The following is a 67,190-nucleotide window of genomic DNA, read 5'->3' on the forward strand; positions in this document are numbered from 1 at the left end:
TCCCCCTGCCAGTCCAGTGACACCCCTGGGAGCAGGGAGGGACAATGCCGGGTAAGGAGGCAAAGCAGCCTGGACTTGAGACCTGGCTTTGCCCCGCTGGGATCCGTGAGCGTGGGCGCTGATGTCTCCTCTCCGTCACAGCGTCCCGATCTGGAAACCGGTGGCTGCAGGATTAACGCCAAGCACGTAGCGCAGACCGGGTATCCCCCGGCGTGACATGGTTGCGTGCACTTACTGACGCGCGTTTATCTCTGCGCTCAGGGTGCCCAGAGCAATGCCTGGTGCAGCTGCACTCGCGCTGAGATTTGTCGAGTCTCTTCTGAGCGCCAGTTCTAGCCTCTGCCAGGGACCACCTGGTAGAGAAGAAGCTGCCCGTTCTTCAGGAAGCTTCAGACCAATAGGAGCAAGAAGGTGACCAGGGCTCACACCTCTGACTGTGAAACAAAACAGACTCGGAGCCAGAACCTCAGACTGAGAGAGGGTGGTGCTGGGTGCTGGGTGGGAAGGAGACAAGTAGCTCACACCTGTCAGGGAGAGGATTTCACGGAGGAGGGACCTTCGGGGCCTCTAGGATGGAAGGGAATCCTCCAGACGGAGGAGGTGGAAGGACTGCGGATGCAGCAAAGCGCCTGCCCTTTGTGTCTCTCTGGCCAGGCTCAAGCTCCATCTCTGGCTGCAGTGTTGCAGGATCCTCCCTCCTCCTCCAAGGTTCAGTCCAGGCAGAGCACCCTCCGACCCCCATCCCAGGCAGCCTTGGACGTGCTGGTTTACCCCAGGAGCCCCTCCACCGTAACACTCACCACCCTGCATTGCTCTGGTCTCCTCTGCCTTCCCACAGATGAGTGTTCTTCATGCTGGATGCCAGGGACAGACCCTCAAAGCCTGGTGAGGACCCCACCCAGGCGGGAGATGGGGGCCAAAAGGCTCAGAGATGGGAAAGTGAGGCGGGTTATTAGGTGATGGGGCCAGGTCATGGTGGACAGTATGAAGCGTGGTTGTGTGTATGCCGGGAGTTCATTCGTAGTGGGAGACGTGGCAGGAAGTGTTTTAGGGCCAGATCGTGGAGGCCTTGAAATTCAAGCTGGGGAGGTTGGGCTTTTCTCCCAGAAGCATCTGAATCAACTTAGCTTCCTTTATAAATACCCATCTACCATGCCTCCTCCGACTCCCCAGCCAAGACCAAGGTCACTGGCTCCAATGTCTCAGGGCTTTCTTCCAGCTCTTCCTCCCTGCCTCCTTCCTTTCCTTCTTTCCATCCTTCCTACATTTCGTCCTCACTTCCTTCCACCAATATCCATTGAAGTCGCTAGGTAAGGACTATCAGTTTGCAGATTAACCAGATGAAAACCTTATCCTCAAGGAGCTCACGATCTAATGGAGAAAATGAGGTAAAAACAAGTAATATAGTGTGCTATATTTAAGATAGAAGGGGAGTCTGCGGGAGCATGGAGGAAAGGAGGGAGGGAGGAAGAGGAGCCCTGGCACGCCGGGTTTCTGCCTTAGATGGTGGGGGGATGGCAGAGCCAGACCCTGGGCCCGGCCTAAGAGCAGGAATGGAGCCTTCCCCTTGACCCCACTCCAGCCCCATTTCACAGTCTTTCGGGGCCAGAATGACCTGGGCGTTCCAGCAAGGCCACATCTCTGAGCCTGCCTCATCTTTGGGGATCTGGTTATTGGACTGTTTGGTCAGATCTGCTTGGGACCCCTTGGCCCTCAGGGGCTGCATATCCCAGAAGGCTGCGCTTTCCTAGACAGCTGGCGATCGCACCCCTCCATGCGCCAGGCTGCTGTTGACCATCAGGGTCACACGTCCTGCTTCTCCAGCCAGATCCTGGCAATGAGGGGCAGAGGGCTGCCCAGTGATTTTGGAGTCAGATAGGCTGGGGTGCTCATCCTCAGCCTGGCCTGGGGCAATCAAGGAAGACTTCCTGCAGGAGGTGCTGTTGAAGCTGAGACCCAGGGAGTGGGTGAGACTTCTCAGCAGGGAAGGAAGGAGAAACAAAGGAGGCTTAGGTAAAGGAAATCAGTTTCATTGTATGATAAGTGGAGAGAACTTTGCTGCTTTTTCTACTCCTGAGTTTTCAGTGAGGGAATCTGAGAAAACTAGGAAGCAATAGGCTGTTACAGCAGAGTCATTCTAGGTTCTAAGGGAGTCACCAGCAAAATTGGGTCTACAGGAGCTCAGAGGCCAAGAGATTCCCATGGCCGGGGCAGTCAAGGAAGGCTTCGTGGAAGAAGAAAGGCCAGGCAGAAGAGGAAAGACAGCCTAGGCACTGGAGAGTAGCGGGGAGAGGGCCCAAACCTTCCAAGTGGTGGGTGAGCCATGGGCCTGGGAAGGGCGGTCTTGGGTGCCGGTAAGGGGTCTGTTTGCCCAGGGACCCAGGGTCAGCCTCTCGCCATCCCCCGCTTTGTGTTTCCAGCTCTGTGGTTTCCTAATTTATTTGGCTTGAAATTTGTGTCAAACTTTTTTTCCAGGTGTAATTGAAACCTAACCTCTAAATGCTTGTTCATTCCTGAGGGAAATTAAAGGTGATTTCAAGCAGGAAGATCACAGATCTCAAAAAAGGGGCCTGGGGGCGGGAGGGGGAGGGGCGGGGGGGGCGTTTCTGCCAGAGTGCTCAGCTGCTGGAGCCCCTTTGGGTTAGATTTGCTGCACTGATTGCACTTTCCGGAGGGAGATCCTGCCTGGGAGAGCTGGGGTGATGTCTGCCCTCTGGGGTAAGGAGGTCTGCCAGCTACAGGGTCCCCCACCCAGGAGAGAGCCTAGGTGGAGTCAGGCAGTGGGAAATCACTCAGCTCAAACTCACCTCCTCAGAAAGTTTCCCAGCCCGTCCTGAAGGGGAGATGACAGAGGAGTCTCAGGAAAAAGTGCCTCTGGTCCCCTCACCCAAGAGCTGTGTGACCTCAGACAAGTCACTCAGCCTCTCTGAACCGCTCTGCACCTCAGTTCCCTCATCTGCACAAAAGGAATGGAAATTATACCCGAGAGTTGCAGCGAGGATTCAGTTAAATGAGATGGTGCCTGTGGAAGCCCTCGGGTCTGGATCATCTTGGTGGGCTCTAAGTTGGCGTCCCAGCAGTTGAGGGAAGTGGCATTTGGTTAAAAATAGGGACTCAAGCGAGACACACATTTTCCTTGAGGAGTAAGGGCCAGCTTCATAGGTGCCTTAGAAACAACAGCTAGTTTTTCTTCACTTTCCTGCCCATCAGAAAATATTTTTAAAGGCTGCAACCTCTTCTGTGCTAACCACACTCCATGCATTTGAGCACCTAATACTCACAACAGAAAGTAGGAAGTGGTTATTAGTGCTCCCATTTTATAGATGGGAAAGCCAAATCAGAAAAGCTGTGTGATCGGCCCGAGGGCAGGGGGCTGGGGCGCGGTAGAGCCTCGGTAAGTCCTCCCAGCCCCCTTCACACTCCACTCAGAGTCCTTCTTCCTGGTTGGCGTGATGGAGACATGCATTCCTGGCCCCCCGGCTCTGCACGGCTCTGTGCAGGGGGCAGTGTGCTCAGCGCCGTAAAAAGGGAAGCTCCGGACCAAACTCCCCACGAAAGACGTGCTTCTAACTCACCCACCTGGGCTTGCTCCTCTCAGGTGGTCTTGGATGGCAAGCTGCTTCCCCCCACTGAGCCCCAGGACCCTCCACAAGGACCACCCAAAGGGCAGGTGGTCTCACACTCTGGTCCCCCAGCCCTCAGAACCAAAGGGCCGTCTGTGGTTTAGGCGTTTGTTCTGTGTCTCTAAGGCAGAAGTCCGGGAGGTGCAGAAAAGAAGGTTCCAGCTTGTCACGAAGGAGGCTTGGCAGGGCTTGGGGACATGGATACAAGATCAGCCTCCTCAGGAGGAAGTGAGCTCTCTGCCCCCAGAGATGTGCAAGCAGAAACTGGACGGTCCCTTGGCAAGAACGCCACAGAGGGGGCTTGGGATCCCACTGGGACGTCCTGGCGGCTGCCCCCTGAGGAAACACTGTCCCACCTGGGGCAGCGTCAGATGCGTTCCCATACTCGCTCCTGACCTGAAGCCCACATCAGACTGTGGTCCCAGGCCTTTTTCTATTTGTCACTGGTTATTTCTGTTAACTCCCACCGGGCCACTCTCCCACTGAGACCCAAGGCCTGCTCTCAGCCCAGCTGTGGCCAGGACCCCGGGGCTGCTGGTCTCACCCAGCTGGTCCCTGCTGGCTGCAGCAGCCTGGATCCCATCAGCAGGGTGTACCACCTCTCCACCTCGGTGCTTCTGCCCTAAGGGAAAGCCTCACCCATCACAGGCAGGGCAGCCAGAGATGGGATCTGGAAACAGAATCCAGGAGTCCTCACTCCTAAACCCGGAATGTTCTGCTTAATCCCACTAATGTGGGAAAGCCCCGGCCTCGCCGGAGGGTATGGGCATCTTCAGCTCTGACCTGGGCTCTCAGTCAATCAATCACCACTCGGCCCTGACTTCCCAGGATCCCTGCCGCTTCCCTCTGGTGCTTCTGACGATGCCCAGGACAGAACCAGGATTCCAGTTGGCCCTGGACCACACGCTGCCAGAATCCCTGGGGGAGCTGTGTCCACACCACATCATGACGAGGGGCCACGTCAGATGGGCCACGGGCCAGATGTGCGTGCACATCCTCGCCATGGGTTGTGTAACCCTTCACTGAACGCTGTCTATGCCAGGCCCGGGTACTGGGCACCCAGGGTAGAGAGGAAAGTATCCAGTGTTCCTGACCTCACCTTGTTCCCACCTGGACAGGTACGAAGGAAACAGAAACAGATCATTTACTCACACTGGGAGAGGGGTCAGCAAACTTTTTCTGTAAAGGAACAGACAGTAAATATTTTAGCTTTACTGGTACGGTCTCTGAAGGAACTCCTCAACTTTGCCATTGTAGTGTGAAAACAGCCATAAGTAACAGGTAAACAAATGAGTGGCTGTGTACCAATAAAACTTTATTTACAAAAACAGGTGGTGGGCCGGATTTGGCCCTCGGGCAATAGTTTGCTGACCCTGATCTAGGATGTAGGTTATCTAATATGTGATACAGGAACACAATGGAGGGGGATTAATTACCACTGGGGTGGTGATGAGGTGCTGGAAAACCTCTGGGGCAGGAACAGCAGAATGTTCCATAGACAGAAAATGAGAGAATAAAGAGAGAGGAAGGAACTCCAGGCCCAGAAAATAGCTTTAGAAAAAGACCGTCACTGTGAACTCACAGGTGTGTTCCGAGCTCCTGGAATAATCTAGCTAGCGTGGGGCTGTGGTGTGGCAGGAGAGAAGTGCAAAGCGAGGCTGGCAACTCAGGCACCTCAGACTATGAAGACCTTGGAGGCCAGGATCAGAGATTGGAGTTTATTTGCCAGGCAACAGGGAGCTGCCGTGGATTTGCAGGAAGTTGTCTGTGGAGAGGTGTTGATTTCCTGATCGCAGCTACGGTTTTGAGCGCCTGAAAGTGGCTGGTGACACATCCACCCAACAATTCCTTTTCTGCACACAGCGTGGTGGAGGGACAAAGCCTTGGCGGGGGGGCTGAGTCCTGCCACCTTCCAGCTTGGTGGAGCAAGTCTCCGTCCTCTCTGGGCCTCTGTGATGCAATGTCCCCACCTGTGCACTGGCCTGAGAATTGCAGGGGGCGAGGGAGCGTGCAGTGGGCCCTGCAAACCACGCACACTCTTACTATCCACACATGCTGAACATTTCCCCTTTATTTTTTTATTGAGCACCAAATACTACACTAGGCTCTGTATACACATGATCTCATTTAAACCTTAAAACAACCCAGTTGGAGGGGGCTTCCCTGGTGGCGCAGTGGTTGAGAATCTGCCTGCCAATGCAGGGGACACGGGTTCAAGCCCTGGTCTGGGAAGATCCCACGTGCCGCAGAGCGGCTGGGCCCGTGAGCCACAACTACTGAGCCTGCGCGTCTGGAGCCTGTGCTCCGCAACGAGAGAGGCCGCGATAGTGAGAGTGAGAGGCCCGCGCACCGCGATGAAGAGTGGCCCCCGCTCGCCGCAACTAGAGAAAGCCCTCGCTCAGAAACGAAGACCCAACACAGCCATAAATAAATAAATAAATAAATAATTTTTTTAAAAAATTGTTAAAAAAAAAAAAAACAACCCAGTTGGTCATTATCCACATTTTATATAGACAAAGAGACTGATAGAGGAAACATGCTGATTTAGTAAGCACCTACTGTATGCAGCTTCTCTGTCCTAGACAGGGAGGCAGTGTGGTCCTGGGGAAAGCCCCTGTTTTTCAGCCACACGGACCTAGGTTCTTATCTCGGCTCCCCATTTACTATTTGGGTTGGAGAAAACCTCAGCTCTCTGAGGCTGTGTTTCCACCTTTGTCAAATGGGAATATTGTGCCTGCCTGGCAGAATTTCCTTGAGAATTAGAGAATCAGAGCTGGTGCGTGGGAAGGGGCTGGTACAGTGCCCAGCATGTAGTAGGTGCTCAGTAAATGGACACTGGATAGAGAAATGCACAGTAACCTCGATCACGGGTTCTACTCTAAGAACTTTGCAAACCTCTCACGCTTCCCTCCTATAAGTCTCTCTTCCGGAAGAGATCTTTGGCTGACCCTGGGCCCAGGGCAGAAGGCCTCCCTTCCATGTGGTTACAATTGGCCCTTTGAGGGGCCGTCACCCGAGGGGACAGAGCCGGCTACCCCCCTTCTCCACATCAAGCAGTCCGATTCGAGCCAGCCACCAGAGTGAGGCCTCCGGGGGCAGAGGCCGGGCAGTGATGGATAACCTCATCCAGGGACGCACACACAGGGCAATTTTAGGGCCTCCTGCCTGGGAGGCGGCCTCCTCGGGGCATGGGGGCCACTGACCCGGAAACAAATTAAAGGCACATCTGTTGGGAGGCCATTTCCAGCAGTGGCTCCAAGCAGCCGCCTGCGTTCCTGGAACAAGGGGGCTGTGTGTGTGGTGAGCCAGCGCATACTCTCCACGCCGAGACACGGGGGCCACAGCCTCTGGCCAGGAAGGAGCAGCCATGGGGGATGTGAGGCCCGAACAGAAGGAAGGGCCATTTCTGGGCCGAGCCAGTCTCCGTCAAAGAGGGACTTGTTTTTCAGGGTCTTGAGTGACTAAGGACACAAGATACCAGGATATTGGATATGGAGGATTTTCCAACACTCAAGTCAGCAGGTCAGCTCTCTGCACTTGGAAGAACCTGAGGATGCGCCCTCTTATCCAATTCCCTATTGACAATCAGACCCCCTTTTATGATCACATCTGGACCATCTTGGCTTATGTATTACAGGGGCTGGGAATTCGTTGCCCTCCAAACTGGGCTATAGAGCACCTTGACATGCTTGCTTGTTGATAATAAGATAACATTTTGTCTCTGGGGCCTCCATTCAGTGGCCTCAGTGTGCCTCCAAGGCACCGCAGAGTGATGTAAGTGCTCAGTAAGTATTCTATGGGTGGGTGGGTGGATGGATGGATGGATGAATGAAGGGATGAAAGGTGGATGGATGGATGCCAGAAGTTACAGTGAATGAATAGTCTGTGAAAGACACAGAGAATAAAAAGGAGAAGATAAAAAGATACCTAAGGCATAGACCCTGCCTTCAAGACTTAGCATTTTCTCCACATGAAAAGCAATCTAATCGAGCTTCCTTATGCCTAAATCGCCCCGGCACGTTCTTTAAGGCCCAGCACAAATACCACTTCCGCTGTGGAGCCTTCCATAACTGACCTTCTCCCCACTCACCCCACCCCCTGGTAGAAAGGAAATGACCGACACAGCCTCAAAAAGAGGATAAATAAATTCTGGTCCCTTGAGCCAGACCACTGCATTTGGGAAAAACAGAACAGCCAGCAGGACTTTTTCCAAAAAGAATTGCATGAAAAATATTGTCTGATGTTGTTGTCTGCCTGTGGACTTTCAAACCTAGCTTGTGAGAAAGTCTCCACTGATAATGCTCATTGACCCATTAGTTGAACAAATATATTCTCCAAGCCCTTGCTTCCTCTGGGCCGGGGTTTATGTGAAGAGCTGGGGAATCAGCGTAAATCATCGGAAGTCCTGCCCCCCAGGGGCTCACTGGAGGAAGCAAATAAACCCACAGTAGGATGGCAGCAACACAGTGCAGTAGTAAAGGATGGAGCTTCGAAGTTGGACTGTCTGGATTCAAATCCTGGCTTCACCACGCCTAGCTGTGTAACCTTGGGAAAGTCACTTGACCTATCTGTGCCTCACTTTCATCATCTGTAAAATGGGGTAATAGTAGATTAGAAAACACTTAGAACAGTATCTGCACACAGGAAGTTCTATTTAAGGGTTGAATAAAATAGCAGAGGAGAGTTCCTGGTGCTGCCTGTCCTGAGAAGATTGATGTCAAGCAGCTTCAGGGACAAAGCCCCGTGAAGGTGGTGGCATCCCGGTGGGACCTTACTTACTCAGCCATTCCTTACATTTGCGACCACTTGCTATGTTCTAGGCCCTGTGTCAGGTCCATGGTAAACCCAGTGGTCAATCGTCTCCCAGTAGGCGGGAGTGATCACTATGCTCACTTCACACAGAAGGAAACCCATTCAGCAAGGCTAAGTAACTTGCCCAAAGTCACACAGCAGGTCAGTGGCAGAACCGGGCTGCAAACCCAGGCAGTCTGGCCTTTGGCTTTGCCATTTTGCCGCATGTGACCTAAAACAGGTTCCCAAACATTTCTGGACCATGGTTTGTGCCAGGCGGACAATGATGGTACCTCCTTCTGGGTGAGACTTCACGAGATAAGGAAGGCGGTGCACTTGGAGCAGCGCCAGGCACACTGTCGGGTCTGGGAAGTCCGCCGTTATTACCGCCTTGCACTCCCGGGCCCTGCTCCGACCACGGTGCTCTGGGCCCTCGGAGCACGGCGGCCCCTCAGCAGGGGCCCCCTCCACGGGAATGGTGCCCAGCTTGGAACCCGTGTGCCTTTCACTGTGCCGGTGGTGGGTCGGGGGCTTCTGTTCTTTGTGGACAGCATGTGGTTTGAGTTTGAAAGTTTCCTTCCTCAAAGTCTAATGAACCTCTGAAAGTGATTCAGCAGAAGACAGAAAGGTTAAGCCAACGCCTTTTTATCGGAAGAAGTAATATCAAGCCTAACGTCCCCAAATCCGTTTCCCACCAGCTCCTGCAATCTCTCCCAAGAAGGGGCTTATTTCCTGATGTGATGGAAATTCCAACCCAAGTCCCCAAACGTCCAGGTGAGACAAGGACTGGCTGGCAGTCCCCCCATCCCCGGCCCCCTCACTGTTTGAAGGGACCCAGGTTGGGACAAGCCAGCCCCCCTCTGCCGGGTGTCCTCAGGGACTGAGGCGCCCTCGTGCCTCTGCTCTGCTCGGAATGCCCTTCCGGCTTCCCCGCCAGGAACATGCCCGCTCTTCCCCTAAGGTCTCTGAGAGGCCGTCCTCCCTTCTGTGCATCCTCTTAGCCGGTTAGGGTTCCTTCTCCCTCTATTGACATAGAGATACTATATCTGGAATCCCAAATGAAAAGTGTCATGGCACCAGACAGGGATTGGTGAGGGAAGCTACTGCTTGATGCCAGAAAGCGGGTTCAGCACAGCAGCCCAGGAGGAGGGCCCCGCTTAGGCTGCCAGCTGTCAGCTCCCTCACACCCATGCAGCGAGTGCTTGTCTGAGCTGTGGGCGCTTTGCTGATCACAGGGCAGTGACCGTAGGAAAGTGTAGATGGAAGCAAACATCACCTTGACAACTAGTAGTGACAGAGAAAGGGGGGGGACTTTTGCTCCTGACACTTCCCAAATCACGCTGTGCTATCTGAGGTCTCCCTCTCAAACGCTTCCTTCCTCGGAAGGTTCCTCCGTGCCTCCGCAGTCTCTGTTCCTGATGGCCTGCGTTCCTGCTCTGGCGTGCATGCAGACTTCACTAGTCTGTCTTCCTGCAAAGCTGGGAAAGCACTTCCCAGGCTCCTTGAGGAGCAGGACTCAGAGGGCGCTCCTTTCTGCACTTTTTCTTAGAATCTTAGAGTATTAGACCAAATAGGAACCTTCTGGATCACAGAATCATCCCTTCATTTGGCAGAAAAAGCCCAGAAAAGTCAGGGGCCCTGCCCATCACCACACAGTGAATCAGTCCCAATCCTTAGACCCCAGAGAACTTGACTGAGGGCTATTCTCTGTCTACGCAGCCCATTACCTGTCAGGCAAAAAAAGCTGCAAACATGTTGGAATTTGCAGCGGGAGGTGGTTCTGAACAGCGAGTGTGTGTTGTGTCTTGTGTGTTACGTGCATGTGTTGAGTGTCGTATGTGTCGTGTGCATGGCATCTCTGTGTGGTGTATCAGGTGTGCTGTGTGCATGTGTTGTACGCTGCATGCGTGTGCTCTGTGTGTGTGTATGCGTGTGCATTCACGCTTGTTACTGAGGAGGTTAAGAGTGTGTCCGGGGATTCCATCCAGATCAACAAAGTTCTTGGGACATGCAGACAAGTGTTTGTCCATGAAGTTTTCTGAACATGAGAACATGCTTTCCTAGCAGGGAACACCAGAACCCCATCTAGGAAGTATATTCACGGACAAATGAGCACACTTCTATGAGATCAGAACAAACCAAGGGATGGTACACACAGTCAGTGGTTACACAAAGAAGGGAAGGCGGTTCCCGGCCGGGCAGGGCTGGAGGAGGTTGGCAGTCAGGATAGTCAGTGTTCCTAGAGAACACGGCGTTTGAGCTGAGTCTTGAAGGGTTATATCAGGGTTCTCAGAGAAACAGACCGATAGAAGTTTTATATATAAATACACATTTACATTTGTTACATTTATTATAAGAATTAGTTCATGCAATTATGAAGGCCCCAAAGTTCCACCGTCTCCCATCTGCAAGCTGGAGAACGAAGAAAGTTGGTGGTGTAATTCAATCTAAAAAAACACCAAAAACCCAGTAACTGGAAGCAGGGGGTCCGGCTCTAAAGGTCAGAGGATCAGGAGCGCCAGTGTCCGAGGGCAGGAAAAGATGGGTGTCCCAGACAGCACATCAGCCATCTTCCGCCTTTTTGCTCTATTCAGGTCCTCAACAAATTGGATGACGCCCACCCACGTTGGTGAAGATGATCTTCTTTACTCAGTCTATTGATTCAAATGCTCATCTCTTCCAGAAACTTCCTCACAGACACACCCAGAAACAATGTTCTACCAGCTATCTGGACGTCCCTTAGCCCAGTCAAGCTGACACATAAAATTAACCATCACAAAGATGAAAGGGAGATTTCCGGGCAGTTGAACATGGGGAATGATGGCTGCTCCACACTGAGAGCGCGGCAGGAGAATGTGCCTTATTCAAGCCAGTGTGCGTGAGGACCAGCACGCAGGAGGCAGATGCGGAACGAGGCTGGAGGGAGCGACAGAACAAACCCGAAGGCCCTTACATGCAGGGAGAAGAGGGTGACTAATGCTGCTGGTGCTGGAGAACCGCCGGAGGCGTTTCACAGGGGTGTGATGAGAGGAGACTCACGCACAGGGGGCCAGAGCGGAGGCTGAACTGAATGGGAGCATCCTGACGGGGACACAGCACATGCTGGAAAAGGGGCATCTCTGACACCCCTAGGTTTCCACACTGGAAGCCAGATGGGAGGTCCTGACTGGCAGGCTCCGGGACTCTCAGAAGACCAGGGGCTCGGCAGGCTGTGGAAACCCGGAAGAGCTTCCTGGAGGAGGTGTCTTAGGGGCTGACCTTAGAGTAGGTCTGTTCAGCAGGAGGAAGAGATCTACTGGTCATGAGCGGAGACAAGGTGACTTAACTCATGGAAACAAGATCTGAAGCGCAAAAGGTCTGTCCTAGGGTCAAGGGCAGCCCTGTGGGTCTGTGCGGAGTCTCCCTGATTGCAAGGAGGCTGTGAACAAGCCACGAAGTGTCCGGGAGGCCGGCAGCCCTGTGCTGGAAGCAGCAGTACCATCTTGCTCTGACACACAGCACCATGTCCCAAATGGGCCCTCCTATGTTAGTCCTCAAATCTGCTAACAGCGAGGCCTGGGAAGAAAAGAAGTTTTCCTGCCACTAAACTTAAATGTACCTGGATATCTTACACTCCAACCACTGACCTGGTCCTCAAATGTCCTTTATCATATCTATACTTAATCAGCTCACGTGCTCCCAGCTCCAGGCACGGGGACCTCACTAGCTCTCAAAACAAACTTTTCCAGTGTTTAAATACATATATGCACTCCTATATAGAGAATAGATAACTAATAAGACCTACTGAATAGCATAGGGAACTCTATTCAATACTCTGTAATGACCTGTATGGGAATAGAATCTGAAAAAGAGTGGAGATATGTGTATGTATAGCTGACTCACTTTGCTGTACAGCAGAAACTAACACAACATTGTAAATCAACTGTACTCCAATAAAAAAATTCATTTTTAATTCAAGTGTATTTCTAATATTGATTGAAATCTTGTAACAACACCTATTCATTCTGGAGTAGGGATAGGACCGCCATAATCTTCAGGGCAGAGGTGATTCTTTGAAATGCCACTAAACACAAAGTTAACCCTCAAAGAACGTCTAGAGATGGTGAGAGCTACTTTCGAGTCAAGCATCACACACTAAGAGGGAGGAAATGTGGAGTCTGGTCCCACCTTTTTTCTTACTGGCCTGTACCTGTGACTTTATCTCTCCAAGCCTTACTTCGCTTAGCTGAAAAAATAAGGTTAATTCATGCCCCTTTCCCAGGGCTGTTAGGATAAGCAAATAAACTCTTGGGTGTGAAAGTACTTTGAAAAGTAAGAAGTACTCTTTCAGTGCAAGGTGTTATCATTAATAATGATGATGATTATCATGAGTTTTGGTGGTAGTGAGAATAATAATAATAATTCATCCACTAGAAAGTTTCTCTCCTGGGAGTGTCTTAGAGCACAAAGCCAAGGTAAACGTTCAACCTGCCGACACAGCGGGTAGAAGATATAGCTCAGCCCTGGGGAGGTTTTTCGGGCAAGGTGCCCTCTAAAGGAACAGACGCCCCCGGAGGAGTGAGCTCCCCGTCACTGGCAGCAACCAAGCCGCCTCTGAGGATCCCCTTGTCTCTGATGACAGAGAGGGGACTGCTGTTCCAGGGGGAGGAGGTTAGCTGGGTGGCGTATGAAGCAGAGATTTCTCAGAACGTTCTGGCTCAGAGGGGGTGACTCCAACTGTTACCCGTTGCTTCAGTTCCTATTTTCCACCGGCTCTGCCCTTAGCAGCAATGGCCGTGCTATTGTCAAATCCGATTCTTGGTTCCTGCAGGCTCCCTGCCCCCACTTCTCACCCGCTCCTCTCTCACAAGCCGTGAAGGTAGGGGTCCTGGGCTGTCTGCATTCCTCCATCAGGAGCTTAGAAAGCCCCCCAGGCCAGCTGGAGCATCAGGGTGGTCAGGGACGCCCCCCAGGGGGGCAGGGTAGGTGGGGATGGAAGAGAAGCCGGGACGACCTTCCTCTGCGGTTATCTCCCCCATCTGTAAACAGCGCCCAGCCCTCCCCAGGCCGCCTCAGCCTCACACTCGGGGTGACAGCGTGTTTGGACGTTCCGGGACCCTCGTCCAGCCGCCTTTGTTCTCCGGGCTTAATGAAGGGACTGCTAAAACCCCACTTGCCAGATAAGATGACAGGACCGTCTTTTAGGGTTATGGATGGTACACAGAGGTGACAGGATGAATTCCTGCGTGCAGAGGGGTCTGAGTGCACTGCCTTTTGTCCAGCGGTGGACTCGTCTTAACTGGTACAAGCTTGGTCCTTCAGCTGCCAAAACAAACATTTCTGACTCATGCCAAAAGATTAGAGGAAGGCAGTGGGACACAGGCATTTGGGGGGGAGCAAAGGACATTCCCCCCTCACCCCCGAACCAAAGCCCAAGCGCAGCAAGGAGGGACGGTTTCCACCTCTGCTCGCCTCCAGACGGGCCCCCCTCCGATCTCCTTCACATTCATGACGACAGCCACGTCTCGTTCAGTGCATCTTGGTTTACAAAGTGCTTTTACCTCATTCTACTTGCTCATCACAACTCCTTGAGAGTCAGGTTGTGGAGGGGGCCCCTGGATGACGTTATCTGCTTTGTTACTTATTAGCTCTTTGAACTTGGGTGAAATCACTTACCTTCCCAAAGATGGAGATTGTAGCCTGGCTGTGGTGGGACCGCCGTTAGTTAGCATAGTGGGAGAACTTGTAAACTGCCACCTTCCGCGCGAGCTGTCATCCATTTCACTGCGGGATGGGAGCTCTGGAGGGAGAGATGTTCACTTCGTTCCAGCACCTAGAAACCCCACGGAGCGCAGTAGGTACATACCGCATTTTTGTTAACTGCCTGCACAACTGGTGGACGGCGTTGAGGGCTCCTGGGGCTCTGCCAGAGCGGTCCTGGAGGAACCTATATTTCCATGTACAGAAGCAGGCTCTTGTCCTGAGCTGGAGGGGTCTGCCCTCCACAGCCTCCCCTCGGGGGCATCTCTGGCTGTGGATGGAAGGCCTACTCTGGCAGCTCTTCCCTGGGCCCTGCTCCCACTCAGCCCATGGGGGTCAGGGGAGCTGCCCCCTCCAGCCACTGGGCGCTGTGCCCACCCTCAGCCTCCACATCCCGGGCAGACCAGGCCCACCAGGAGGGCCCAAACGTGGACCAGCTCAAGAAACAGCTCCACCTCCCCCTTCAATACACGCACACGCGCACATGCACACACGCACGCGCACATGCACGCGCACACACACACGCACACACACTGTGCTTCTGAGTGTTCTACTGTGGCTGGTCTGGAGACCAGGGCCTGATTCCTTGGACCTGCCCAGTCTCCAGGCTGGACCTGAGTAGCTCCGGGTACCACTCAGGGCTCTCCTCACTATGAGTTGTCCAGAACTCGCGGTGGGGGGCAGCCCCTTTTCTTCAACGTCTTTCTCCAGCCCTTAAAGACCAAAGCGGTAATAGGGGCCATGACAACATCAGTACCGGAGGTGATGGCCCATTTCTGTTTTATTTTCTTCAGTGCTGAGCCATCTCTTTCTAGCACTTTTTATTTTGCCAGAATCTTGTTCTCTTGCAGGTAAGATCAGGAAACTGGGTAAACGACTCTTCCAAGGCACATGATCAGGTGGGGAATTGTGCTTCTATCACATTTTGATCTGCCTTGATTCGCCTACGGTTGTGCCTCTTCTGCCCCTACCGGGCGTGGAAGCCCCCGCGGGGGCTTAGCAGCTTTGCTGAGCCCGCCCACCCCGGGGGACAGAGGAGGGGCTGGCCGGGGGGGACCTGTCAGCCCAGCGGCCCAATCACAGGCCCAAGGGCTGAGGCCAAGAAAGGCCTCTGGGGCAGAGTCTGTGGGGTAGGGGTCAGCCTGATGCATTATGTAACAGAAAATAGACTGTGACAGAGAACAATAAACACTGGGCCTGGGAGAGCAGCTTTCTTTCTGGCAACTGCCCCGTTGGTGGAGAAATGCTTCTCCATCCACTTTCTTCCGCCCACTGACACATCCACGGGAAACTCCTACCCAGGGAAGCACCCATAGTTCCGTCCCGCTCCTGGTCTCCACCCACTCTCACCGTCTCTCTTCAGTTCTGTTGCAAGAGCCTCTGGCTCGGTCTCGCTGCCCTCACGGCAGTGATTAATCTTCCTAAGGCACACTGGGACTACAGCCACCCATCTCCACAGCCCTCGGTGGCTCCACGTGGGCCCAGAACGAGTGCTGATGGCTAGGCTGGCAATCTAAGACCGTCCTCCATTCCTAGCTCACTTCTCTTACCTCACCAGCCAGTGTGACGTTTTCCGAATGCACTCTCCACTTTCTGGCTCACGCTGTTCCCACTGGCTGAAATGCCCCCAATCCGCCCCAGTACTTCTTCATTTGTAAATCTTTCCCATTTTTCAGTTTCTAACTAAAAACTCCCCCGGCACTTAACCCCCCCTCTATACACTTGATTATTTCTTCCTCCAAAGCATATTCCTCACACCTTCGTTTTGTAGTTGGCCTTTATATGTTTGTCTTCCCACGTCGTTGTTAGCTGCTTGAGCAAAAGGATTGTGACTTATTCATTGCTGTGCCTCCGTCACTGCTCTGGAAGAGCTCAGATCAAGAGGAAAAGGCAGACATTTAAACAAACGCGTGCAGCAAAGCTTTAGAGGTGCCACAGCAGAAAGACGCATGGCATATTTGTTTAAACGTCTAGTTCATGGGAGCCGTTGGGCAAAGGCAAAGAGAGGGGTAATGCCTGGTATATACAAGGGACCACAGCAGTTAGCTGAGTACTGCTGGAATGTTCTTGGGGGAGAGGACCAGCCTTGTATGTTATGCTCACTCTTTTTTTTTTTTTAATTTATTTACTCATTATTTATTTTTGGCTGTGTTGGGTCTTCGTTGCTGCGCGCGGGCTTTTCTCTAGTTGCGGCGAGCGGGGGCTACTCTTCGTTGCGGTGCGCGGGCTTCTCACTGCAGTGGCTTCTCCTGTTGCGGAGCACGGGCTCTAGGCTCGTGAGCTTCAGCAGTTGTGGCACGCGGGCTTCAGTAGTTGTGGCTTGCGGGCTCTAGAGCGCAGGCTCAGTAGTTGTGGTGCACGGGCTTAGTTGCCCCGCGGCATGTGGGATCCTCCCGGACCAGGGCTCGAACCCGTGTCCCTTGCATTGGCAGGTGGATTCTCAACCACTGTGCCACCAGGGAAGTCCTTATGCTCACTCTTTGAAAGATTTTTTTTCATTATAAATCGAAATTAATAAAGTATCATAATATCAGTAAATATCAGAAACCCTCACTGATCAGAGTTTAAGTCTCTACTAATCCAAGACATCCAAAATAGCACCAAATCTAAAGAATAATAAGCAGCAAAGGAATAAGAAAAACCTGAAGAGTTCAGGCCATGCTCTACTTGGTCACTTTGCTGACCAGAGGGAAAGGGGCACAGACAGACCATGCTGAGCCAACGGCTCCAGAGGAACCAAGCAGACAGGAGAAGAGGCTGCAGAGAGGAGAGATGGAGAGATGACAGAAGGGCAGGATGGGGGAGGAAGGGTTGGGTGAAATTTATCAATAACTTCAAATAAAAGGAAATCAAGTTGACAGATTGATAACAGACTAGGTATATTTTTTCTAATTGATAACAGACTAGGTATATTTTTTCTACTTTGCATCATCCCCGAAGACACTTGACCGTAGTAGGGAGAAAAATGTTTTTAAAATAGCAAATGATAATAAGAAAGCTGATAATGAAGTTGAGGCATCAACAGCAGGGTACAAAATAGGGAAGCCAATAAGGAAACTGTTTAGAAATGAAAGGGAAATTGACACATTGCAGCTAACTCACCCTTCTCTCAGCCTGCTCAAGTACACACATATAAAGAAGAACAATTTACAAGGGAGAATCAATAGGCACACAGGAAACTGTATATTTCAGGTACTTCCCAAATCTCTGATTAGGCCGGTTCTCAGAAATGTCTCCCTCGGTTAACCCCATCACCACCATCTTTTAGTAGCATATTGATTTAACCATCAATTATATTAAGAATGTCTAAATGCTGTTAATCTCATTAGTCTCCTCACCCATACACCAAAGTGCCTAGAATAGAACCAGATAGTAGATGGTAAAAATGTGCTGGTAATGAATAAAATGTGGTCTATACATACAATGGAATATTACTCAGCCTTTACAACATGGATAAAACTTGCAGACATTATGCTAAGTCTTCATTAAGCCAAACAGAAAAGGTCAAATATTATATGATTCTCCTTATATGAGGCACCTAAAAATAGTCAAATTCATAGAGGCAGAAAGTAGAATAGACATTTCTAGGAGCTGAAAATGGGGAGTTTTTGTTTAATAAGTATAGAGTTTCCATTTAGAATGATGAAAAAGCTCTGGAGATGGATGGTGGTGACAGTTGCACATCAATGGGAATACACTTAATGCCACTGCATTGTACACTTGAAAATAGTTAAAATGATAAATTTTATGTTATGTATATTATAGCACCAAAGAAACAAAGTGCTGGTGGAGCAACAGGTTTCAGAGAGTGAAGAAAGCAAACGCACAGCTTTCCTCTGCCACTCTGCCCTCCCCAACGTAATTCACAATAAGCTCTCTAGCTGGAGATTGACCAAAGGGGATTGGGCTACCCCCTTCCCAGATTGTTTACTCAGGTCAGAAGATTAAATAATTGGCCAATAGGGTTAGGTGACACTGTGGGCTGCCATGGGCACGTCGGCCCCACCAGCTGTTCAGCAGGGAGAGGTCAGGGAGCCTCAGGAAGGTCAAAAGAATGAGATGTATGATGAAATGACGTTATCTGCATTGTCAACACACAGAAAGGGAATGTTGACATGCTCCCTCTGAAGCTGCATGGATTTCGTGTTCAAAGACTCAAGGGGAAATTGTATGTGGATGAAATATTTGCACTTGTTTCTTTTGGGAAGAAGTTTCGATCCCTCCAAGCTCTTCAGTCATACAGTCAATGGATGAGCCAGTGGTCCCCACCTTCTTGGACCCATACCATGCTTTCACTTACTAGAATTTTTGGCTGTGCATCTGCAAGGATTAAACTGCATACCTAGAACACAGTTCTCTGGCTCCTATCAACCATGTGTCACTGCCTGAATAGAACTGGTGGCTACTTTGACCTCCTCCTCTTATATAGCCACACAGCAAATATTCACATAATCTGGTAAAACGAGTGGTCTTTCTTTGCCACTACTTGACATTTGATCAATCCTCTTTTTTTTTTTTTTTTGCTGGTAGCAAGGCAAATCCCATTCTACAGTGTCTGATGTAGGACCCTCCACCTCCATGACTTGTCCAGCAGACAGCATGATAGCGTGTTTATCTTCAGTTACAGGCCAGTGTCGATGAGGACTGAGATTCTGGGGTTGCGACACATTGACACCACGGACATTGAACTAGAAATTAGGTGTTTTCCAAGGGGTTGTATTTAACTCCTCTGATTTTCAATCTCCTCTCTTGTGCTGCATTACATTCAAGCAAGCATTTGTTGAGTATCTGTTTGTGCCAACAACTACCTTGGTCGCTGTGGCTGGAACCCAGAGCATTCGGTAAGTGACCAAGTGTGGATGGACATAGGACAAGAGGACCCATGTCCAGTAGCCTGAGTACTAGTCTAGGCACCTTACCTGATCAGCTTTGCCTGACCTTGCATCTTCATCTATAAAATGGAGAAAAGAATAAGACTTTTTACTGAGTGCTAACTATACATCTGCATTACCCCCAATTCTCTCAACCACCACCCCTTCATGGTAGGTGTTATCACCACCATTTTTACAGGTGAGAAAAATGAAGTTCAGGGATTGGAATGATTTGTTCAATACCACGCTGCTAGCACATAGCAGAACTGGATTTGAACCCAGTTCCAATCTGGGCCATAGCCCATGCATATCCACTAATATAGGGCTGATTTCTCTCTCACTGGTTAACTTGTGAGCATTCCATGAGATAAGAGCAAAATGCCAGGTAAATTATAAGGGTCTGTCAAATTTAAGTTATTGTTTTTAATTTTATTAGAAAAAATTAAAAGATAAATTATCGAGGAGTGATATTTTGACTTTTTTTTTATATTGGCATAACTTAAGCAGCTCTATTGAGATATAATTCACATACATTTCTCCCATTTAAAATGTACAATTCAGTGTTTGTTAGTGTGTTTACAGAGTTGTGCATCCATCACAAAAAATTTTAGTACACTTTCATCCCCCGGAAAAAGAAATCCCACATCTTTTAGCAGTGCCAGTTCTCCCGGCCCTAGGCAACCACTAATCTACTTTCTGTCTCTGTGGATTTGCCTGTTCTGGACATTTCATATAAATGGAATCATACAGTATGTGACTTTGGACTAGCGTCTTTCACTTAGCAAATATTTCCAGGTTTCATCCATGTGGTAGCATGATATTGTAGCATGTATCAGACCTTCATTTTTAATATCAAATAACATTTCATTGTATAGCTATGACGCATTTTATTTATCCACTCATCCACTGATGGACATTTGGGTTGCTTCGCCTTTTCAGCTATTATGAATTACGCATCACATGTTTTTACAGAAGTATAATTTGCAGGCTATAAAATGTATAGATTTTCAGTGTATAGTTTTTACAATTTGAAAAAGGTCTCCCTGTGGAACCACCACCCTATGAAGATAAAGAACATTTTCACCAGCCTGCAAAGCCCCTCCCAGCCAATCCCTCCCCCTCCGAGGGGCAACCTCTGTTCCGATCTCTATCGCTGTAGGTTAGCTTGGCCTGTCTCAAAACTTCATGTAAATGGAATCATACGTGTATGTTCTCTTTTGTGTCTGGCTTCTTAAACTCAACATAACACCTCTGGGATTCATCCATGTTGCTGTGTGTATGTGTCATTTGCTCTCATCTGGGTTTAAAAGAATACACAGTATTTGGACAGGTGAAGCTGAGGGAGAAGGGACATTGGGGGAGGGGGTCACACAGGACACGGCCCAGAAGGGCGGGCATAGCTGGAAGTTCTGGCTGACCTCGAGGGGAGATTCGGCGGGGGAGGGGGCCAGGAGTGTGCCCAGAATCCAGGATGGGCAGGAGGAGGGTGAGACAGAGAGAGAACTGGTGATGACTGCAGAACGGGGCCGCCCTGCACAGAGCCTTCATCCTTTGTGTCATCTGATCCCCACAACAGCCCCGGGGAGGCTGGCAGTCAGGCCCTCCCTCCAGACCTCCCCAGCGGCCGCTGCAGGTTCTCGTGCAGCTGCCTCAGTTTCCCCCCGGACCCTTGTTTGACCAGTTAGCCCTTTTACCCCTCGAACCCCTAGCTCCGGCAAGAGGCAGAGCAGACTGGAGCACAGCTCCCACCCCCGCTCCAGAGGCTTGGTTTAGAGAGGTGCCGCCTCCTTTGAAGCCCTCAGTCTGGCTGCTGCCTCCCCCGGGCTGCTTCCCTGTGCCCGACCTGCTGTCGCCCACGCCCTCCTCTTCCTCGCACCAGGCAGCGTGCTCGCCGCTCCGCCTGGCTGGCCGCGAGGGACGTCGAAACCCACTTATGATTTCACGAAATTAACGGATGTGGCAGGCGTACGCGGTCAGTTGAGGGAGCTGAGGCAGCCTGGGGCTCATGGGTGGGATCTCGGGCCCAGAGAGGGACCACCTCCCAGGTCCCCGCAGATTAGAGACCCACCCCGACTTCCACGGTCCATGGCTGTTGTTTCGCATCAACCTCCCTGTCAAGGACTGCCGTGACCAGCATGAAAAAGCCAGGGGAACTTATGAGGCGAAAAGACGGCTCCCCTTCCCAAGGACTGATGAGTGGGCAGGTTTGCCATCTCAGTCCTGCGGGTGGGGCCGGATGGGCAGTCGGGAGATCTGGGTCCCAGCCCCCAGCCCCTCACTGTCATGCTGGGTGACCTGGGACAGTCCTCCGCTGCCTGACCTGCGGGCCTCCAGGCTGCCCTGTCCAACCTGCTGGGCTCTCGTGAGGCTGGAAGAAAAGAAGGCACGGGGAGTTCTCTGGAAAAACGTAACGTCCACACTAATCAGCCCTGAGGCGTCCTCACTCCCATAAGCTGTCATCCCTATGAAGCAGGGAAGGGAAGGAGGAAGAAGCAGACATTAGCTGGGGGGCCGCTGTGGGCGCCCTGAGTCAGCTCTCTCTCTGGCCCCTGCCGTCTCTCCCAGAGAAAGGCCCGAGGTGTGCGGGGCATTGTTACCCCCATTTCACAGACGAGGAAACTGAGGCTCAGAGACGTTTGCACAGATCTGAGACAGACCTGAGTATACAGTAGATGCTCAGTGTTTGCTGATTGACTTGTGGACTGTCCCACGTGACAGTGCTAATATCCGCTCACTTGAACATTGACCACACCTAGTAGAGTTGATAGAAAGAGTGTTTCCAGTTGTGCTGTTTAGAAAGATACCAGTATTATGCTCTTCAATTTTCATTGATTATTGAGTTGCTTTCTATCATTTAGTGTTTTCCAGAGAAATAAAGAATAGAGTATCTTAAAAAACTTATTTTTCAACTCATTTTGACATCAGCCCCCATCGCCACCCTGGTTCCCCTCAGCGCACTCTCCCTCTGCACACGGTGGTCCTGCACTTGGGACAGGCGTCCCCCTGCACTGGAGCTGGGGGCAGGGAGAGCTGGACCAGGGCTGAGCTGAAGACGGGCTCCAAGTCCCGCCCGTCCTGTGTGGTGGTGGCATTTGTCCCTCAAGGGACATATCGGCCCCTCCCAGTTTCTCTCGCTACTTGGAATCTTGCGCCCTTCCCGGGCTCCGGGGTGTTGACACCACTGCTGCCCAGGGTGACACAGAGGAGTGCACCTCGTCTTCCCAGGAAGGCAGGGCTTCTCAGCAGAATGTGAAGCAGCCCGAGAAGGTCAGAATATCCCTCCCCCATACCTCCCCGCTCCCCTCTCCAAGATGACTCTGTCCCCCACTCCTACCCCGTGCAGACACATAGGGAGGGTGGAGCTGGGCAGGACGCGTGCCCCTCAGGAAGACTAAGGTCTGGCTGGGGGAAGCACACGCCTAGGAAAAGAGCTGTGCGGCCACGTCCTCTTTACTCGTTCATTCCTTGCCACTGACACACGAGGTCTGGGAGATGCCCTGTGCTGGGTGCTTAGTTCACAGAGACAGAAACACCAAGACCCTCCTTTGGCACCTTCATCCAGTTCAGGAAAGACCAGAAATCCACAGTTATTGGCTCAGCCAGTGGAAGGTGGCAGGGAGGGTGGGTGCTGGTGCAGAGCCAGCTACAGCAGGAGCCTGGGCCACCCACCTTCGCGGCTGCAGCCACAGGGCTTGGGGGATGATGTGGCAGCCGCTGTAAGCAAGGCTGGAACCTCAGGAGGGGGCAGAAACGGCAGAGGGAGTGGGGGCAGGAATGGGGGTTCACAGCCACACCCAGCAGACGCGTGCTCCGGGCTGGCTGTCACTATTACAATGGTATCATCACCGTTCCCGTTATGCTAGCACCGCTCTTTCCACTCTCTGGTGGTCTTCAACCATCTGTTAAATAAGGGGTTGGATTCCAAGATCTCATAAGACTTTTCCAGCCCTGGTTTTCTTGGTTCAATACTTAGGTAATCCAAAAAGCCCTGGAGTTGATGACTCCACAGGCCCTGAGTTTGAGTCCCAGCTTCATCACTTCCTGGCTGTCTACCTTTAGACAAGCTATTGAAACCTCTGAGCCTCAGTCTCCCTATCTGCAAAATGGGATCATAATAGTACCCTCCCCTGGCAGGATTGCTGTGAGGATTAAATGAGAAAGTGCTTCGAAAGGGCCCAGCACAATAGTTGGGCTACAATAGCCAGTGGCTCAAGACATAGGAGTTCCCTCTCCTTTGCAATCTCTCTCTCTCCTTTTTTTTTTTTTTTTTTTCTGGCTCAGTAATTTTTCCCCAGGAGGGCAAGCTCTGTTCTGGGGGGAGATTCAGGAAGGATGGAAAGCAATTCCTCTTCTCACAGTTCTCCGGTTGCACTCGGAGGAGTTTGCAGAACTAGAGAGATGAGGTGGACCTGGAGGGCAGGTAGTCAGAGGGTCAGGCTTTAGACTGGTCGGGAGAGACACGAAGGTGATGACCAAAGTGAAAAGAATGTTTGCTTCGCAGCCAGGGTTCCAGGCCCTGGACCAGGTGCTCTGCCCACTCTTTAATTTTGACAGCATCCTGCTGAAGAAGGCCGTCTTGTCCTCCTGTTACAGATGCAGAGAGTGAGTTTCAAACAGGGAACTGAACCTTTCTTGCTGCCTGGGGCCTCTTGAATGCCAAAGAGCAAACCGGAGGAGAGACTGTTTCCGGACAATAGCTTATTAACACTCATTACCCATAAAACGGGTAGTTTTCAAATAGCCAGATAATTGAGGCCATTGGGTGGAAGGGGGCTGGAATTACCTGATTAATTGCCTCACTTCTGGGCCTCACATGCTTAGACACAGCCCAAGAGAAGCTGTTGGCGCTTTGAAGTCCTACTGCACTTTCCCTGTCTCTCCTTTTCCAGTCTGAGCATCCGACCCCGCTTCCTGCTTTGTGCGAGAGTGCCCGCACCTCATCAGTCAATGCGGGACAGCCATAAACTTTTATTTTTAATCCTCATTTTAAAAAGCAACTCTTTTGGCCTTTTCTCTGCTTTTATCTAGATCCAAGAACCAGAGATTCATTCATTCATTTGTTCCTCCAATAAAAATGTTATCAAGTACCTACTGCCTGCTAAGTTCTATTCTAAGCTCCAGGGGATACAGCAGCAAAAACAAAAAACAAAACAAAACCAAAACACAAAAAACAAAAACAAAAAACTGAAATAGAATGGGGTCCCCCCCGGCTCAGATGCTGGCTCATGGCAGGGAGAGTATAGGCAAATCACTGAACCCCTCCCAGACTCGTTTCCTTTTCTGTAAAACATGGACGGTGACAGTACCTGCCCGTTGGGGTTATTTAGAGAATTAAAGGACATATTCTCTAAAATTAAAACAAAATCAAATTCCCTGCTCATACAGAAATTACATTCTAGAGGGGAGTGAGACAAATAAATAAACAAGTACATATACAATATTCCAGATGGTGAGAAGGGCTTTGGAGGAAAGACAGCAAGGTGAGAGGGGTGTAATTGACATCTGGTGGTGGAGGAGGCCTGAGCAGAGAGAGGAAGGGGCCACGTGGGCTCCTCGGGCAGGGCCTTCTCTGCTCAGAGGAGCAGAGGTTGTACTGCAAGTCCCACATCCCAGGGAACCCCTCAGCCCTGGGGACATCGGGGTGCTGGTCACCTTAGGAACAGGAAGCGCAGAGCCTTGAGTGGGTGTGGATGGAGCAGACTGAGAGCAGCGGGCAGGGGCCTGGCCAGGGCAGTACGCGGCGTGCGGGCTTTTCCTCTTTCAGTCCTTACCTTTCATAAATGCCCTCGAGCCACCTTGAAATGTATCAGGGTTCAGAAAGGAAGGTGTGATCTTGATGAGACAAGGATGGGGAGAAATTTTTCTTAGCAAACACCTAGTATAACACGTGGTGTCTTAGACAGTGTGTCAGAATAACCCCAGGAGGCAGAACTGTCACCATCCTTGTTTTCCAGAAAAGCAAACCGAGGTGGGAGGGGTTCGATCACTTGCCCACACTCTCCCGGCCGTAAGCCAGGGTTTGAAGCGGGTGGCCGGCTCGCAGGACACTGCACGGTTCCCTCGTCCCTACACACGTGTTGTCTCCTGTCCCTCCATCACACGGGGGGGAGGCAGGCAGCACGGGGATGAACCTCTCATTTTACAGGTGCGGAAACCGAGACTCAGGGCCGCGAGAGGTTGGTCTATCATCACACAGTCAGTGGTTGGTTCACATTTTAATTGAGGCCTTGTGAGGCCCATTCCTGGCTTGTTCTTTCCTCCGGTGACACTGGACAACCGGTAATTCCTGTAAAGAAAAGAGACATTCTCTCCCCAACCCGCAGGCCAGGCTTCTGGCAGGGGCCAGACTCCTGGAGGAGACCTGGAGGTCTGGTGTATGTGGTTGAGTAAAGGGGCACTGCCAGGACGGGACCTGGGTCCCCTGCCCCACTCACACCTTCCTCTTCCCAAGACTGGCCCTCCCCCCATGGCCAGGTGGGCAACAGGGTCCCCTGCGTCAGGGGAAGCCCTGAGGGAACTTGCCTGGACCCCTGTCCCCTCACCCCATCTGCCACATCCCTGCTGCTCCTTTCCCAGAGGGGAGAGAATTATTTGTTTTTCCTGTTGCCCTGATTTATGGGCCACTTTGTTCTTTATCTATTTGCACAAACTCAGTAAAGTGACCAGCTCCTTCCCAGAGGTCAGAGATTCTGTCAACACCTCAGGGTCACAGGTCAGTCGACCTGCCCGGGGTGGAAGGGGTTACAGGAGGTCACCTGGGAACGGACGGTAGATACCGATTTTGCTCAGGCTAAGTGGCTCCGCGTTGGGACTCACGGGCAGACGGGAGAAGTGATAACACCCAGAGCACCTACTGTGTGCCGGGTTCTGAGCTCCAACAAGAGTCCTGATGGAGACATAAGCGTCTCCATGTTACAGAGGTGGGAACCGAGGAGTTGAGAGCTGGAAAAACTCATCCAACAGGACACGAAGCGGGACTCACATCAAGGTCTCCTGACTGTCATTCCAGGCGTTTCCCCATCACACGGTCCAGCCGAGGCACACAGGCGAGGAAGGCTCCACTGATCGGGACTGATTTATGCCTCTTCTACTTGGGGGCTCGGATCAGAAAGGCCGGCTGGCTCGCTACCTTCCTTTCCTCCTCCCCTCTGTTAGGGACCACAGTCCTCTCCTACTCCCACGCCTCTCTGCGGAACCCAGGACTGCTCCATTACAGGGTCTTTGGGTCATGTCAACACGAAGGTCACAGGAGAACAAACTAAGCCACTCCGTGGGTAGACATCACCACATACGTTCATGGGCAAGTCGGAAGCCCAGCCCAGCCCCCAGCGCCAAGCCCCAGTGAGGCTCTGAGGGGTTCAGTGAGGAGGCCTATCCGAAGAGCTCTGCAACTGGCAGCTGCTCCCCCGGCTGTGTGACCTTGCAGACCCCTCATCCTCCAAGCCTCAGGCTCCCCCATCAGTACGACAGCAATGACTCCCCAGGGATGGAGCCAGGATCCCACGGAATAAAGCATGGGTGTGCTCTGTGACCTGCAAGGAATTTCAATCTCTGTATTTCATAGATGGGGGGATAGAGGCCCAGAGAAAGAAATGGAACTCAGGCGGGGAGCAAAATGGGCCCAAACGGGCATTGCCTAGGATGTGGGGGGGAGGGGCAGTCTTGGGAAGAGGAAGGCGTGGGTGGGACAGGGGACCCAGGTCCCGTCCTGGCAGTGCCCCTTTACGCAACCACATACACCAGACTGCCCGTGGGGGTCGGCGGCACTAATGCGGTGCGCCAGGGACACTTCCCTTCTCCTCTCACCCTGCAAACATATCCCCAAACTGGATTCACCGCACACTCTCAGGAAGTTTGAGAAACGTCTCAAAGCACCAGCCTTAGCCAACCAATGCTGACCTAATGTAATCCAGTGTATTCCAACTGGTTCCAAGTCAGCCACTTGGAATTCTATTCAGGCCAGCCAACTGATCTCCTCTAAGCCTAGAATAACTAAAGAAATCCGTGACAATAAACACGACTCAATTAAATTTAACCCGTGCCAGCTCAATATTTCCATCTCACAACAAATCTCATCATATTCCAATTAGCACCCGAACTACCCAGTCCAGCTCCTTCCTCACTGAGAACAAATACCCCGCCCGACGCATGCGAACCCAGCCAGTCTAGTTCACACTGATAAGATGCCCAATGCTTTCCCACCCCAAACAACAGTCCACACTATCACAAGCAAATGTCTCTAGACAAACCTTGAGGATAAAAACAATTCTTTTAAGGTGAGAAGTCAAGTCTAATGAAAATAGCACCTTCTGATATTTCCAACCATTTAGCTTTCAATAATTCCTTCAAGGTAAGTCTTCTTTTGATCTATACTGCATGCCGTTCTCATTGCAGCCTCTACCTGAGAACCTCTGCCTCCTTCTACTCATATCTTGTGTGTCACTGTCAGTGCTCTGGGCAGGCCTCCCCTCTGCCACGATGACTTCCCAGGAGATCTCAGCCTACGGTTTCTCTCTTCATCCTTTTCCCTTAGAGTTACTGAGACTCTTCCTAGCCCAGGGGAAAGCTCTGTAATGTCCTTTACTGTTTGCGTGAATGGGGACTTCCCCAGTCACACTGTGAGCTTCTGGAATCAAGGATCAGTGTGATAGTAAATTCTGCATGTTTGGTGATAAACGGGAATTTCAGTGATCACTTTAACCACGCACACTTTTTACTCCACATGTCATCTTTGTCTTTAGAATCTCACTCTCCTAAAGCATACAGTTCTATTGGACTGCTTTTCCCTCATTCTTGCTTGCTTCCGATTCATTTCTCACTCTGTAGCTAGATTAAGTTTTAAAAACCTGTCACTCATAGCCTTAAAATCCTTGGGTGGCTTCCCATTACCCTTGACAAAGCCCAGACTCCTTAACATGGCTTCTCGGGTCCTTTACGACAACGTGTCCTTCACTCACCTCATCAACCTCAGCTTCCACTATCGTCTGCCCTCCACTCTCCTCTGGGTCTTTGCATTTACCAAGTATCTCTGTTACTGAAATACCTCTACCACTCCATCCAGTTAGTTTCTTCTCATACTTAAGTACTTAGCTTAAGAGCCACTTATTTCAGGAGGACTTCCCAGACCCTTAGACTAGATTGGTTCCCCTTGCAATCTACCCCTACCTCATTCTACCCTTATCAATTTTATTGCAGGTTCTTGTGTAATGACCCCCTTTCCCTTTGGATGTAAATTCCATAATGGCAAGCACCATGTCTGCTCTTTTTCCTTGACATCCTGTGTATACAGTAAATGTTGAATGAAAGAATGAGATACTTTCCATTGCCTCTGACCTAATTATGAAGTCTCCATTTCACTCATTCATTTACTGTTTCATTTATTGTTTCAACAGATATTCCTCGAATACATTTCACACACCAGACACTGCTATGAGCACCAGGAGATTCATTAAGAGGAGCCTGACCTCTTCACATTTACTCGGGTGTACGTACATCAGTAAAAGGACCTTACAGTTTATTCCCTCACTCCATCATGTGTAGGTTGAAGACCTACCTCGTCCCCAGCCCTGTGAGAACACAGATGGGAATAAAGGATTGATTAGCTCAGACTGGCTGTGTAGGTAGGTTGGGGTCAGGGAAGGCTTCACAGAGAGAGAGAAACACTTGAAGGTCTCAGAGAATGAGAAACAGTTTGCTAGGCTGCCGAGGGTATAAGAACATTCTAGGCAAATGGAGAGGCTCCTGCGAAAGTTCGGGCCATGATTTTAGATGGCAGGGTGTAAGAGACAGCAGCAAGGCGAGAGAGGGGTCCCACTCAACCTTACTTGTCCTCTCTTCATGACAACTCGCTTGCTCAGGGAACACCTCTGGACCACCTGAGGGCAGAGCTCACTTCTGGATATGCAGCCACTGATTTGTCCCCAGGAAGGGTAGGGAAGTGAAATGATTTGCTTAAAGGAACATACAAGTACGTGACAGAGCTACAGCCCAGGCTTTGCTGAACCCAAAGAACACGTTCTTTTCCCTACATTCTGATTTTCAAGGAAGCCGCTGACAAAGATTCACCTTCCTAGGCCTGGAAGAGAAATTTTAGAAACCGTGTATCTTGTTTTTGGGAAAGTTCACTTTAGGGAGGCTCCTTGTGAACATGCTAAATGAATATCTGAAGCAGTTATTCAGATGATCGATGTCAGAAACACTCCCACTGATTTTTTTTTTCTTCTCAATTGTTAGCATATTTCAGATGTAAAGCGGTGGGATTTTCGCTGAAGCTATTTGGTTAATTGTCTTACAGGTGTGGCCACATTCTCGGAGGGAGGAGAGTGCCCCATCCAGGTGCCCAGCCTGCAACACCAGGCACCCTGGCACAGCAGACCTTTGTGAGTGAGCTGCCTACTCGGGGTAACGGGCGCTGCTATTGAAGAGCATGAGACGTTGGAAAATTGACATGCGCACAGTGCAGAAAATGTGTCACCCACCCCCTCCCTAGAACCACCTGTATGGGCAGAGAGACTAATGAGCTGCCTGCTTATCATTTCAAAACTGACCTGGTAGAAAATGCAGCTCCTGGAAATACTGCCAGGAGTTTTGAAATTAATACATTTAGAGAATGTTTGAACATCAGAGATAGAAGAGCTTTTAAAATCACCTAAGCAACCTCCCTCATTTTATGGGTGAGAGTGCCGAGGCCAGAGAAGGGCACCCCCTGCCCAAGGTCACACCAGCTGGCTTGTCCCTACCCCCCGTCGCTGTGCTGTGTCTGACTTTGTTCTCCTGGAGAGGAGAGCCTGCCACTTCCCCCTCCTCTGTGCCCTCTGAGGGACTCTGCCCTGCAAGCCCCCAGGGGACAATGGCATCCAACAAAGGACATGTGGGGCCTGATGTTATCTGGGCAGCCACATCTGGGGCTTTCGTCCTCACGTTCCTTTCGATGTCTACAGGGGGCCGGGCATTTAATCATCACAGAGGTTGGCATTATTATCTCCATTTTGCAGATAAGAGAAACTGAGGCTCACGAAGATAGCTGGCCTTGACAAAGCCCCCAGCCAGGGATTATAACCCAAGTCTGATGATTCGAAAACCCAAGTCTGATGATTCGAAAGCCCAAGTCTGATGATTTGAAAGCCCAAGTCTGATGATTCGAAAGCCTGTGTAATTCATTGACCAGCAGGGCCTCCACTGTGTGTTTGAAGGAGGCAAGCTGGAATGGACACAGCGAGATTAAGAAGAGACTAGATATGGGACTTAGTCGCCATGTGACCTCAGGAAAGTCCCTCCCTGTCTCCAGACCTCAGTTTTTCCACCTTTAAAATGATGCCGTTGGATAAGATGCTTAAGGTCTCTCATAAACCCGCAATGTGGTGCCTCTGATCCCATCCGCTCCTCCGTCCTACCCCGCACACCCCTTCCTGGGGCAGCTCCAGATGAATTCATTCCATCATCCACTCCGTCCACAGACAGTCATTAGGGACCTATAATGTCCTGTCTGCCGTTCGCATCTACAAGCTCCATCGTTCCTCACAGTACGATTATCCCTTAGGAGAGGAGAGAAAATCGGGGCTCAGTGCAAGTAAGTGACGTCGCAGCTGGGTGCTGATGCTGCAGCAGATCTGGGACTGGTCTTGGGCTCATGTGACTCCAAATTCAGGGCTCCTCCCCCAGGACCAGAAGCCTGTCCAAGCTCACAGGCCAAAGTCACCATGGGAGTTTCTTTATGGCTCAGGCAGGTAAGCAGACAAGGTAAAACGTGGGCGGGCCACCCCTTTACAGGATGCTTTTGTTCCCAGGGCCCAAGGTCCAGGACCCAGATATTCCGCTGCTTTCAGGCTCCTTGGTAAACTGACCACGGCCCAGGCTACCAATCAGGCTCAGCCTGGGGCCTTCCCTTATGCTCTGGGGCAGAGACTTTGTGGTTTGAACCCAGAGTCAGCTGAGGCCCACAGTGCCAAAGATGGCGCCAGCTGTGGCCTCGGAGAAATGCACTCCAGGGTCCCCATGGGCCCAGCCGACGCACAAGGGGCGATATGCTGCCCGCCTGGCTCAAAGATCCGGGCATTCCTGAGTCTTGCCGGCCCCACACTGCCCTCCCACACAGCATCCTGCTCAAGAGGCACAGACAAGAAGCGGATTCAGTTCAAACACAATAAATGCACAGAATGCGTACCCGCCCTCCATCTCTGATGTGATCTGATGCTCATTCCTGCACCCCACCTCCCCAGCCCAGATCAAGTGTCAAACAGGCGGAGCTGGTTCTGAGAAAAGCCCTGTTTCCTGCAGTGCCCTGGTCTCCAAGTCCTCAAAAGAGGTTTGGGTTAGAATCCAAATTCCTGGGTCCAAGAGACCAGCTTGCAGTCGTGACCTCCATAACCTTGGGTGCGTCCCTTCCACTCCCGGGGCCTCCATTTCTTCATCTGAGAAGCCCTGTCCTGTCCACCTTGTGAGGTGTTTGAGGGTCCAGTGGGGGGGTGATCTGGGTTTCGAACGCAGGCACTGGCCCCCAAGCTGGGCCTTTCCACACCACAATGCTTTCTTCTTCTTCTTTGGGACCGCCACGCTCCCACTACCCCTGCTCAACCTCACATACGCTATGAGCCCAGGAATGAAGCTGAGTGGACATTTGTCATTCTCTTTGGCCAAAAAAAATCTGAACCCCTTCTCTGTTATTAGCCACCCGTGAGTCTTGGTGGGAGGCAAGGCCCGTCCCCATGGTGCAAGCTGAAAATGGCCAGCCCTGACGTTGCCAGTCTGGAACAGGGGCTCCTGTCCTGGCCTTTACCATCGATCACGGCTGCCTAGACGTGACTCAGGCCTGGTGATGCAGGAAGTGGGGACTCTCTTCTGTGATAGTCAGGGAAGCAGAAGAAGCAGTACCTGCAGCAGGTGAGGCTTCTGGGCAGCAGTGGCCACTTGGCTGGCAGCTGTGGCCATGACCAAGGTCCAGGGTCCGAGGCTGGGCACATCAGTGAGCAAGTGACAGCATCTAGCACTCGCGACGAAGGCAGTCATGTCCTCGCATCCAGTTCCACCCCAGGCCTAGGTCTCCAGCCCTCCTGGACTCTCCGAACCACCCTTTTATTTAGTTATTTATTTAACTTATTATTATTATTATTTTTGAAGTATGGTTGATTTACATAGTCACTGTTTTATTTATTTATCTATCTATCTATCTATCTATTTATTGGCCGCACCATGCAACATGCGGGATCCTAGTTCCCCAGCCAGGGATCGAACTCGTGCCCCCTACGTTGGCAGCGTGGAGTCTCAACCACTGGACCACCCTTTTAATGAATCCCTTTCTGTTCAGGGATTCATTTCAGCTGCTGGCAGTTAAGAACTCTGGTTGATAAAGATGCTGCCTGATGGACCATTTCCCAAATTGTCTAAAGTCTTGAGTTTCGGTCTTGGTCTTGACTCTGACCATCTGTGTGACTTTGGGCTAATCTTTAATCTTGGAGCCTTCATTTCCTCCTTGGTAAAATGCAAATTACAATACCTACACATTGTATTACTTGGAAAAGTAAACGAGGTCATGTATGTGGCAACCCGTGACATGAACAGGTCAAATGAAGAATTCTTTTTCTATGATGAGGATTTAAAGCATGGATCATGGCTTCAAAGGCTGCAATATCCTTCACTAATTCCCTGCCTCTTTCCTTTGCTGAAGCAATTGCCATTCCTCCACTTCACCACCGAGGCAAACTTCACTACACATACCTTCCCAACCCTGTCTCCTACTTCTGGCTTCCTCTCTAGCCCAACCTCTGTTCAGCAGATCAATGCTTTGTTTCCGTCTACCCACTGACCAATTCCTCCCTCCTTTTTGTTTACCCAGGTCCTATCCAAGCCCTCCCCAAATCTTCCTTCTCCACCTGCTGTGAGCTCCCCATCTGAGCTCTCCTGGAAGAGCCCAGCAAGAAGAAGGCCATGCCCCTGAATCCAGGGGCTCTCTCCCAACCATCTCCAAATCCCCAACCTCCAGCCCAGGGCCTGGCGCCAAGTGGGTCGAAATAGTCAGTCCTGCCAGTTTGGAACAGTGCAGCTCAGAGCTGTAAAAAAGAGAGGACGGATCAGAATCTCCATTTGAAAGATGAGAAAATCTCAGCCTGGGAAGGGACTTGCCCAAAGCCAGCACCTGAGGGCAGTTCTGACTCCAGCCCCAAGTGCTTCCCCTTGCACCTGCCTGAATCCTCTCTTGTAAACATGGCCTCTCTTAATATGCCCCACAGGCCGAGGGAGCTCAGTTTGCTAATTGTTTGGGGGATATTACAGGGATGTTACAACCTTGTGGCATATTTTGCCTAATTTCTTCCCTCCATAAAAATGTCTGTTTAAAAAAAAGAAGAAGAAGGGAAAAAAGAAAAAAAAAAAATTTTAGTGAGGAGGAAACAATTGCTGCCTATAGATAATTAGGGGTCTATTTTGGTGCCAAAGCAGGGAACAGGCTGAGGAAGTTGACAAAGACACTTTCACAAAGCAGTGATTGCTCTAACTTTCTCTTGAATCACAAACAATTCACATTTTTTTCCCTTCCTCTCCAGAAAGCGAACTCTACCAGCCTAGGCTGACAGCAGGCCTGGGAAGAAGCTGAGTCATGGGGCATGGCAGGTCCTTGGACAGCGTCCAGCATGGGCCCTCGCGGTGCAGGAGAGGAAACCGAGGCCTCCACAGGGTCAGGGCCTTGCCTAAGGCAGGCATAGAGTCTTGAGGAGCCTGCTGTCCAAGGCCTCGCAGCTGAAGGAGCCCCACCCCGTCCCCTTCACGTTGCCAGCCCACCAGCAGGACCCAGTCATCAAGTCACTTCCACCCTGGAAATGGCCCATGCCCCTGGGGGCGGAGCATTCGGGCAGGGACACATGGGCTGAGGCCTTGCGGCTTTCTTTTTTTCTTTTTAATTGGAGTATAGTTGCTTTACAACGTTGTGGCAGTTTCTACTGCACAGCGAAGTGAATCAGCCGTATGTAGACATATATCCCCTCTTTTTGGGATTTCCTTCCCATTTAGGTCACCACAGAGCACTGAGTAGAGTTCCCTGTGCTATACAGCAGGTTCTCATTAGTTACCTATTTTATACATGTTAGTGTATATATGTCAATCCCAATCTCCCAATTCATCACCCCCCCCAAGGCCTTGGGGCTTGAGCCTGAAGTTTTGGGGGCTGCAAGATCAGACTTGCATTTGAAAAAGATTCTTGCCCAGTGGCTTGTCTAGTGTATTCGACATCCAGAGTTTATCATTTTCTAACCCGCCCCCTCCTCTATGCAACCAAATTATTTTCAGTTATAATCGTTTTCTTGATCATTTCTTTAGTTTTAAAACAAGCAATTAACAATTACAAAAGAAAAATGCATTTCACTTTTAAAGATACTATACAAATTCAGTAAAGTTTTTTTATTTTTATAAATTTATTTTATTTATTTATTTATTTTTGGCTGCGTTGGGTCTTCGTTGCTGCGCGCGGGCTTTCTTTACTTGCAGCGAGCAGGGGTTACTCTTCGTTGTGGTGCGCGGGCTTCTCATTGTGGTGGCTTCTCTTGTCGCGAAGCACAGGCTCTAGGCGTGCGGGCTCAGTAGTTGTGGCGCACGGGCTTAGTTGCTCCGCAGCATGTGGGATCCTCCCAGACCAGGGCTCGAACCCGTGTCCCCTGCATTAGCAGGCAGATTCCTAACCACTGTACCACCAGGGAAGCCCAAATTCAGTAAAGTATTTTACATACAAACTAAAGTTTGCATTTGCTGGACAAAAATAGTACACCTCACGGTTCACACCTTTTCATTGTTCTGAATTTTAAACACAGATAAAAGTTCCAAGTGATCACATGAAGGACAGAATGAAGAACTCAAATTCTGTTTCTTTGTCTTTGTAACCCCTATGCTGACATTATTTCAAATCTATTATTTAAAGTCAGTGATGAGTAGTACGTTGGAGGTTGAGGACATGATCGGTACCAAAGCAAATTCCAAGGACTATAAAGCATTACAAACTTACTCTCCAAACGAGCCCATCAGCTTGGTCCCTAAATGTCAAGGGAGCCAGTTATACATGAACATTCCCAAAATTAACTTCTACAAAGAATGCAATGTTTGTTTACTAAGAGTAAGTGATTAAAAAGTTATATATATATACGTGTGTGTGTGTGTGTGTGTGTATTGATAATTTACCTATATAGTATATATATTTATATAATTTTAATATAATATGTATTTATTTATATAATATATAATATAGACACACACAGAGTAACCCTAGCTATTGTTTAGAACTTGGACCCACAAAAGACATTTTGGAAAGGAGTATTTTAACACTGATGTTGTTTAGAATTGCCAGCAACAGTGATAAGAAAAAGCAGGCTTATTTTTAGTGCTTTTATTATTGTTTTTAAATTCTCCAGAGAAAATACCCATTAAACAGTTATTCCCCGTTTCCCCACACCCCTATCAGCCCCTGCCAATTACCAATCTGCTTTTATGGATTTTAATCTGTTCTGGATAGCTCATATAAATGGAAGCATTAAACATGCGGCCTTTTTTTTTTTTTTTTGGCTGCGTTGGGTCTTCGTTGCTGCGCACGGGCTTTCTCTAGTTGCAGTGAGCAGGGGCTACTCTTCGCTGTGGTGCGCAGGCTTCTCATTGCGGTGGCTTCTCTTGTTGTGGAGCAGCGGCTCTAGGCGCGCAGCCTTCAATAGTTGTGGTACGTGGGCTCAGTAGTTGTGGCTCACGGGCTCTAGAGCGCAGGCTCAGTAGTTGTGGTACACGGGCTTAGTTGCTCCACGGCATGTGGGATCTTCCCGGAATAGGGCTCGAACCCGTGTCCCCTGCATTGGCAGGTGGATTCTTAACAACTGCACCACCAGGGAAGTCCAATATGTGGCTTTTTGAGTCTGGCTTCTTTCACTAAGCATAACGTTCTTGCGATTCATCCGAGTTGTAGCATGTAGTACTTCATCCCTTTTTATGACTGAATAATACTCCATTGTGTGCATACACCACATTTTCTTTATGCATTCATCCATTGATGGACATTTATGTTGTTCCCACCTTTAAAATATTGTGATTAGTGGTGCTATTAACATTCATGTACAAGTACTTGAATGCTTATTTTCAGTTCTTTTGGGTATATACCTAGGAGTGAAATTGCCAGGTTATACGGTAATTCTGTGTTTAACTTTCTGCAGAACCTCCATAATGTCTCTCACAGTTGTTACACCATTTTACATTCCCATCAACAACGTACTAGGATTCCAATTCCTCCACATACTCAATAATACTTGCTCTTTTCCTTTTTAAAAAAAAATTATAATCATCCTAGTGGGTATGAAGTATATTTTATTGTCTTGATTTGCAATTCCCTAATAATTAATGGTGGTGAGCACCTTTTCATGTGTTTTTGGCCATTTGTAGACCTTCTTTAGAGAAATGAGTTATGGTCTATAGTACCACTCTGGCTATCGTGTGGAAAACAGACTGGGGAAAAGAGTTAGGAGGTCTGCAGTCTTCCACAGGAAGAGCTGATGAGAGCTTAGGCTCAGGGTAGCACTGGGAGAACGGACAAGTGGCCAGATTCTGGACCTGTTTTGAAAGTAGAGCTGGACTAAGTTTGGAATGAATGCTCTACCTCACTCAGACACCAGCTGAGGCTGCAGCAGGGCAAGGAGGTCACCCCATGGAGAAATTACTCTCTCTGTCCATGACCAAAAAAATCACTAACCAGGCAGAGGTGGGTGCTGAGAGTAAGGAGGAAATTTGAAAAAGGAATAGATGTGGAGCCCTCGGCGGCAATATGGCCCTAGAAGTGGCTTTGGCAAGCAGCGAAACTCAAGAGATGTCTTCACAACGTTCTGGCTTCATTCTTACATTTGGTGCCGAATAATCTAGATTAATAAATACTCCCTTCTCTACAGCCCTTGACAGCTTTCAAAATACTTTCACATGGATTATCTCCATAGAGTGATTATCCCTAGTTTCCAGATGGGCAAACTGAGGTCCCATGATTAGAACTAGAATTAAAGTTCTTTCCACAAAAGCTTGGAGGGAAATCTTCACAGAGAAGGAAAAACTCAAAGTGCTGAGCCATCAGTAAAGATAGAACATATTCAACCTCAATGATTTTCATAAATAATGCACCAATATTCTCCCTATATGAACAATCATATTGTTACTGGATCATAAAAATGAAGTCCAACATCTCGGGAGTTGCTTTAATTACTATCAATTCTGTTTATCATTTTATGTTTATCATTTCATTTGATTTTCCAAGTAACTTTATGAAATGTATATTATTGGTGTCTTTATTTTGCAAATAAGTAAATGGATCCCCAGAAAGGTGAAGCGAGGTGCCTGGGCTGCGGGGGGAAGGGGGGTTCAACCCCAGGGGGTTCAAGTCTGGGTTCCCTGCCTTCTACTCTAGCTCTGAGGCTCATACCGACCTCTGTGGAGACAGGAAGTAACCTCCATGTGTGCATCCCAGACACAGCTGAGTGATCTTGGCCTAGTCACTTCACCTCTTTGATTTTCAACCTTCTCATCTGCAAAATGGGGAGAAATAATAACTACCTGCCCAGGATGTTGCAAGTTTGATCGAATTTAGCCAAAGTACCTCCTGCAGTGCCTGGCACCGAGTAAGGCCTTCAAGAAACAGCAGCTCTGGTTAATACTGAGTTGAATTAGTCATAGGAGTTGGAGCAGGGGAAGGCAGGAGTTGGAGCAGAGAAAGCATTGAGGGGTGCAGAGGAAGGGGGCGTGGGTAGAAGGAGTCTTGCGCGTTACTGTGCAGGCAACGTGGCCATTCCCAGAAGAGCATGTCACCTCACATGGGCGTCAGGTGCTTGGAGGTCCTGCCCTGGGGAAAGGGGCAGCTCGGAGCCTGCAGGTTCACGTGGTCAACACACCCCGTCCCTCTCCCCCGTCTGTCCCGGCCCAGTGACCTCAGGCACCCTGTCCAGCTTCCCCCACCAGGAGCCCCACATGCCTCTTCCCTGTGGGGTGCCTCCACCCTGATCTCCACCACCTCTCACTGGAATCACCCCTCACTTCCCCAGCCCCCTGCCTAGCTCCTCTTGCCCCATCTAGGGTGCAGCCCGACACCCTGGCGTGGCGTAAGGCACAGCCACCCATCGTGTCCTCCTGCTCTTGAGGTCTTTGGGGCTCCCCTGCCACTGTGCAGAGATGAGGGGGTGACCAGCTGCCCCCATGTGCAACCCAGGGCATCTATGGAAACTTGAGCAGCAGTAGAGCCTCTTAGAGCCTCTGTGTTCTCAGGTCACTTGTAACATCCCTTTGGCTTAAGTCACCTCCCCTCTCTAGACCTCAGTCACCTCATACCTAAAATGAAGAAACATAAATAGACCTAGCACAAAGGAGAGAGTATTAACCTGTGTTTGACTCATGATGATCACCACGCTGGCACGCGGTAGATTTCAGCAAACATTAACTGACCAGATGGATGAGTCAAGGCAAGTCTCCAGAGGAGCTAATACCTAAGGGACTCTGAGATTCAGATGGGGTAGTAGGTGCTCAGGCAGAGGGGGTCACCTTGTGCAAAGTGAATAACAAATCAGGGGACCGAGGTATATGGGGGTCGGTTAGGGACAACCTTTGATATCACACCATCCTTGACTGCAAACCAGAACCAGAAAATGTTACCAATCCATTGTAAACAGGCAGTTGTTGCCAGCTACTTATTTTTGGTCTTCCTGGTAACCCAGACAGAGGATTTCAAAAGGGCTGGGATCGTGGTTCCAGCGCCCACCCCTGCCTCTGGCTCGGTTTGTTATTGTTTTACATTGTCAGGAGCTGTCGTCCTACTCCGGGAAGTGCATATTTCACACTTTGTTGGAAGGGACAAAAGAACTTAGAGGCCAAAACAGAAGTCAGATTGTTACATTGTTCTAAATAAGAATGCGTTGAGTTGTTGCCAGAGATTCAAAAATGACAAGAACGAATTCTGTGTATTTTGCTGCAGGAGAGCAAAAATATTATTTTTGGAAGGTGTCCTGTAGACACTCCCTCCACTGCGTATCAGGAGATAAAATGTTTCAGTTAATGTGCTCACGGCGTTGAGTGATGGAGGGATGGAAAACCATCAGGCTGTGAGTGCCAGCTTGGAGTGGTGGAGGCAGGTCTGCGAGCCCAGAGATCCGGGGTCAAGCCCACCTCACCCCACCCCTACTCCCAGGCCACGTGACCCAGTGCACGGCACTTCCCCTCTCCTGGTGGCAGGCTCTTAGCATGAAGGAACAAGGAGAAGGTGGACCTGCTCCCAGCATGGCCTCCATGTTGGCAATCTGGGCAGGCTGACCCACACGGGACTTGAGGATGGAGCATGTGAACTCGAGCAGTGACCGGAAGCTCCACACCCCAGTAAGAGGAAAGAGCAAGAGATGGGAACACCCTCTGATGGTGAGACACTCAGCATCCAAGATGGCCTTTCTCCTCCTCAGACTCAACTTCGGCAGCTGGCAATTCCCAAGGTGTTTGCAGACTAAGTACCCTGTTGGAGGCTCTCAACAACACTGAAAGGCTATCAGGGCAAAGACTATCAACTCAACTTTTCCCATCAGAAAACTGAGGCTCCAGGAAGCCAGGTCTGCCTGATGCCTTGTCCTAGAGTCCTTCCACACCCCTCGTGCCCACCTTCTGGGGATGCAAAGGAAGGATACATAAGCCCTGCCCTCTGCAGCTCACAGGCTTCCTGTTGCTTGAATGGGGGTGGGAGCCATCACGTGATGTGTATGAAGAAGCTCAAGAGGGGCCACAGCCCAATACTTCAAAATGTCACTGCATATTACAGGCTTGTTTGAGGGGCCCAGCAGTTTCTGCTCAGCTTAAAGACTCATGGGCTCAGGGGACAGTTCCTCCTCTCCCTCCCAGCTCTCAGATGCTAACACTGCTTCCGGAGGCAAGGGATGGAAGGCCGCTTGGTGGGGAAGGGATAGAAAAGGGACCTCCATCACGGCTGGGATCCATGACAAGACACAGTCAACTTCTCCTGAGAGCGGAGACTTGAGGACTCAAAATGCCCTTTATTTCTGGCCTCAATCAAGCTCTCATTCCTCAGTGCTATCCAAAAAGCAGTCACAGTTACGTGAAATTGATTTTTTTCCTTCAAATCCAAAGACGATAGGGCTACTGGTATCTCCACGGAAATGAGCACTGCACCCAGGGCTTCGTAATTGTATCCGGTCTAACCCTCACTGCAGCCCTGGGAGATGCATGATGGTTTCGTCCCCATTTTACAGATAAGGAAATGGAGGTTTAGAAAGAGGTACATTCTGCACCCATCAGAAGTCAAAAGTGATATGTATTCATTTATTCAACGCTAGAAACAGGGACATTAAGAACTAAACTGTGCCAATCTCATCTCTTTTTTTTTTTTTTTTTTTCCTCTATAGACATTAGTTTTCAGAGCAGTGTTAGGTTCGGAGCAAAACTGGGTGGAAAGTACAGAGATTTTCCCCTGTACCCCCTGCCCCCATACATGCTATTACTCCTTTTGGAAGCCGGAGAAAACCTTCCCTGCAGCCCCTGCCTGTCCTCTGTGAGTGAGGTGAGGAAACTTCCATAAAAGCCAATATTCCAGATTACTGACATTTTCCATTTGAAGTGATAAGCTTTTATATTTTTAGCCACTTATGTTGGGAGTATAAAATGGATTAGAAGCGCTCCTGACTTCTTTAACAAAGTACGTGTGTAACAGAGAAGAACAAACCTGACTCCATATTGGATCTAGTCCTTTAGCTCTAACCTCTGTGCTCTGTTGCCTGTGCTTAGTCATGCTGGCTCTGCACCTTTGTAAAAGAATGTTGCCTATAGCCTGAAATAGACAAGATAGCCCATGCTCAAGCCTCTGACCTTTAAAGGTATAACACTTTTCCATTCAAATAGAGATAAAAAGTTGCAGAACAGAAAACAACAATTCTCTTGTTGAAGGTTTATAGGAACATTGTGAGGAGACCTATGGGGACAGCTGCAAGAACAAAGGACTCCTGCACCAAGAAGTTTGCAAAAACCAGCCATACTCCCTTCCCTTTTATTATAAAAGAAGCCTGAATTCTAAGCAGGGTAAGATGCTTCTTGGGACAATAGTCCACTATCTTCTCTGCTGGTTTCCGTCTCTCAATTTATCGGCCTGTCGCGCAGCGAGCACTATGAACTTGGACCCCATAACACATACAACATCAATGCCTTTAAACAGATTTTGATTCACTGATGTCCTCTGAAAACACCAGGCTGAGGGCTGGGTGTCCCAGCGCTCACTGGCACCAACCTGTCTCCAGCGACTAATTCCATTTTCTTTCCCAGAACCGTTCCCCATGGCTATTACTTCTCTGTTCCACCTCTCAATGTGTCCTAAGTTGCTTCTGAAACATTATTCCCACCAACAAGGGGGAGAAATTAGGTTTTCCGGAAGAAAGCAGACATGATTCAGCATGATTAAGTCAATAATTTTCACTCCACGCAGAATTCTATGCCACCAAACTCTGCCAAGAAAGCCCAAGGTTGGCTCTCTTTGCTCTTTCGTGGACAAAAGCGGCCCTTTGCAGAAGTTACTCTCCTTGTTACCCAGGTGCATTTCCTGCTTGCTTGCAGGGTAATGGCCATGCTCTGGAGTTGAGAGGCTCCTGTATCTGACCCCCAGATGAGCAGAGAGCTGATCGAATTTTATCCAGTGCCAATTGCCATACTGGCTAGGTAGAAATGGGGATGACTAGCGTCTCGGGCTGGTCCTGAACGTGTACAAGAGGAAGCTGAATTCAGATACCCAAGGGGAGATGGTCCTCTTCGGGGCTGTGCAGGCTGCTACCGTGAGTTGGGCAGGCAACCCCAGCCTTGCAGGGAGGAACCATTGCATCAGGAATTATGCTAGGTCCACTTTTACATACGTGATCTTATTGAATTGTTGTAGCCACCCTATGAAATAGGTGCTTTCATCACCTCTTTTCATATGGGGAGACTGAGGCTCAAAGAGGTTAAGAAACCTGCCCTTGGACTTGAAGCTAGTGAGGGTCAGAGCCAGGATCCCAACCCAGGCTACCTGACTCTAAAAGCTAGTGCCCTTCCTACCAGGGCCCGTGGCCACACGATGTCCCGGCATTGCGCTCCGTCCATGTCACTGAGTGCTGCCCCTGAGAGCACCATCGGAATTCAGGACGTGTGCAGTTGAAAACTGAGTCATCCGTGTTGGCGACGGGAGCTGATTAATGCTGGGCTAATTTTAGATTTCCTCACAATCGCTCATCTTAATATAGAACAGCCCCTACGGATAGTGTTGGCCAGCGTTTTGTTTTTGTTTGATGTGACCAGAAAAAGGAGGACAGCAAAGGAGATGAGGTAATGGATATAGTACCACCCACCCAACATTGTGCTCCTTTGAAGGGTTTCAGGAAGCTCTGATAAGGGACTGCGCCATCAGTTTTTTTCCAGCTAGTATTCAACGGTGGCTTCCCACAAGAGATACAGTCTTTAGCTTCCAGGTTGGAAGAAAAATAGAGCCAGCCTCTCCCGGGCTCTGTGATGTCTCTGGCGTGTAATGAATACTTTCAGAACAGCTACGTGTTCAAGGAGCCACGGCAGGCACGGTGCAGGAGGACGCAAGACGGAGAGGGGGACCAGTCCCTCAGTGACTGACACAAACACATCATGAAGCCAACGCAGTGCCAAGCACGCAGTAGCATTTGGTACACATTGTGAATGGATGTATGGGAATGACCGTGGCAGCGTTATTTAGAATATAAAGATTTGAAAAGCAACTTATGTGTTCAGGTCACTTGTCTTTAAGTAAATCATTGTGTAACCACAAGAGAGTAGTTCTTGTTCGTCATATGTCTACTATGAGATTTGCAGTGTGGTTCAGAGGGCTCCTCTGCTGTAAAAGAAGAAACTATCACAAAGTTTCACTCAGCTACGTATGAATCAACCCCAGTTCTACCTCATACTAATTGTGCGACCTTGAGGTCCCTCAGCCTCAGTTTCTTCATCTATAAAATGGGAAGAAATACAGACATACCTTGGAGATTCTGGGAGTCCAGGTCCAGACCACCACAATAAAGCCAATATCGCAATCAAGTGAGTTACACGAGTTTTCTGGTTTCCCAGTGCATATAAAAGTTGTGTTTATCCTGTAGTCTATTAAGTGCAATAGCATTATGTCTAAAAAAATTGTGCATACCTTAATTTTGAAATGCTTTATTGCTAAAAAATGTTAACCATATCTGAACCTTCAACAAATTTTAATCTTTTTGAAATAGTCACATCAAAGATCACTGATCACATAACAAATATAATATTAATGAAAGTTTGAAGTATTGCAAGAACTGCCAAAATGTGACACAGAGACGCAAAGTGAGCAAATGCTGTTGGAAAAATGGCCCCAATAGACTTGCTCAACGCAGGGTTGCCACAAACCTTCAAGTTGTAATAAACGTAATATCCGTGAAGCTCTATAAAGTGAAGTGCAGTAAAACAAGGTGTGCCTGTATGTACCCCCTCGGCAGACACCCTGGCCCAGTGCTGGTCACCGGGGGGTCTCAGCCGTCCCCAATCTTCCACGTCCTTTTCTCCTCTAATCAGCAAAATTTTTGTTTAATGAGAAGTATTAAAAGACAGGAAAAGGACATTACCTTTAGATAGTGAACAAAGCGCCTTGTGGAAAAGAAAAACCGCAAAAGAAACCAGGGAACTCTGAGACCCGTGGCCGCCTGGTCTGCAGAACGCTCTAGAGATGAGAGCCAGAGCGGGCGGCCAACGGGCGGCCAGAAAGGGGAGCCTCAGGAAAACCTGCTCCAGCCTTGCCCTAAGCACGAGAGGTCACCGCTGTCACCCTGATTTCTAAGTTAGGAAGCGAGGCTTGGAGCGATTCAGCCACAGGCACGAGGGTGGACCCTGGCAGCATCTGGGCTTGACGCTCTCCCTCTGCCAGGCAGCCTCAGGAACTCAGGTTCCAAAGAAGCAGATTGCACGGACTCCCTGCCTCCAGTACTGTCCGGGGGCCTCGCTGGAGTGTAAGAGTGAGACGGCTAACACATCGCTCCCCTCTTTGTCTGTTCACCAGCTACCACCCGTGAGCGGTCTGGGGCGAGCGCTCTCAGAGGTCCAAGGACATCAGAACCAGGACGGTCTTCAGAGACCACGGAATTAAACCTCTTCACTCCTAGAATTGGGGAAACTGAGGCCCAGGGCAAGAGGTATCTGATTATGAAACCAAAGACATCAAGAGTTCTGGTATGTGCCCTGGGCCCTAAGATACCTCAGTCACCACATAAAGGGGTGGAAGAGGTGGTACCCTAAGGTCCTTTATGGGAAGCTCTATAGGTTCGACATCCTTCCCCGCTCAGGCCCTCTATGATGCAAGTAGGTGGGATTCAGGAAGCTCTAGTATCTTCTTCCCACCCCCTTAGGCCACCATCCGCCTTACCCTCTCCCTCCCTTCCCCCCCCCACCCAGAAAAAGCCACCTCTCTCACACAAGTGCCACCCCCTCATTCTTCTCTGGCCTGCAGGTGATTAGAGGAAAGATAACATTCCAGGGCACTGGGGGTGGGGAGGGCCGGAGGTGTGGATCAAGGCCCCGCCACCCCGCACCTGGTCTGGGCCTGTTCTCTCAGCTGTCTGTCCATCATGGCTCCAGGCACTTCTGCCCCCATCCCTGGGAATGTCAGGAATCCCCTCCCAAACTCTAGCCTCTCCTCCCCCTAAAGCCTCCCCCTCCCCCCAAGGCATCCATCAGCTCTGGCCTTTCAGGAATGTGTTCACTCCTGGCACCACCAGGGCCAGGAAGAGTCGGCTAATCCCCAAGCGCATTCATCACTCATCTCAGAGAAAGAGCTTGCAGCGGGCCATGGAAGGCTCCTGCCCCGACCTGCCAATTTGGCCAGGACGGACAGACAGACGGGTGGACAGACGGACGGAGGGACGGACGGACAGACGGGCAGACAGACGGATGGATGGATGGATGGATGGAGGGATGGATGGATGGATGGAAGGACAGACACTGCCTGGAGGGGACGGAAAGTGGCCGAGCAGGACTTGCCCAAAGACCCAACCGGAGGGCTCTTCTCCACCTCTTGGCAAAGCCTTTCTACCTCCAGAAATCCTGATGTCAGGAAATTCGGCTTATTTGATGGTGAAGAGGGTAAATGGATTTGACTGGTTTACTGTTGTTGGGGAGAACAGGTTGGATTGGTAAAGCTGACAGTTCGGTGGCCAGACATGACCTCACTTTAGGGACAGGCAAAAACAACATTAACTCTTCCCAAGCGTCCACCTCATTTCAACAGCTGCCCGTGGGGGGCTGGGGGGAGCATCGCTGTCCCCCAGGAGCCCTGCACTTCCAGCCTCCTTGCCTCGCACACGCTCTTCCCATTGCTGCCCACCCTGGTCCAATCGGCACACTCCCAGGCAGGCGCGTCCCTCTTCCCGCCGGCTCCCCCTGCAATTTTCCCCTTCCCTCCGTCACTGTACTCTTCCCAGCGACGTGTCATTGTCTTAGTACCTGTGTGTCTCCCATGCTGCATGAAAGCCCATGAAGGTAAGAGACACACACGCCTTATGAATAATGAGACAACCCCAAAATGCCATTTCCTGGCTGTGCAACCCTAGCGAGTTACTGAACCTCTCTGAGTCTCCACTTCCTTCTTTGTAAAATAGGGATAAAGACCTCTCAGAGTCCTGCCAACAAGGACATTCTAAAGTTTCATCCCAAGTATCCCACTCAGAAAGACATTTAGACACCAGCAGAAACAACTGAGGGTTTGCAACTCCTAAAACAATAGGTTATACAAGGCATGTTTCTTCCTTTAATACCTGAACATTGGAATGTTTCCTTTCTTATGACTATGGATATCCAAAAGCTACAGCGTGAAGAAAACTATACTATTCAGACTTCACCCTTGACATCTTTGTTTTAATTAGCTAATTCAACAAACATTATTAAGCATCTCTTTTTTTTTCCCAGTTTTACATTCTGAATTTTATTTATTTTTTTATCGAAGTATAGTTGATTTACAATGCTGTGTTAATTTCTGCTGTACAGTAAAGTGATTTCGTTACACATATACATATATTCTTTTTTATATTCTTTTCCATTATGGTTTATCACAGGATATTGAACGGAGTTCCCTATTATTAAGCATTTCTTATGGGTTGGGTGTTGTGCTGGGGATTTGGAATACTACAGTGAACCCGGCCCTTTACTTGAAAAGACAGACTCATGAACAGGCAAATACTGAAAAGTTCTATGAGGGGTAAGCATTGGATGGGAAAAGGCATGCAACCCAGATGGATGCAGGAGGGAGGTATGCAAGGAAGGCTTCCTGGAAGAAGAGGCATGTAGGCGAACACCTGTGGGGCTAAATAGGAATTACCAGGCAAGTGTGATCCAAGGAGAGGGAACACAGAAACCCAGAGAACCCTCCACAGCTCAAAAGAAGACACCGGGGCAGAGCACCGGTCCCCATGGCAAGCCTGCTTCACACAAGCTGGGTTTCCAGGGACCCCTCCCAACACTCCAGCCCAGAGGGGCCCAGAGGCTGGGAGCACAACTTCCAACACAAATCACCCAATCCACAGAGGGCTCTCTCTTGGCTGGTCCAGTCTTGGGGAGGGATGCAGGAAGGGTGGAGCGCACACAGCTTTCAGCTGGGGTAATTTTAGATGCATTGTCACTCCTGCCCGGGGCCACCCCTCAGCCGGGTCCTGGCTGAGCTGGGAAGGGCTCCTGGTCTCGAGACCTTGAGAGGATGTGGGCTTTGGAAGGAGGCCAGGTCCGCAGGATGGGAGGCCAGGCCCAGGCAGGGCACCTCCTCGGTGAGGGCAGGACACTCGGGCAGAGGCTTGGCCCCTAAGGCCTTGCTGTGTGCAGGCACTGGACACTCCTTGTGAATATCACTAACGCTGAGGAGCCCCAGCAGCTGATCGGGTGCCCCTAAAAGGGAAACAAAGGCCGTTCGTTTGGTGGCAGAGGGATTCTGATGCTGAGAAACAGGGGGACAGGTAGAGAAGCAGAAGAGGTGGGCGTGTCTGGGCGCAAAGGCCTGGAGCTTGTAGGGCCTGGGTTGGCTCCCTGGCTTCCGCATGCACTAGGTGCCTGAGCGTCATCAAGTTATCAAACCTCTCCGTGCCTCGGTTTGCTCATCTGCGAAACGAGCTCAGTAGTAATGATATCTGCCTCCCAGGGTGTTGTGAAGAATGCATGAGTTCCTCCACGTAAAGGGATTGACAGAGTGTCACAGGATCGAGGAAGTGCTTGATAACTGTTAACCATGATCGATTTCTTATTAAAGAGCCACAAATCCACCTCCCAAATCCCCAGCTTGGGTCTCAGTTCTAATCCCCCAGCTGGTCTCTTCCCCTCTCTCGGCCTTGTTTCACTATCTGTAAAATGAAAGGTTTTGAACAGAATCAGAGGTTCTTCTCTAGGCACAGGGAGAGGAGAACTGCCTATCAGGGTCAGGGGTGCTTGTTCAGACTGTGAAGTTCAAGGCCACTCAGTCAACCCCTGGAAACGCTGATATGCCCCCTCGAGGGATGGGCACCTGCAGGCAGCGGTTGCACATGGAAATGGTTTGGAAACAGAAAAATAGAAAAGCTTGAGAATCTCCCAGGTGATCTGGGAGGCCGCACGGGTAGGAACTTTCTGAGAAAATAGGATTAGACAGGACATTATGGAAAACAGGATCCCCCCAAAATTAAAAATAGAGTTATCTTATGATATGATTCAGCAATCTTGCTTCTGGGAATATATCGGAAGGAAACAAAATCAGGATCTTGCAGAGACACCTGCACTCCTGTGTTCATTGTATATTATTCACAATAGCCAAGATATGAAAACAGCCTAAGTGTCCATCAACAGATGAGTGGATAAAGGAATAGTATCACTTATATGTGGAATCTTACAAAAAAAAAAAGTGGATTTCATAGAAACAGAATGTTGAATGGTGGTTTCTGGGGGTTGGGGGAAATGGAGAGATATAGGTCAAATGTATAAGATGAATAGGCTTTGAAGATCTAATGTACAGCATGGTGACTATAGTTGATAATATGCTATTGCATCCTTGAAATTTGCTGAGAGTAGCTCTTAAGTGTTCTTGCCACCAAAACAAAAGGAGTTAACTATATGAGGTTATGTATGTGTTAGTTATCTTGATTCTTGATCATGGTAATCATTTCACAATCTATATGTATATTAAACCATCACAGTGTACTATGGAAATATGTACAACTATATTTGTCAATTATCCCTCATTAAAGCTGCAGAAAAAAATCCCTGTCCCCACACTGGAAAAAAAAAAAAAAAAAGGGCTAGACAGGAGTGAGGAGACCTGAGTTCTACAACAGTTCTGTGACGTCTCTGTAGGGTGGCACGGATGAGTCCATCCACAAAGCCTCAGTGCTCTCATCCTTAAGGGAAGGAATAAGGCACCACTTGGTCACAGTGAGGTGACCTTAGGGAGAGTGCTTTGCAGCCTGCAGAGGCAAGATTCCTGTGCCTGTAACCGGGGGTCCAAGAAGTGAGCGGCGGAGTGGCCAGAAGAGGTGACCATGTGTCCAGGCTCACCCTGTGTTCTCCGGGCTCTAGGCCTTTGCAGAGATGGCTCCCCCTACCGTCCCTCCTATGGTTTTCACCTTTATGACCCTGAAATAGCCTGGAAGCTGAGTCAGGCGTCCCCTCCTCTGGAATGCCTCTCCCGATCCCTGAACCCTGCTGTGGGAAGACAAGGAGATAGCAGGGGCTCTTCAGGGAACACCTAGACCCTTCTTAGGTGTGGGACGAACCCCCTTTCTGGACAAAGCCTGAGTCCCCCACTCTCCCCCAACTGGTTCTTCTCAAACCCTGTCTTAGGATTAGGCACTGAAAATGTGAAGAGGGTCAGATATTTCATTGCTAGGATGTGTCTCTCCCGAGTCAATCAGCAGTGGCACAAACATGATTTAGGTAAAGAGGCAAATGGGCTTTAGTTCTGAAAAATGTGGAGTAAGCACATTTACTCTCAATGAATGCAGCTTTAAAACCTGGACGGAATACAAAATTACACTAGGAGACTTCAAAACTCCTCTCTCAGTATTAATAGATAGAACTGGTAGACAGAAAATCAGTAAGGATATTGAAGAACTGAACAAGACCATCAACCAAGTGGATCTAAATAACATTTATAGAGCACTTCACCCAACAACAGAATACACACTCCTTTCAAGTACACATGGAACAGCCACCATACCCTAGGCCATTAAAAAAGAACCTTAACAAATTTAAGAGAACTGAAATCGTATAGGGTATGTTCTCTGGCCATAATGGAATTAAACTAGAAATCAACAACAGAAAGATAACAGGAAAACCTCCAGTCACTTGGAAATTAAACAATATACTTCTAAATAACCCATGGTCAATGAGGAAGTATCAAGGGAGATTAGAAAATATTTTTAATTGAGCATAAATTAAAATACAACATATCAAAATTTGTACCATGCAGCTAAAGCAGTGCTTAGAGGAAAACTTATAGCATTAAATGTTTACAAATTAAAAAAAAAAAAAGAAAAATTTTAAATCAATGATCTAAAAACCCCACCCTAGGAAATAAAAAAAGAAGAGAAAAATAAACCCAAAGGAAGCTGAAGAAAGACTATAATAAAGATAAGAACAGAAATCAATTGAATTAAAACAGAAAGCAATTAAGAAAGTCAGTTAAACCAATCTGGATCTTTGAAAAGATCAACAGTACTCATAAACCTCTACAAAGACTGATAAAGGAAATAAGAGAGAAATTATCAAAATCAGGAATAAAAGAGAGGCACAAATAGGAATAAAAGAGGGGCTACCACTAGAGGTGTCACAAACATTAAAAAGATAATAAAGGAATACTATGAACAGTTCTGCACACATAAATTCTCTAATTTAGGTAAAATGGACCAGTTCCTCAAAAAAAAAACAAAAAACAAAATTCACCTACTATGAAATAAATAACCTGAATAGTTCTATAACAACTAAAGAAATTTAGTTTGTAGTTACAAAAAAACCCTCCAAACCAGATAATTTCACTGTAGAATTCTACCAGACAATTGAAGAAGAAATAATATCCATTCTACACAGTGTCTGTCAGAAAAGAAAAAAGGAGGCAACACTTCCCAACCATTTTATTAGGCCAGCATTATCCTGATATAAAAACCCTATAAAGAAAGTATTAAAAAAAGAAAACTAGAGATCAATAGCCTTTATGAACATCGATGCAAAAGTCCTCAACAAAATATTTACAAATAAAATCCAGCAATATTTAGAAAGAAGGCTATACAGCAACCGAGAGGCATTTATTCTGGAAATGAAAGGCTGGTTTGGTTTTCAAAAATCAATCATTGTAATCCACCATGTTAACATTCTAAAGAAGAAACACCACATGATCCCATTAATTGATGGAAAAAAGATCATTTGACAAAGGTCAACACCCATTGATTGATTTTAAAACTCCTGGCAAACTAGAAATAGAAGGGAACTTCCTCAGTCTGGACATGTATGAAAAGCCTATAGCTAACATTACTTGACTCTTAAAGGAAAGGGACCAAGCAGGCTGGAGTTGTTGAGGACCCAGGGGCAGGGTGACATTTGGTTTATATATTATTATCTCCATTTTACAGTTAAGGAACTTGAACCTGATTGGAGAGCTCAGAAGGCAGGAGGCCTTGGGATGACAGGGAGGAGAGAGTGCCCACAGGGGACAGCGGTTGGGGGTGGGGGGCGAGTGAGTGCTCTGGCTGGGCCCCAGAGACTCTCAGAGGAGACTTGCCTCCCACTGCCAGGGGCCTTGTACGCCATGTCATTTAGTCCTTGAAACCACCCAGTGCAGACGAAGCTGTGATCCCAATTTACAGATGCAGAAATTGAGGCTCGGTGTGGGCAAATCCCATGCCCGCAGGTCATACCAATAACGGGTGGCAGAGCTGGGACTTGAAGAAAAGGCACCGAATAGAACCACACCTCAAGCCAGAGCTATTTTGCCTCCTGCTGCCCACAAGTTTTGGCTCCAGCTCCTTGCGGAAAATAACTAGCAACCATAAAAACTACTGGCTAACGTGATCTTCCCTGATTAAGGCTATTGGCGAAAGTGTACTTGTGATCCCAAAAGGCTATGTGAATTTCACACCTTGCACTTCTTGGTGGGACTCAGGCTCCTCCAAGAAAATCATGAAGCAAGAGCTACAATCAAGGGCCAAGTTTTCAGACCATACATAGTCTCCAGCTGCCTGGTCCATGTGAATTTGCTGCCCATTTGCTCCTACAGAGCCTCCCACGGTGCTGTGTTAGGAACAAGGGACGAGAATGACTCCTCGCTCCGTGAGCTGGTGCAGCGAGCAGAGATGCTGGCGTCAAACCCAGGCTCCAGTCCCCTCTCTGCTCTCACGAGCTGCGTGACCTTGGGCGTAGAGGACACTTTGCTCCTCTGGGCCTCAGTTTCTAATTTTTTTAAATGGGGGATATTAATGTCTACTTCATGGCATAGCTACCCACCGTCTGACACGTAGCAAATGCTCAGTAATGATTGTGACACTGTGACAACGGGCTCTCTCAGCCAGAAAGGGGTCCTCTATTTGACCTGACCATGGACGATCAGAGAGTGACTAAACTATTCCTCTGAAAAGGTGGACACATACAAGTAACCAACATCTTCTTTCCTGTCCACGTGCAAGGAGCCCAGCAGGTCAGAGGATTCCTGGAAGAGCTTGGAAGCTCTGAGCCTGGGGCTGAAGGACAAGACCAATCAAGGGACAGCACCCACTAAGGAACTAGATCCGGATGGAGCTGCCTCCTGCTTTGGGGAGAAGTTTCCATCCAACACCCGCCTTCTCGGAGCAATTTCCCTCCTCCTTCTGGGGAACGAAAAAGCAGCCAGATGCATGCTTTTAAAAATAAACTATGCAAGAGAAACAAGCAGAATATCATGTGTTTGCTCCCAAGCTGGTCTGAAATATTTGAAACGCGGAAAGACTCAAAACTGTCAGGAATCAGCAGAGCTCTTAGGTTTGTTTCAACATTTGGGGTGAAAAACAAAGGGATTAACATCTGTACTTTAAAGCTTCCACACAGCATTTAGGATTGCCATAACAATAGGCATGGTTTTCCATCCAAAGAGAAAGTCGTACTGGGCTCCACATACAAAAATAGCACCGCTAATTGGACCCCAGGGGGGAAGTATAATATTTGAAATCATGCAGACGAAGCTGTTCTATCGTTTTCAATGATTAGGAAGAGAGGGTTTGCTCTGTGGCCAAACGAAAAGAGATGTTTTAAAAACACATATAGCTTAGTGGTTTAGAGCAAACACTCAGGAGCCAGACAGCCCGGGTCTGAACTTGAGCTCCACCACTTTTGTGCGACCCTAGGCAAGTGACTTAACCCCACCGGGCCTCTGGGTTCTATGAAAATTAAACGAGCAAATATTTGTCAAGCATCATATCTGGCTCACAGTAAGTTCTATTAAAGTGTTTTTAAAATAATAAATAACTTTTAAAACTAAAGGTAGAAAATCTTCAGGGTTTTTGAAGCATTCTCTCGCATTCACTGGGTTCTTTACATTTCAGTTTTATCAGATCATTAGTGTAGATTCCTTAAGGCTCTCTCAAGTCCAAGATGAAGGTGCTGTGAATTGAGTCTGTAGCTCAAACTTTTTTCCCTCAGGGTCTCCCTCCATGATAAAAGTTGGGGAAGGGACTCTTATTTTTAAATGTAGTTTTGCCAGGTTCTTCACAGAAAGGTTCTGATCGAGTGGATTTTATCATCAGACAAGTTTGGGAACCACTAACTCAAACTGAATTCCTTCCTAATCAGTAGGAATACCAGGGTTTGGCCAGCTGCTTTCTTCGGTGCCAGGATTTGTCTACTCTTCTGTCACCCAAGTGTCCAAAAACAAAAGAGAAGGGACTTTCAGGCACAAAACCCTCCCTTAGAAGATGCAGGGCAGGAGGTCCTAGGGAATCAGGAGAAGGCCCTCCTAGAGTTTTAATTCCACCTATGAGCTCCATTTATAGAAAACCTTGTACCATTGCATGTAAGAGGAGATCCCCGGGGGCACCCACGGGCCATGATACTGACCCCTTCAGCCCTCAGGGCAGCGGGTGGGACCAGGCACCCCTACACTTTCTGCTGGGCGCCGGTACCCAGAACACCTCTGAGAAGCCCTGGGCAGGGAGGTCCCTCCAGCAGGGCACCCTGTTCCTCCCTGGCTGCCGAGGAGGCCTTGGGTCAATGTTGAGGGATGAACAGTGCTGGAGAGGCTTGTCAGCAGCCCCTGTTCAGCCCCCAGGGAGGGTCACCCAGGTGCACACGGGTCAGCCACGCTCGACCCTGGCGCTGAGCAAAGTCCACTTAGGGCTTTGCAGTTTCACACGTCCGTCTTGTTGAATTCTGAATTGTATTTCTTTCCTATCCCCAAATCCACCCCTCTCTGAAGGGTCCCAGAGTTTGAGTTCTGTGGACACACCGCCCTCCCCACGGGTCAGCCCCTGAGGCCACATCCCGGCTGCTGACCCGCCGCCAAACCACAAGCACCGGCACCTGCCACCAGGCTGGCCAAGTGACCTGGCTCAGTTCCCAGCCTGCGCCGCTGGGAAAGAATGAGTCAGCAGTGTCTTGTCTCCTTGGCCTTAGGCGGAGTGTGACCTAAAAGCCACAAGAAGTACATGACTTGAGGATGGTCCCAGTAGAGAACGCCCTAAAACGTCAGAGTCTCAGGGATGGGAAAAATCTTAGAGGTCTTCTTGCTCAAACCCCCTTCTTGTGCTAGAGGATCTCAGACTCTGGACCCACACTGCCCTGCACGAGCTTGAGCAAGTTAGTGGCCCTCTGTGCCTCAATTTCCCCATCTATAAAATGGGGATAATAATAGTACTTACCTGATAGGGTTGTTGGTAAGATTAAATGAGTTAATCAATGTACAGTGTACATGGCACATAGTAACACCTGACAAATGTCAGCTGTCCTTATCACTATTATTTAGAGCAATCCCTTCTCTGGTAGAGGCCTCACGTGACTGCTTCCAGGGATATGAAGATCACAACCTCAAGAGGCAGTAATCCACATACCAAGCTCTAAGGTATCTCTCCCCTGAGTCTGTACAAAACACAACTTCCGTTGCACCTTGACAGATACCTGTAGTCAGATCTCCTCTTCCTGCTCTACCACCTCAACTCTAAGACGAAGACTCGAGCCCCGCCGCCGCGCTCACTCCAAGCCCCCATCCCCGAGCCGCCGCTCTCATCGCCCGCTCGGTGCCTCCCCGCGGGCAGCTCTCCTCTCCCGACAAGGGCGCGCGGCTGCCGCGGGTGCCACCTGGGGCTGGTTCTGGGGCTGCTGCTGGCGCCCCCGGCGCTGCGGGCCACGGCCACGGTGCGGGGCGCAAGGAGCTGGGTGAGCGGCCGCCCGAGGACAACCAGAGCTTCCAGTACGACCACGAGGCCTTCCTGGGCAAGGAGGACTCCAAGACCTTCCACCAGCTCACCTCGGAGGAGAGCAAGGAGAGGCTGGGGAAGATTGTCGATTGAATCGACAGGGATGGGGACAGCTTTGTCACCGCCCAGGAGCTGAAAACCTGGATCGAACGGGTGCAGAAAAGGTACACCTACGATAATGTCACCTAAGTCTGGAAGGATTATGATCGAGACAAAGACGATAACATTTCCTGGGAAGAACACAAACAAGCCACCTACGGTTACTGCCTAGGAGACCCCACAGAGTTTCATGATACTTCAGATCATCACACCTTTAAAAAGATGCTGCCATGTGTTGAGAGAAGGTTCAAGCCTGCGGACCTCGATGGTGACCAGACAGCCACCCGGGAGGAGTTCACCGCCTTCCTGCCCCCTGAGGAGTTTGGGCACATGAAGGAGATTGTGGTTTGGGAAACTCTGGAGGACATCAGCAAGAATGGAGATGGCCTTGTGTGTCAGGCTGAGTATACTGCTGATATGTTTTCCCACGAGGAGGATGGCCCTGAGCCAGACTGGGTGCTGTCAGAACGGGAGCAGTTTAATGAATTCTGAGATCTGAACAAGGACAGGAAGCTGGACAAAGATGAGATTCGCCACTGGATCCTCCCGCAAGATTATGACCATGCACATGCTGAGGCCAGGCACCTGGTGTACGAGTCGGACAAAAACAAGGATGAAAAGCTCACTAAAGAGGAGATCTTGGACAACTGGAACATGTGTGTTGGAAGCCAAGCTACTAATTATGGGGAAGATCTCACCAAAAACCATGATGAGCTTTGATGCACACTCACCATGATATGACAGACTGTCGTAGGCTTTCTTTTATTGACCTGGATAACTGCTACAATTGTCTCAGCAGTTGCGTCCCCCAGAAAAGGAAGTTTATCACCTCAGATTGGGGTTAAAATTATTTTTTACTCAATATTTGCTGGAAAATAGTCATCACTAATCCTTGAGTGAGATTTCTGTCCAAACACATTAAAATCTTGGTAAATTGCAATGCTCTATGGGGATATATTGCTAAAACATGACTTTTTAGCTTTTTCCATGAAATTTGAACTAAAAGGGAATAAAATTTGAAAAAACCCTGTTATTCAGAAGTTGGTTGAGTGGGGAGAGGGCAGTATATGGAGTGACTGCTATGTATTTTAACTGCAGATTTTTTACGTTTGCCACTGTTAGATAATTGGTGAGGGAAAATTCTGATTAAGCTTCAGTGGTATCTCATCCTACACAGGCTTCTTTCAGAGCAAGGCTGATATTTCAGATTCTCCTTCTTGACTTTGTACTCTGAGCTTTTACTGTAAATGGCGTATAAACCTCTGTGCATTTTTCTGTATAGACCTCCTAATGTGCACAACAGATCCACCCACCTTTGTTTTTTGTCTTTGTTTTTTACAATAAGAAGCAATTAAGAAAGGTTATGTGAAAAAGAAAGGAATTTTAAAGGTAGGGAGAAAAGATGAATGTCAGGCATTTGAAGAACTATAGGAAAATGGTAAACACTTTATCATACTTGAGAAATTTTTCTTGACATGTAAATGAAGTAGATCTGATCTTTGAAAAAGTGAATAGCAATCCAATCCATTTCCTTACTGGTCTCTGCTAGGGGTAGGGAGTAGGGTCCTAGGAAAGCCTGCTTCGTGGAGCTCTGGAACCCATCTCATCCCATCCCGCTGACTCCACAACCCTCGGACCTGCCCCGGGACCACTTACACCGTGCAATTGACGAAGCAGTGTTCCAAGCCACTGGCTGAACTGGAAGAAATAACTTTTACAGGTCGAAATTCTACCTTATAAGGAGAAACTGGTTGAAACAAAGTATCCCTCTGAGGATTTACAAAAAAAAAAAAAAAGACCAAGACCCTCATTTCCTTCAAAAGTTCTCCAAAGAAAAATCAAAAAAAAAGTTCTCCAAAGGAAATGTGTTCGTGTCCCTTTGCTCCCCTGGCCCTCATCTTCTCAAAAATTGCCAATTAGTCCACTATATCTCCAAACAACTGAAAGTAACGTTCAGGTGTAGACAGATCAGCACAAAATACAGTCAGATCGTCACCTCCTTTGTTCTAGACACTGGATCTCTAGTAATGCAGCCTGAGGTCACATTAGCCAACTGAGTGCCCTCCTACATGGCTGGCCCATAAAATTGAGCCTAGTATTAGCTGGAATCTTCCAGGCCCCTTTTCCCGTGCTCTCCCTGCTCCTTTCCTTCCCCAGCCTGTGCTTGTTTATTTCGTCTTTTTATACTCAAAGGCAAGACTTCAATCAACGTATTAACTTTCATCGTGTCTGCTCTGGCCTGACTTTCATAAAAGTTACCACCGTGGTGTCAGCTGTGACTGTCATTGGCCCCCAATCCATACCCTGATTACAGTCTCTGAGCCGGTCCCCACCTCCCTTTCCTGCCCTAGAGGCAGTGGCACAGGGAGGACTCAGTCCATCTCTGGACAGAATCAGCAGGCCCTTGAACCCTCCAGCCACAGACCAGAGCGCCAAAAAGAAAAAAAAAAAAAAAAAGCTCAGCTCAGCAGGGGGTCACGGAGCCACGATGTCCAGGAGCTGATCAGAGCCAAGAGGCAGGTGTGAACGTGAAGAAGGCTCATAGAAGACCTGGGTCCCAGTCCCACTTTGACACAGACTCTGAGTGTGACCTTGGGCAGGAAACATCTCCTCTGGGCCTCACCCTTATCTACTGGGCTTGATATCTTAGGCCCTGTCTCACCCACAAATTCTGTCATCCCCTCAAATAACTGTTGCCCAGAGCCCTCCACTGCACTTTGCCCACCCCAAGAGTTAGGACACATGAAGTTCCCCCCTTTCCCCATCTCTGGGGGTGAGTGCACTGAACAGCCACGTGAAGAAGCTCCCTGGATGGTTCCCTAGGACGGTCAGGCCTGAGAAGCCCCCATCTGACGGAGGGATGGTAATTCAGACTGCTCTGTGCATTTTCTGGCATGTCACTTCACCTTTCCTGGACATAAATCTTTTCCCCACAGTTGTCTATAAGCCCCAAGAGAGAAGAACCCAGGTTTTATGAATCTCTGTATCCCTCCACATTCCAAACTCAGTGCCTGACATTTAGGAAGGGCTCAGGAAATATTGGTTCATCACTAATGGACTGATGTCATTCAGATTTCCTTACTCAAGCCCACATCTCTATAGCGCTGAATAAACTCTGTGAGCGCAGTGAATTCCACTCCAAAAAGAGGAAGGAGGTCTGGAGTATTCCAGGCAAGCACCAGGACAGATCCAGGGCTAGGACCAGGATGGATCTCATGGCTGGGACTGGATTCTCTCCTCCAAGCCCCGCCTAGAAGGATGTTAACTCATCCTGCCCAGGCTGCCATCTGTTTACCTCTCACAAAGGTCCGTGGTCAGCTCCCCTGGAGAGCTGCTCAGATGACTGCTGGCACCAGACATACGATGACTCACTCCATGTTCATGACACAACTACAGGAGCCTCACCCACCTTCAGCTTGGTCTTCCTTCTGTCCTCACTCAGAACTGCTCAAGAATCCTTGATCAGGATCTGGCCTCTCTGATAGGATGGACCACAGCCAAGTCTCAAGGTGAAAGAGGACCAGAGGGCAATGAACGTCTTATGATTAAACCATTTTAAAGCAATGGCTGATACATTTATATTTCCAAAATATATGGTGTTTGGAAAAGGTAGTAAAAATACACCTTGTTCTCCTAGGAGGTCTCAAATGTAGAATCTAAATGTGAGCCCACTGATCTCCCTGTATTTCATGAACACATCGAGTTTGTTCCTACCTCAGGGCCTTTGTACTTGCTGCCCTCATCACCTGGGATGCTTTTTCCTCCTGCAGTCACATGGCTTGCACCCCCACATCCTTTTAGGGTTCTATTTCAATATCACCTGAGGAGAGAGACCCCCTAAGTCTACACTCTACACAATATTGCAGTGCCCTTCTAGCTTGAGATGGTCCCTATCTTCTCATCCTGCCTTATTTTCCCCCTCTGACATGCCATCTGTTTGTTTATTGCTGTTTTTCTCTTGTTCAATGAAGTCCCAAGAGAGCAGAGATTTTATCAGTTTGTTAACTTGCATGGTCCCCTGTGCTGAGTGCAGGGCCTAGCTAATAACAGGCACTCAACACATAGCTGTCGAAAGAGTCCACTAATATGGAACTATTTTGGGACCTAGGACGCTGGACTAAGTCACTAAACATTGAACCTCAAATGCTTTGACTGCTCAGTGCTGGGGCCCTGCTCAATCACTCAGCCTCAGGCCTTTTATCTGTGAAATGTGAGCATGACACCTGACTTACTGACCCCACCAGGGTGAGAAGATTAAGTAAGATAAACTGTCCAGAGGGGCTTTGTAAAAGGAACACAAACTCTTGCTGCACAAGAAAAAATGGTAGTTATAGTGATTAAATATTTTAATACCTGAATCAGTGGAAACCTTAGAAGCTGTGCCCAGAACCCCAGGCGAGGAAGGCCAGAGAGGGGCGCCGATTCACCCAGAGCTACAGAGCTCACCGTGTCGACTACTCCTTGACATTTACCAGATGCTACTCTCTGTCAACACCGGTGAGTTTCCCAGACTTCTCAGCAAAGTGTGGCAGCGCACAGCCTTGGCCAGAACTGTCTTTCTTTTGGGTATGGCTTCCCACCCCTGGGAGCTGTGAGTCTTACCCTGGTCAGTAATACACTGAGCGCATTCAGCCAACACCCCCACCCCCCAGACACTCCTGAGCCCGCAGTTTGGCACCAAACCAGGCCAAGGCACAGACTGTGCTCTAATCCCCTGTATTCCAAGAGGCAAATCGCAGACAGGGGACTCCCATCCAGCCCCGACCTCTCATAGTTACATGGAGATGCCGCAGCCCCAGAACTTTTCTTGACATGTCTGTGTCTGTTTCGGAGGCCGACAGAAGCTATAGGTGTCCACTTGCTGCCAGAGGAAGTCCAAACTCTGAGGTCAGCCTACCATCAATTTTAGCTGCATCTTCCATCTTATGGCCTGGGAAGCCAGAGCGAGGCTGAGCCACCTCGCTCCCCTGAGATCCAGATCCCCGGACTGGGTTGAATTATGTCCCCCCAGAAGTCAAGTCTTTCCCAGAACCTCAGAATGTGACCTTATTCGGAAACAGGGTCTTTATAGGAATAGTTAATTAATTAACAGGAGGTCATACTGGAGAAGGACAAGCCCTAAATCCAGCATGACTGCTGTCATGAGAAGACACGGAGACACAGGCACAGAGGGAAGGCAGCCACGTGATGACAGAGGCAGAGATCGGAGTGAAGCGTCTACTAGCCAAGCATCGCTGGTGACAGCAGAAGTTAAGAGAAAGGAAGGGAACAGAATCTCCCCTGGAGACTTCAGGGAGGTCACAGTCCTGCCGACAAATTGATCTTGGACTTCTGGCCTCCAGATCTGTGAGGGAATCAATGTCCGTTGTTTAAAGGCCCCCGTTTGCGGTACTTGGTTAGGGCAGCCCCGGACTAGACAGGCTGGGTGCCCTCCCCACCTGCAAGTCTGTCTCCTGCCGCTCTCTGCATCTCGCTCGGCAAGTCTGGGATCATCCGTTCTTCCGGTCCAGCCCGAACCTTTTCCCCCAAAGACATCTCTGTTCCCACTTGCTGGTCCCCTCTCTCCTTCTCTGAGAAGCAGTGACTTCAGGGCACCAAGTCCCAGGAAATGAAGGACCCTTCAAGGCTCACTTCCTTCCCAGGATGTTCCTGGAAGTCTGACCCCAGCGCTCTGGGCCCTAAATGCTGGGCGCTAATTGCAGAACACGGCAGCCCACACCCACACCCATGGACAAGCAGAGGAAGGGGTCAGGGGGAGCAGGGTGGAACTGGGCAGGGACAGTGTTCTGGGGCGCTGCATGGGGCCTTGGCAAGGGGATGGGTTGCTGTCAGGATGCAGCTCTGCACCGCTAAGCTGTGCAACCTTGAGCCAGTCACACCTCCTCTCTGGGCCTCCGTCTACCCATCTCTCCAAGAGGGAGCTTTGTCAAGTGACATCCAAGGCCCCACGGTGCCTGTTGCTGAGGACAGCACATACCCCCAGAAGCCATCCTTCCTTTCTTTCAGCCCCGAGATGGTGTGCCAGCCCCACTGCAGGACGGGAATGACAACGTGGTCATGGTCTCCCCATCAGGAGACATTAGGGTGAGAGACCCCAGAGCCAAAGCCAGGGAGAGAGGATCGGGCAGACCCGGGACCGACAGGCCCCTTTTGTGGTGACTCCAGCTTCTCTGCTAATTGTGCGGAGAAGGGAAGCCCTGTTTATTAATCGAACAGCATTTATCTGCAGTGGGTTTTGTGTTAAAACCCGGACCAGCTTACTAGATGATCACGCACAAAAAGTTCTCCTCGTCTCCCACACTACTCCCCCAGGCTTTCTGCTTTCTTGGAGAGGAAGGGACCGAGAGAGTTCTGGAGAGATAGAATCAAAGCAGCAGAAAGAGAGAGCCAGGGACAGGCGACCACGGAGGGAGAGAGAAAGAAATCTAGTGAGGAGGGGCTGGAGAGGAGGGGACAGTTGGGCTGAATTGCATCCCTCAAAATTCGTATGTGGAAGCGCTAACCTCCCAGTACCTCAGAATGTGACTGTATTTGGAGACAGGCTCTTTTTAAAAAGGTAATTTAAAAAGGAAAAAAAAAAAGGTAATTAAGTTAAAATGAGGTCACTAGCGTGGGCCCTAATCCCACATATGACTGGTGTCCTTATGAGAAGAGGAGATTAGGACACAGACGTGTACAGAGGGAGGGTTAACCTGCAGACATGGTGAGAAGACGGCCATCTGTGAGCCAAGAAGAGAGGCCTTGGGTTTCTACCAACACTACAGCTTGGCCTCCAGAACTACAGGAACATAAATCTCTGCTGTTTAAACCACCTGTCCCGTGGTACTTTGTTACAGCCCTTTGTTACAGTTTGCCCTGGCAAACTAATACACTCCCGTCCTCGCCTCTCCCTCCCCAAGCCTGATTTGTCACACCACCCCCATGGCTATGCCACCACAGACACCACCAATTCCTGTGGCTCCAGGAGCGAGAGGACTTCCCAGGAGGCCAGCTGACTTGGTTCTCGGCCAAGCAAGCCACTGACTTGCTGTGTAGCCTTGAGGAACTCACTTCTCCCCTCTGGGCCTTTTTGCTGTCCAAATTCTACCAAGGTATTAATTACCTGGCTTGTTATGAGAATGACACTGAATTCTGATGTGACAGTGATTTGTTAAAGGGTGAAAGAATCACAATGGAGAGTAGTTATTTGTGTGGCTACAGGGAGGAAAAAAAAAGAGAGTTACCAAATGCATTCCAACAAGTGAACAGCACCTAGATAACACCTGTTTTCAACGACGAAAGGGATATTTCAGGAATTGGAACAAAAAATTAAGATTCTAAACATTTCGGACTTTTAGTTCTAATTTAACACTCTTCAGATTCAGGCCTTCTGAAGCGTCCATCCCCTTGCGACGCCGTAGGGCCACGAGAGATTCAATACCCCGTGACCCACCCCCCTACTGCCCACCATCAGTACTTCCCAGAGGGAAGCAAATGGAATGAACATATGTCAGGCATCTTCTCTGGGCCAGACAATCCCATAAATCACCTCATTTGACTGACTACAAACTTATAGAGCCAATATCATGCCCATTTTTCAGATGAGAAAACAAAGCTAGATCTGATTAAGGGTCTTGCCTAAGACCACATGGTAATAACAGTAGAGGCTGGATTTAAGCTCATATCAGCCTGGCTCGTAATCCCTACTCTTCCCACTACATTATGATGTCAGGTACCGTGTTGTGTCCCTGACATAATAAAAGCAAAAGGTAATAAAAGCAAAAGTTCTCAACTGGGGGTGGGAGCAGGGTGGGGATTTTGCTAGGCACGTAGAGCACACGCTCTTGAGTACATCATGCCATGCAATAATCACAACTAACCTGGAGGGAATGATGGTGGTTTTTACATTGAAAAGATTAAGTCTCAAGCATGGTAAGTAAGTTGCCCAAGATGAAAGAACCGAATTTCAAACCCAATCTGCGGAAGCCAAAGCCCAACCTCCTTCTCTATGCCATGGTGCCTACCAGAGCAGGTAGAGACCTGAGGCCTTCCTTAGAGGGTCCCGGCAAGGGAGAGCCACCCATGACCGTGCTCCCAGGAGGACGGAGCTGAGCACATGTGCAGAGGGGATGGGGTGTCTTCACAGAGGGCATCACAAGGGGCTACACCGCTGATCCCCAGGGGCCACCAGAACCGCCTCCAGCTTTGTGGGCAGCCAGAGTCAACTCGTCCTGCCCTCACTCTGCTTCCACAATGAATGCTCTTTAACTCGGCTGTGCACTTGACAATGGAGAAACGATGCGGGTCTGCACACGACCTTGGGACACCTTGGAATCATGAGTGCCTTGAGGCCGCGCATAATAAAATGGATTTTTAGTCACGTTGCATGGCTTCATTTCCTACAGAATACCAGGCACGGGGAGGAAAATGCTGGGTGATCTTCGCTAAATCCCTCCCTCCTCTTTGAACCTGAGTTTGCCCATCTGTAACATGAGCCGGTCAGATGAAATGACCTGTCGGGTTCTCCCCTCTGGGACATTTCCAGAGTTTATCATTCCCTAAGTTCCACAGGTTATCACTGCAAAGAAGGAGCTGAGCTTGTGGCTTTGGGGAATTCTAGGTTTCCAGTTTCCAGTCCAAAAATAAACAGCCTTACAAGTTCAAAGAGAAGCGCCTTCCACAGGGAGAGCTCACTCGATAGCAAGAGGCTTGTTCGAGGATGGTCTGAATGAGCTGAGTGGGAAGGCACCAGAGCCATATGAAACGACTTTGCCTGAAAATACACAACTCTGCCAGCGAGAGGGAAATGCTCCAGGCAGAATGCGGCTGAGACTTTAGCAAACCCAAAACATTTGGCTTCTTAGCCAAACCCTCAGCCCCCTCTCTTCACCCTTGCAGCCCCACGCAGGGTCAGAGTGACACATGATTCCCATCTGTTCCTAGTCAGAGACCTGAGGATCCCGGAGTGTCTGAGAGAGGTGCTGAGTGGGACTCAATGGGATTTGTCCAGAGCAGTCCTCCGCTGCCCCTAGCATCCTGGCATAATTATTAACAGCATCCCTCTCACTCTCTGTTGTAGTGTGCAAGGTATATTACATGGTCACCCTCTCCAGAAGGATTTTGTTCTACAGAATATGTAACCTGGAAACCAAGGCTGTCCGCTTCACATCTTGTTAAGCCACTATTCGGAAACCTTCTACAAATGGAGGGGGGGTGGTGGATATGAAATCCACAGAGGATTGAACCTGCATCTTGTGCCTGCTCCGGATCGGACAGAACTGCCTACAAACGCCTTAGCACAGCCTTCAAGGCTGTGAATGACTTTTCTCATTTCTTCTACGATTCTTTCCCTAATCCCATGCAGCTATAGACCAGAAAAATGGTTCTCCTAATCCTATTTTAGAATGGGTAAGTACACCGATGATTGGTGAACAGCTGGAGAGAAACAAGGCGAGCGCTGTGCCCTGGGAACCAGCACGTGAGCTTTAAGAATAAGTTACTTTAAATTTTGTTCCCCTCCCAAGAGGCTCCGTGGCCTGGGATAGCAGTAAGATTCAGTGGATGAAATGAATCCATACTCCAGCTAGACATTTGACAAAGTAGTTCATGTTCTCCTTATGGACAAGTTGGAAAACAGCTCGGCTGCAAGATTCACTTGCTAGTGATCCAAAGCAAGCCAAAGAGGGCCTCACCTGGGCTCAGTGCTCGGCAACGATTGAATTAGTGCTTGGACAGGAAGTGGGGGGTGGGCTGGTCCAGCGTGTGGATGAAGAGGAAAGCTACCTCAAGGATAATGAGGTTAGGATCCACCAGATCTGTGGAGGCTGGTGATGGGTTCAGCAAAGTGACTGCGAATGTGGAATCTATCTCCTCGGTCTAGTCTAAGAATCCAAGCAGAAGATGTAGGGGAAAGGCTGAGGGGGCTTCCGTCAGCACGAGGCCAATGTCAATCCACAAGAATGAGGTGACACCAAGCTAAGGCAAGCACGTGCTGCATCGACTGAGTTATAATGCCCAGAGTAAGGGATGAGATGGCCCCGCCCAGAGGTAGTGTGAACCACAGGGCCCACCTGTGATAAGGGACCCAGAGGTTAGTGCCAAGCCGAGCAAAGATGATTCCCCCAGAGAAGGGAGGACGAGGTGGGGAAACTGGAACACCCAGGGGGCAGCACGGGTGAAATATACAGGGAGGTGGTTTCAGCTCCATGCAAGCGAGGATTCCAATGATTGGAACCATCCACAGCTGGCGCGGTCTACCCCGATATGTGGTGAGCTCCCTGTCACTGGAAGCATGCAAGCACAAGCAGGGCAACTACAGCCTGCAAGCCGTCGGGGCAGGAGGATTCAAACAGTTGATGGGGAAAGTGACATAGCTCATTTTCAGGGTCACTTCCAACTCAGAGCCTGCCACATAGCGGGCACTCAAAAATATTTATCAAATAAACATGGGATGATGGAGCTGCTCAGCCAGGGACCCAGTTCCTCCCAGGCCAGGACCACAATCTGACCGGCAATGTTTCCTCCTCCATCAGCTGGGAGGGATTTTGCCTTCCCTCCTCACCTCTTGGGGCTGTTATGAACATCACATTAAAAGAGAATTTTATGTCATGAAGATCTAATTAATGGGTACGAATTTTGCTTTCAGAGAAATGTACAAGGCACCGTGTAAAGACCAGAGTTGTTTTTAACTCTCAGCCCCGGAATGGAAGTCTCGAGGCCAGTGGGTCCTTCCCATCATAACAATTCTGACAAGAAAGGGACCCCCAAAGAATTTGGCTCCAGCCTTTTCAAGGAAAAGACATGGAAGTCTTCAAAGAGAGATAAAGTAATTTGTATTTATATGAAGTCAGCAAATTCTCTTTTTTTCTCCCCAGTTCCCACAATTTAGACTGTTAAAAGAACCAAATTACAAAACAAACCACTCTAAATAAAGAGAGGAAATCAATCCCAGTTTAGACCTTGTTTAAAGAAATCATTTCAAATCCCACACAAGAAAAACATACACCGGCCCTGATAAATGCTCTGGAAGCCGGCGGGGCCGGGGAGGGGCGCGAGGCCATCTGGAGCAGAAACGTAAACACCCTCGTGCAGAGCGGAAAAGTGTGATCGCACCCCGGGCCCGGTGGCCACAGGATGGCCCGGCCGGAGGGGTGCTGGCCTGGTCCGGGCAGGAGGGCGCCCAGGGGCAGCGAGTCTGCAGGGCGAGGGGAGGAGAGCACTTGTGGGTGAGGAGAGCCCGGAGTCCTGGACGCAGTGCATGTCAGAGCCCCGACCAGGTAGGTGGAGGCCAGAGGGTCCTGCTTAGAAAGCTCTAGGGAGCATCAGCAAACTCAGAAGAAAGACCAAACTGCCCCCCTCTCCCGCCACCGCCATAGGCCGAGGAGCCAGTGATGGGACCTAGGCAGAAAAAGCCCCGAGATTCAGGATCTGCTCTGAGCTGCTGTGAGGCTCGGTTTCCTTACCTGCCACAGCCAGGTGAGAACCCCAGCCTCAGACCCGCCCCAGCAGGTAAATGGTAAGTGCCCAGCGAGGGGGTCAAGGTCCTTCTGCATCGACTTCCATCACTGTCCCCCCACCCTCGGCCCGACCCTTTCAAACAAGACCTCAGCAGCCTCCAGCCCCGTTGAATCTCCTCCAGGCCCTGAATCTCCCAAGGTTTGGCCTTGGCAAAGCCAGTTCTCTCTGCTCAGAAACACCTCCCCTCTCATCCTAACACCTTCCCACCCCGCTGTCCACGTGCTACGAGCCTGGTCTGAAACTCTAGGGTAGAACGAGCTGCTTTCTCGGGATTTTTCCATCATTTCATAGCTTATCACGCTGGGTTGCCAAGAGCCCTTTTCTCCTCTGCTAGGCTCTGAGTGGCTTGAGGGCGGGGAGAAGGTTTGACTCCTCTGAGCAGGAAGAGGGGTCAGGAAGGTAGGGAGGGACAGCAGGCAAAGCGTCTGGGTTACGCGAGGCAAGATCCAGGAGGACGTGTGGAACGGAGGCTGGAACGGAAGCACACGACCTGAAGGCAGGAGCTCCCGGCGCTTCCCTTGACTTCGGCCCCTCCCTGACCCAAACACCCCACACCGGGGTCTGCAGCACTTGTGGCTTCCTCCCCCAGAAGACACTCCCCCTTCTTTGTTGCTATCATCTGGCCGTCTTACAAATTCCCTTTTCCTCCAGGAAACCTTCCCTGACCTCGGGTGAAGTTCATCACCCTCAGCTTTGAGCTTCCTCCAGTGGCGCCCCCCGCCGAGCCCCCATCACCCCTCCTCTCTTGTATCCCTCGTAGGTTTTAAGCCATGCAGGGCATTGCTCCCCTGGCCACTGCTCTCACCGAAGATTCCCAGAGACTCTCTGCAGAGAGCGCTGGTCCTCAGGAACCACCACCCTCCCTCCACCCGCCACCAGCCCCGGGGCGGGAAGCAGTGGCTCAGGGCCACGTGGAGGGAGTGGTCCTTCAGGCAGCCGGCACCAAGCTCCCTGGTCTTGTACCCCTGCTGTCTCCATGTTGTTCCCAAACACACGAAATTTATCAGCAGCCACACTGGGTTCCCTCCACCACAGCAACACAGAAGAGTGCTGATCTGGAGCCCAGGATGGAAGCCTCAGCTGGTGACGGAAGGTGTGAAGATGTGCAAGTAGATCCCTGTTAAAAAGTTTCAGTAGTTTCTCCGCTG

General features: G+C 49.6%; 1 pseudogene across 1 annotated transcript; it reads left to right on the forward strand.

Annotated features, from left to right (window-relative positions):
- Positions 1 to 41,790: 41,790 nt before the first annotated feature.
- LOC309612091 (reticulocalbin-1 pseudogene) lies at positions 41,791 to 59,997 on the forward strand (annotated as a pseudogene). Its single transcript has 3 exons — positions 41,791 to 41,823; positions 43,938 to 44,078; positions 54,155 to 59,997. The product of its transcript is annotated as a reticulocalbin-1 pseudogene (transcript).
- Positions 59,998 to 67,190: the final 7,193 nt, after the last annotated feature.

Source organism: Balaenoptera borealis (genome assembly GCF_965194805.1).
Source record: "Balaenoptera borealis genome assembly, chromosome: 15".
NCBI lineage: Eukaryota > Metazoa > Chordata > Mammalia > Artiodactyla > Balaenopteridae > Balaenoptera > Balaenoptera borealis.